Here is a 72,089-nt window from a genome sequence, read left to right as displayed (position 1 = left end):
AGTAACCTGGATGATCGGCTATTGGATTATTCATATCACCACACTCAAATGTATTATTGTAATTCTTTATTAGGTATATCGTTTGTTGTATTCAAACAATGATCCTTGGAAACACTTTTGTCTCCTCGGATCTTCGTTCATTTATTCATCAGGGATAACCTTCTTTTTTGCCTCCTTTCCTCGAGAACAAATGGTCACCACTTTAGCAGGTATATGATAGGCTGGTTGAGTTACTTCTTCAGTCGTTTGGATTCTAGACAGTATGTTCGGCTTGCCATGTCTTCTACTGAGCAGATAATTGTTAAAAAATTGAACGTGGAGAAGAAAAACATCCACTTAGCACAGCGATGATTCTCACAGCGCATTGATTGTATGAACCCCAGGATCCTGTGATCGGTCTAGACAACAACTTTGAGATTTGATCCCTCTAGGTAATGTCTCAAATCTTAAAAGGTTTCTTTAATTACTGGTAGCCCCTTGTCATAAATAGTATTGTGTTACATTGCCAAAGAAAACCCTCTGTAATGGCATGCAACAGGATGGATGGCCCTGGCATTAGGGTCGTCCTGCCATGGTGTAGCGTCAGTGGCAACAGTCGACTATTACATCTCAACAACAAATGCTCGGGTGCTGGCCGGGTAATGAAATATAAGGCTGTAGGTAATACTAACATTAATATTTGAAAGGCATCTTATTTCTTTTGCCAATGGAAATTGACCATGTTTTCTAGTTAATTTAGTGATGGGAGCATACGTAGTAGTAAAAGAAGGAATACGTTGTCTATAGGAATTTGCAAATCCAAGAAATCGTTGCACATCTTCAATAGATTTGAGTATATTCCACTGGAACACAGCCAGAACCTTGTATGGATGATCGATACTGTTCCAAATGAGACTTGAGAACCAAGAAAAGAACCTGAATTTTCCTTGAAGGCACATTTTTTAAGTTTGCCATACAAGGGGTTCTTCCTGAGGCGTTGAAACATTATCCTGACCTGTTCTCAATGCCCGGACAATGTGGTGGAAAAAATCAAAACACAACCTACAGAAAATGATCTGCGATGTTGATAAAGATATCATTAATAAAGTGCAGTAATACAACCAGATTGTTATGGAGACCAAAGGGAATGAGAGTGTGTTGGTAATTTCATATTAAAATCAGTTTTCCATTCATCAGGAGAATGAGTCTGAATCAAATTGCATGTTCCACAAAGATCTAATTTGGTGAACCAACAGGTAGAGCACATTTGATCTAATAAAAGGATAAGTGGTAACAATTCCTCACTTTAGTCGCATATAGTTCTCAATAGTCAATGCAGGGACGCCATTCCCCATTGGCTTTGGGACAACAAAATTGGAGCCCTTAAGTGTGGCTCTAGATCAGGGGTACTCACAAACTTTCTCTCGGGGGCCAAATTTACAGTGTGGTTTCTGGCTGAGGGCCGCACCGGTGGGGGCGGGGCCAGTGGGGGAGGGGGCGGGGCTAGACAAAAAAAACTGTGACCATGAGGTTGAGCACAGGCCCCTGCAGCGGACGCCTTCGTCCACTGAGCCACCAGACCAGGCATTCACACATTATCTATCTATCTATCTATCTATCTATCTATCTATCTATCTATCTATCTATCTATCTATCTATCTATCTATCTATCTATCTATCTATCTATCTATCTATCTATCTATCTATCGCTCTGTGTCCCTCACTCTCTCTGTCTCCCTCCCTCCCTCTGTCTCCCTCCCTCTCTCTCTCTCTCTCTCCTTCTCTCTATCACTCTCCCTCTCACTCTCCGTCTCCCTCCCTCTCTCTATCTCTCTCTCTCCCTCTGTCTCCATCACTCTGTTTGTCTCCCTTTCTCTCTGTCTCCCTCCCACTCTGTCTCACTCACTCTGTCTCACTCACTCTGTCTCACTCACTCTGTCTCACTCACTCTGTGTCTCCCTCTCTCTCTGTCTCCCTACCTCCCTCTCCCTCCCTCTCCCTCTCTGTCTCCCTCTCACTCCGTCTCCCTCCCTCTGTTTATGTAACGTGCATATCAAGTGGAAACAGGAATGCGTTCTCCTGCATTTGATTAGTCTTTCCAAGTTGGCAAAGTAAAAAATTATAACATTCCATCAAGAAAGATGAGACCTGCCTCTGTTGTGAACACGTTACGAAATATTCCTGGGTTACCTAACTGCAGTCACTGAGCAATCTCTCCTGCTCTCTGATTTTCTATCAGAAACAAAACGTCTGCAGTGTTTTCACAGATGTAGGGTCCACAGTACGGCTTCTTCAGCCCCGCCCTTCTGGTGTGTTTTGACCCACCCCCTCCCGCTCTCCATTGTGTTTTCAACCCCCACAGGCCCCTCCGCACTCCGTTGCCTTTTCAAACCACCCTTCCATTTCAACGTCAGAATCCCAGCGTGACGCAGTGCTTAGAAGCCTCTGACGGATGTTGCATAAAGCACTCAAAGTCACTCATTCACCCGGCTTCACCCGTTGTTGGCTGAGTGCGTCCCTGCCCTTTTTGTAGCACTATTAGTGGACCTCACACAGTCTTGTGTCGTAGGCAGAGGCTGCAGACTCTTCTGTCAGCAGGCACCTACGCAGCCGGTGCACGAACCTCTCTAAACAAGAGACGCGAGGCTTTAGACCAGGGGTACTCACAAACTTTCTCGCACACAGCCGCCGCACCCAAGTACTTCACGGGTCTTTTAAAGACAATTCACTTGTTAATGAGGCTTTGTTGTATTTGACCTCTTCTTAGTGCCCTGCATCTCCACTCAATCAGAGTGGAGATGCAGGGGCGCTAAGAAGAGGTGAAGTACAACAACGCCTCATTAACAAGTGAATGTTATTTAAAAGAACCGCCCGGCCCCCAAAGGCATATGATGTCGGCAAGGTCCGCGGGCCACCAAGGAAGGCTTGCCGGGCCGCTGGCGGTCCACGGGCCGTACTATGAGTACCCCTGCTCTAGATGAAGAAAGAAACCCTTTGGCCATTTTCAGTTCAAGGTACTTTTTTTAACTTTGCTTCTTCACATTGAGTTGAAGCAAATGTTCTGCCACGAGAAACAATTGATCCAGGAAGCAAGCCCATGAAGCAATTGCAAGGTCTATGTTGTGGTGATGTGGAATCTCCTTTTGCCTCAATATTCACAAACCTTTGAAAGATACCTTTATTTTCCCACTCCAATCTCTTGTGTGCAGCCTGACACTTCTGCTGTAATTCCCTTCTGAAAACTGCCCTCTTTACAATATTATAAAGTAAAAGAAACCTTTCATGTAATCCAACACACTTTAGGGTTATGTTGTCGAAACCACGTGGCACCCTAAATGATTGAGAAGGTTGGATCATATATTATATCAAAGCTCAATACCTCTAAGTGACCATTCTCCACATCCATGGGACTTTTTTGGACGGTTTCATGAGTTCTGCTCTGGAAGAAAGAAGCTGGCGCCGGAAGAAGGAAGCTGGCACCGGAAGAAAGAAGCTGGCGCAGGAAGAAAGAAGATGGCGCTGGAAGAAAGAAGCTGGCGCTGGAAGAAAGAAGCTGGCGCTGGAAGAAAGAAGCTGACACCGGAAGAAGGAAGCTGGCGCTGGAAGAAGGAAGCTGGCGCCGGAAGAAAGAAACTGGCGCTGGAAGAAAGAAACTGGCACCGGAAGAAAGAAGCTGGCGCCGGAAGAAGGAAGCTGGCGCCGGAAGAAAGAAGCTGGCGCCGGAAGAAAGAAGCTGGCGCCGGAAGAAGGAAGCTGGCGCCGGAAGAAAGAAGCTGGCGCCGGAAGAAGGAAGCTGGCACCGGAAGAAAGAAGCTGGCGCCGGAAGAAGGAAGTTGGCGCCGGAAGAAAGAAGCTGGCGCCGGAAGAAGGAAGCTGGCACCGGAAGAAAGAAGCTGGTGCCGGAAGAAGGAAGCTGGCGCCGGAAAAAAAGAAGCTGGCGCTGGAAGAAAGAAGCTGGCGCCGGAAGAAAGAAGCTGGCGCTGGAAGAAAGAAGATGGCGCTGGAAGAAAGAAGCTGGCGCTGGAAGAAAGAAGCTGGCGCTGGAAGAAAGAAGCTGACGCCGGAAGAAGGAAGCTGGCGCTGGAAGAAGGAAGCTGGCGCCGGAAGAAAGAAACTGGCGCTGGAAGAAAGAAACTGGCACCGGAAGAAGGAAGCTGGCGCCGGAAGAAAGAAGCTGGCGCCGGAAGAAAGAAGCTGGCGCCGGAAGAAGGAAGCTGGCGCCGGAAGAAAGAAGCTGGCGCTGGAAGAAAGAAGCTGGCCATCTACTGCCTCAGTGGAGCTCCTTGTAACTGATGGTATTTGACGCTTCTGAGCGAATCCAGTATCCATAAAGATTCCTGCAGTGCTAGAGTATAGTAATACTGCACCCATAATCAACCCTTGCAGAATTTCTAGATACTTATCAATAAAGAAATGGACATTCTTATTAGGAGGTCTAACGTGAAAAGAACTTAGAACTGCCTGTTGTTCAAGGCTGAGGGCAAACGTTTCCCACTAATTGGGAACAATTCTGAAGGAGATCCCTTGGTTGCCTGTAATGTGTGCACACAGTCTCCCTTGGGCTCATCTCTCTTTCACCGGGGGTTCATTTATGGAGGACACTTCCACTATACACAGGCTCTTCACCAACACTAGTGTGGGGGCTTGGTTACACATTTCCAGGAGGTGTATGTTCTCATCTCCGCACACTAATCTCTCTTTTGCCATCTTGTAGTTAATTGCTGTTCAATTTGTAGTGCTAAATCAATCAGGGATGTGGTAGTTGTGGGTCTCCTATCTACTCTGGAATCAGCAACATCCCTCAATCCCTTATAAAGCGGACCCTTTAAAGACTCACACATCCAGCAGCTTTCAGGTGGAGATGCTTAAATTGGCTAATAGAAGTGACCGGCTCCTGGTTGTCTGGACGGTGTGTTAACAGCCACGAATGGGCTCCCGAGGTCCTCTGATTTATCTAAAAAATGGCCAAGAAACAGGAAATAAAAGCATTAAATCAATTTAACAGAAGATTCACCTTTGAGTACGTTTACAAATTTGAATATGTTTACTACTTGTCAGTATTCACAGGATGCACTTTCGTAGTAAGTCCAGCACCACACACGGCCAACCACTGGTACGGCAACACCTTCCCTTAGAACATAATGGAGGTAGGGACTTAAAATAAAAACTCGTAGGAAGTCATGTTAAATGAAATTAACTTGTTTGAAACAGTTAAAAATATGAATACATTTAAAGTAATGTTAGAAATATATTTTTCTGACTAGTTCACTTTTCAGGAGTTTCCTGAAAGGGATGCGGGAGGCTCGGATCTCAGGGACAGGTGGAGGCATTCCATAGTTGTGGGACTTTAACAGCCGCTGTCAGGGCTCTGGTTTAGAGAAAGAGTAGTGTGGTGCTGAGTAGGGGAAATGAAAGGTTGGCCCCTTCCTCCTCTTCCTTGACTTGCTGAACTTTGCTGTTGTAGTGGTAACAAGTAACGCATTCATACATTACAAAGTAGTTGAATGAAGGATTCGCCTGTTGTCTTCACGTCATCTTATCTTTTAAGGAATTACTGAATGTTCGGCTGGTTTGGAGGATGTAGGGAGGCCTTGATTGTGCTCTGAGGTCCTAGGTAGGCCCAGGAAATGTTTAATTATACTAGAGTGATCTACAAGATGTTGTGTGTGGCAGTTGCGTTGTCATGCTATTCCTTATCAGGAAAAACTCAAAAATGGACATAATGATGCATTTCATGCTAAACTATAGAGTTAAGCATGGCTAATTTCGCATATTTCCTTGTACTTTGTCCAAATGTTCACAAATTAATGCAAACGCATATGACGCAAGTCGTGCACATCCGTAGTTCGGGTGGGGGGTGAAGAAGGGGCGGATCTGTGCATGTGGTGGTAGGTGACAAGGATGCGACAAGGCTGGGGCGGGGCCTCTCTGTATTCTCTGCAGATGTTGGGACCGTGGCTTTAAGTGGGCCGGGTCTCTCCGGGTCTCACGGCAGGTTTTTTAAGGGGGCCTCAAAACGGGTCTCTATCGGGCTCTGTTTTGTGCCTGGCACAGGCAGACTGCAGTGACGCAGGCACATACATGTGCGCTGCTCACACTGCTCACTTCTCACTAGTTTAGAAGTTACGGCATGACGTCATGCCAGGGAGCGTTGTAGGGCGAAGGGGAATCCTTTAAAGAGTCATTTCCTCTCTGGCTTTCCTTCTCTTTGAAACTCAGGGGCGGCAGCATTGTCTGGTGTCACCAGGGCTTTCAGTGGAAGCTTTTCCAATATTATATACAAGCCGTAGTTGCTGCTTATTTATCTTATGCAACTACCTACCACTGACAAAGCCAATAGTCCGGGCGTGTCGTAGGTGTGATGTTACGTGTTGCTTCATATATCTGGGTGCAATGACAGAGACCGCAAAATACAAGTCGGGCCGCAAACTAGGATAAGCACAGATTTTTAGGCTGTGCTTAAGCCGCGCCCTGTGGCACCACGGACCCTCTGGGCCCCAAATAGAGCTACATTTCGCTACTAAACTGTGGCTAGGGGCCCCATCTCCCTTGCTTGCCCGTGGCCCCCTCGCTGCGCCACGGCGCGTGCGCGGGCCCTCTCCACTGCGGCACTTACACGCTTTGCTGCTGTTTCTTTCGGGTTTAATGCGGTACATCTTGTGCTCCGCGATCCATTGAGCCCCGTATTACGGCGCCATCACAGGGGAAATAAGCCGCGGCGCTTTCCACGCAGCGCTAAGAAGGGGCTTAGCCCGAGCAAGGATTCCATGTATTCTTAAACTTTTTAACCAACACTATTTCCCTCCGGGTCGATCTTCGTGAAAGGAAATGCTGCGCCTGCGGATGCCGGGTTTTTTCCTTCTTGCTTCATGTAGAATTGAATTTTGCGTGGAGCAAGTTTTGCACGTATTCACAATGGTCTCTGACGTCATCAGTGCGGGCTTCATAATGCATTGGAATTAATAAACGCAGGACTGAACGAGAGCGCAGATGAATGAATGCTTGAATGGATGGATGAATGTTCGAGCTAATCAAGGCATGCAAGCAGGAACCAATGGATGAGCGCCTGAATGAATGCGTTACCGTAGAGCAGGTCTCGGGTGGGAGGAGGGAATGCACAGGCGTTCAAACCCAGATATACTAAGAGGCGCCGGCCCCTTCCTGCACAAAGAGGGGCAGATTTATGAGCCCCTTGCGCCACTTTTGCGTCACTTTTCCCATGTTAAAAGTGACGCAAAAGTGGCGCAAGGGGCTCATCAATCTGCCCCAGAGTGTCCTTCCCCCAACGCAGACACCCAGACGGCATGACGCAAGGGTGACTGAGATGGCGCTAGGCTGCACAAATGCGCAAACGCAAGGAGAGCGGAGACGCGCTCCGTGTCTTCATGAATATGGCGCATGTCTGCTGGAGCGCAGCGCGGCCACCTTCAGAGCTGCGTTGCGCTCCATGGAAGCCCAGTCAATCTCAGCCAATAACTGCAGAGGTCTGACTGCTCCGCGCTCTTCCGAAGCGCCAACGCGCACAGCCCTACGTCACAGGGCAAGGGCTTACTTTCTATGAGGAATTATCTTTGTACTGGACTTGGACCCTTCCAGTACAAACACTATCCTTTAACACGTTTTCTGCTTTGTATGTGCGCTATACAATCCAGGAGAAACGAGACATTTCTCCTCGCTGAGCCTGCATCAAGCAGGTGTATCTGCGATGGTTTGAAGAGGGGGATTTGTATCAACACCCACGGAACGCCCCCTTGATGCAAAGTAACGCAAAGCAACACCCACGGAATGCCCCCTTGATGCAAAGGACACAAAGCAACACCCACGGAACGCCCCCTTGATGCACAAAGTAACACCCACAGAACGCCCGCTGGATGCAAAGTAACGCAAAGCAACACCCACGGAACGCCCCCTTGATGCAAAGTAACGCAAAGCAAACACACGGAACGCCCCCTTGATGCAAAGGACACAAAGCAACACCCACGGAACGCCCCCTTGATGCAAAGTAACGCAAAGCAACACCCACGGAACGCCCCCTTGATGCAAAGGACACAAAGCAACACCCACGGAAACGCCCCCTTGATGCAAAGTAACGCAAAGCAACACCCACGGAACGCCCCCTTGATGCAAAGGACACAAAGCAACACCCACGGAACGCCCCCTTGATGCAAAGGACACAAAGCAACACCCACGGAACGCCCCCTTGATGCAAAGTAACGCAAAGCAACACCCACGGAACGCCCCCTTGATACAAAGGACACAAAGCAACACCCACGGAACGCCCCCTTGATGCAAAGGACACAAAGCAACACCCACGGACCGCCCCCTTGATGCAAAGGACACAAAGCAACACCCACGGAACGCCCCCTTGATACAAAGGACACAAAGCAACAGCCACGGAACGCCCCCTTGATGTAAAGGACACAAAGCAACACCCATGGTACGCCCCCTTGATGCACAAAGTAACACCCACAGAACGCCCGCTGGATGCAAAGTAACGCAAAGCAACACCCACGGAATGCCCGCTTGATGCAACACCCACGGAACGCCCCCTTGATGCAAAGGACACAAAGCAACACCCACGAAATGCCCCCTTGATGCAAAGGACACAAAGCAACACCCACGGAACGCCCCCTTGATGCACAAAGCAACACCCACGGAACGCCCCCTTGATGCAAAGTAACGCAAAGCAAACACACGGAACGCCCCCTTGATGCAAAGGACACAAAGCAACACCCACGGAACGCCCCCTTGATGCAAAGGACACAAAGCAACACCCACGGACCGCCCCCTTGATGCAAAGGACACAAAGCAACACCCACGGAACGCCCCCTTGATACAAAGGACACAAAGCAACAGCCACGGAACGCCCCCTTGATGTAAAGGACACAAATCAACACCCACGGAACGCCCCCTTGATGCACAAAGTAACACCCACAGAACGCCCGCTGGATGCAAAGTAACGCAAAGCAACACCCACGGAACGCCCCCTTGATGCAAAGTAACGCAAAGCAACACCCACGGAACGCCCCCTTGATGTAAAGGACAATAAGCAAAACACACGGAACACCCCCTGGATGCAAAGTAACGCAAAGCAACACCCACAGAACGCCCCCTTGATGTAAAGGACAATAAGCAACACACACGGAACACCCCCTGGATGCAAAGTAACGCAAAGCAACACCCACAGAACGCCCCCTTGATGAAAAGTAACGAAAAGCAACACCCACGGAACGCCCCCTTGATGCAAAAGATACAAAGCAACACCCACGGAACGCCCCCTTGATGCAAAGGACACAAAGCAAGACCCACAGAACGCCCCCTTGATGCAAAGGACACAAAGCAACACCCACAGAACGCCCCCTTGATGCAAAGTAACGCAAAGCAACACCCACGGAACGCCCCCTTGATGCAAAGGACACAAAGCAACACCCACAGAACGCCCCCTTGATGAAAAGTAACGAAAAGCAACACCCACGGAACGCCCCCTTGATGCAAAAGATACAAAGCAACACCCACGGAACGCCCCCTTGATGCAAAGGACACAAAGCAAGACCCACAGAACGCCCCCTTGATGCAAAGGACACAAAGCAACACCCACAGAACGCCCCCTTGATGCAAAGTAACGCAAAGCAACACCTACGGAACGCCCCCTTGATGCAAAGGACACAAAGCAGCAGCCACGGAACGCCCCCTTGATGCAAAGGACACAAAGCAACACCCACGGAACGCCCCCTTGATGCAAAGGACACAAAGCAGCAGCCACGGAATGCCCCCTTGATGCAAAGGACACAAAGCAACACCCACGGAACGCCCCCTTGATGCAAAGTAACGCAAAGCAACACCCACGGAACGCCCCCTTGATGCAAAGGACACAAAGCAGCACATGGCACAACTTTGAGTTACTTTGGGAAATTATCCACCGCAAATCCTGATTTTTTGTCGGGGTGGCATTACAAACGTAACAGAAACCGATGGCAAATTGTTAATACATTTGGGCCACAGTTTGGAGTTCTTTTTCTGCTGGTCAAATTCTTGGCCTTGCTGAAGGTCAATTTCGTATTTGTCGTCAGGAGTAATTCAGTAATGAATAAAGGGTGTGAACATAGAAGAGGCGATCGGTGTGTGAGATGGTGGGGCAGCTTCCACCACGTCAACGGAGGCTACCGGCCTTGGAGGGGGGTTGCTGCATGCTCCCCCCATGTCATTGACTGCATTCACAGCAGTTCACAGGTGGGTATAGAATACCTCTGGGCTCATATATATTAATGAGGCACTAGTTTTAGTGGGATGCTGCTAATTCGATGCCACTGGTGATGATCAGTGATGGTACAGTTCAGTCGTGCGGCAGGAACACCGACTGAACAACAAACTGGGCTACTTACATCAGGACCAAACCTGGCAATGCTGGAGGGCAGAATGGGATACATATACAACGAAGGGGGCTTAGTGGGACTCAGAATAGGCCTCAGTGGGACTCAGAATGGGCCTCAGTGGGACTCAGAATAGGACTCAGTGGGACTCAGAAAGGGCCTCAGTGGGACTCAGAACAGTACTGTAGGAGAGTAGGGTCTGCTATCCTATGGTCACCCCAAATTTTTGCTTTTTGCTTCACTGGTTTTTGACATATTGAGGCTGTAGGCCTGCCAATCAGACCCCCAGCCTGCTGTTCTCTCTACTAAATTTACACTATGCACCCTAGGTGCATAACCAATTGGAAGTGGATCACCCTGTGAGCCCCTGTACCAGTGTACTCTAGGTACCCAGGGCATTGGTGTATCTAAGGCCTACCAGGGGCTGAAGCATGTATTGTGCCACCCCTGGCCTGGCCTAACAAATTTGACACAACTGGCTGATCACTCAGCTGGGGTAAGTTGGTGTAATCACCTCTTACTTAGGTGTAGTATACCTATACCTAACCTTAAATGGGACACATGTTAACCTATAAGTCACTCCTATGGCAGGCCTTGACAATCCTGAAGGCAGAGTGCTTGGTTCCATGTGAGATGGTGCTCTGGCATGAGCTGAGCCTGTCTGCAGTGGTCGGATCAACTTCCTTCTACTATTTCCAGATATCGTAATACCATATACTCTTAAGTGCATTATGAACCTCGCGGTTAAATGCTATCTTTGGTTTGGCTTTATCAAAACATGTCGAGTAAGGTGTCATACGAATTGGAATACTAACCCCTCGCCAATTCTGGCGACGGGGTTAGCATTCCACCCTTCTAGAGGGACACGACATGTACAGTACCTGAAACCCGGGTAAAATCAGACATAGCCTCAGCTCCACAAAATGGATGCTGCCACCACAGACACAAGTCTGCCCTCCTCCTGCTGGGAGTCCTTCCAGCTTGGGAGGTGTGGACAAAGGGTTTCCTGCCAGGGGAGGTGCGTGCACCACCCCAGACAGGATTTTGTGTATTGGTCAGGTAGGGCTTCAAAGAAACCAGACATGCCTGAGGCTCACAAGGAGCCTCGGTGAATATGCCAGTTCAAACCGGTCCTGGGGCACACCAGCCCTGGACCTGGGGCGAGCTGGACAAAGGATTGGGGGTGTAACCACCCCCCTTCCTTGTCCCACCCATAGGGAGGGACCTAGCAGGTAGTCCGGCCCCTAGAATCCGCTTAAAGGTAGGAGCTGTGTCCTAAGACTTTAGACATCCTGGAATCAACTTGAAACTAAGAAGAAGACGGGAACTTCGACGCTCTGCCGCACAGAGGACTGAAGCCAATCTCCCCTGTGGTCAGGGAGTGACCACCTTGCTAACGCAAGCACCATCCAGCGAATCAACGTCTGCTTTGCCGCCGCCTCCCGCCGGAGCCCGAGCCCAGAGACTGACAAGACCTGGACCTCCAGACCTCTCACCGCCCGATCCACAGTCCCTGAAAAAGAGAGACCCGTGGAGGCAACGAGACACGTGGAGCCAGCCATCTTGAAACGACCACGACAAACTGCAAGTGCAACTACCGAGGCTCCCTCCAAGTTGTGCTTTGGGATCTGAGAAGCCCAACCCTCGAGCAGCATCTGCACCAAAGGTGAGCCCTCCAGCATCTCCACGATCTGCGTGGGGCCCTTCTGCATTTTGCCACTCGACGCGCCTAACCGGTTGCTGGCCCGCTGGCTAGTGGCCATCATGGCAACGAACTTCAAGAAATACACCGCTGGTCTGGTTGCTCCAGACTGGCCCTTGCTCCCCTCTAAAGGAGCAGTCCCTCTGACCTTGCTGGTCAGAACCATCAGCTTATTTCGTTTTCCACAACAATTGCTTTTGCCAAGGCTTGTTTGCTTCGATCAAGTCGCCGACACCGCCGACAGGGATAGCCTGCATGGGACAGCTCGTGAACCGACTCCTGGACGTCATCAACCTTCAGGGACCACGTGGCTGCAGAGACAAGTTACACCTTTCTTCCTGTTTGCACCCGACATCGCCTGGTACCCACCTGGTGCCACGCTGGTCACTGGCTAGTGACTGTGAACACTGTCCCCTCTGCTTACAGGTCTTCTACGACTCCGATCCACTCTTGGATCCACCGTATCTCTTCCGGACCGACCGCCTGCAGCATCTTTGTCCACAGGCTCCACTGAACAGATAGAAGAAACCCGACGCAATTCGAGGCCTATGCACCCGCTTCCTGTGGGTGAGGTAAAGCTGGCACTCCGGTGCCCAAGTGTAGAGAATCATCTCTAGTGTCTGTGTTTCCAATCTTGAGTTCATAGTCCATCCGGAAGATCCTTTTTGCAGTAACTTTGTAACTTTTGCGCACCCATTGAAAACCTATGGGAGCACGCGTGTGACTATTTGCTCTGCACACGCAACCCGTGGACCTCCTGGTCACTAACTAAAGTTAGCTCCTTGTAGGCCCAGCGATTCTAGAGGCCCCAGGCCTTTTCCCTTTTCTGTTCGTGGTACTTATACCACTATTTTAGTATATGGTTCGAGCGGCCACCAGGGCCTATCCATATAAAGTGCAACTTCTGTGTATTCTAACGTATTCTTGTTTAACGATTTGTGCTCCTGTGCTCATAAAGAGTCTAGGGGATACTTTGAGAAATAAATACATATATATTTTCAATATATATCTGTGTGGTGTCCTTTCATTGGTATAAAGGGGGGTTACATTTGGTAAAACAGCCTGCTTAACACGCTTCACGAGTTTAGCCTCAAAGACTGCTTAGCCTACGCTACCACTAGGGCAGCTGGTCCAAAAAGGTTGACTTACAACCACACCATAAGGGTTGCTTGGCATGGTACAAGGTGGTCACTTTAACTAGTGAACATCATATACCAGGCCAACTTCTCACAAGTACTCAGTGGGACTCAGAATGGGCCTCAGTGCGACTCAGAATGGGCCTCAGTGGGACTCAGAATGGGCCTCAGTGGGACTCAGAATAGTCCTCAGTGGGACTCAGAATGGGCCTCAGTGCGACTCAGAATGGGCCTCAGTGGGACACAGAATAGGCCTCAGTGGAACTCAGAATGGGCCTCAGTGGGACTCAGAATGGGGCCTCACTGGGACTCAGAATGGGCCTCAGTGGGACTCAGAATGGGCCTCAGTGGAACTCAGAATAGTCCTCAGTGGGACTCAGAATGGGCCTCAGTGAGACTCAGAATGGGCCTCAGTGGGACGCAGAATAGGCCTCAGTGGAAATCAGAATGGGCCTCAGTGGGACTCAGAATGGGGCCTCACTGGGACTCAGAATGGGCCTCAGTGGGACTCTGTGGGAAGTTGGCCTGGTATATGATGTTCACTAGTTAAAGTGACCACCTTGTACCATGCCAAGCAACCCTTATGGTGTGGTTGTAAGTCAACCTTTTCGGACCAGCTGCCCTAGTGGTAGCGTAGGCTAAGCAGTCTTTGAGGCTAAACTCGTGAAACGTGTTAAGCAGGCTGTTTTACCAAATGTAACCCCCTTTTATACCAATGAAAGGACACCACACAGATATATATTGAAAATATATATGTATTTATTTCTCAAAGTAACCCCTAGACTCTTTATGAGCACAGGAGCACAAATCGTTAAACAAGAATACAGTAGAATACACAGAAGTTGCACTTTATATGGATAGGCCCTGGTGGCCGCTCAAACCATATACTAAAATAGTGGTATAAGTACCACGAACAGAAAAGGGAAAAGGCCTAGGGCCTCTAGAATCGCTGGGCCTACAAGGAGCTAACTTTAGTTAGTGACCAGGAGGTCCACGGGTTGCGTGTGCAGAGCAAATAGTCACACGCGAGCTCCCATAGGTTTCAATGGGTGCGTAAAAAGTACAAAGTTACTGCAAAGAGGATCTTCCGGATGGACTAGGAACTCAAGATTTGGAACACAGGCACTAGAGATGTAATACTACACTTGGGCACAGGAGTGCCAGCTTTACCTCACCCAGAGGAAGCGGGTGCATAGGCCTCGAAGTGCGTCGGGTTTCTTCTATCTGTTCCGTGGAGCCTGTGGACAAAGATGCTGCAGGCGGTCGGTCCGGGAGAGATGCGGTGGATCCAAGAGTGGATCGGAGATGTTGAAGACCTGTAAGCAGAGGGGACAGTGTTCACAGTCACTAGCCAGTGACCAGCGTGGTACCAGGTGGGTACCAGGCAATGTCGGGTGCAAACAGGAAGAAAGGTGTAGCTTGTCTCTGCAGCCACGTGGTCCCTGAAGGTTGACGACGTCCAGGAGTCGGTTCACGAGCTGTCCCACGCAGGTTCTCGCTGTCGGCGGTGTCGGCGACTTGATCGAAGCAAACAAGCCTTGGCAAAAGCAATTGTTGTGGAAAACAAAATAAGCTGATGGCTCTGACCAGCAAGGTCAGAGGGACTGCTCCTCTGGAGGGGAGCAAGGGCCAGTCTGGAGCAACCAGACCAGCGGGGTATTTCTTGAAGTTCGTCGCCAAGATGGCCACTAGCCAGCGGGCCAGCAACCGGTTAGGCGCGTCGAGTGGCAAAATGCAGAAGGGCCCCACGCAGATCGTGGAGATGCTGGAGGGCTCACCTTTGGTGCAGATGCTGCTCGAGGGTTGGGCTTCTCAGATCCCAAAGCACAACTTGGAGGGAGCCTCGGTTGTTGCACTTGCAGCTTGTCGTGGTCGTTTCAAGATGGCTGGCTCCACGTGTCTCGTTGCCTCCACGGGTCTCTTCTTTTCAGGGACTGTGGATCGGGCGGTGAGAGGTCTGGAGGTCCAGGTCTTGTCAGTCTCTGGGCTCGGGCTCCGGCGGGAGGCGGCGGCAAAGCAGATGTTGATTCGCTGGATGGTGCTTGCGTTAGCAAGGTGGGAAACTCTGTCCATCATCACCCCCTTTTTCCCAAATCGATTTTATCCACACTCAGTGTGGGAGGGTATGCTCAGACGTGAGTCCCTTGCTCATTGCACCATCAGGATTCAGGCAAGCCGGGCCGACGAAGGCTGTGATGCCAGAAACCGGTCCCCGGAAGCTTGTTTCCTTCCCAGTATAAGAATTGGCTTGGTAGTTTGGTTTGCCCTGTTCCCATCATGCACTGGGACAGGTACAGACTAATTTGCATGTAGCCAGGTTCTGAGCTGGGATGGTGCAGTGAGCTAAAAAACGGTGATGGATTAAAACCATGATCTCTTGACTTGGTAAGAGTATTCTGCATCATTCAGAAACTCTGTCCATCATCACCCCCTTTTTCCCAAATCGATTTTATCCACACTCAGTGTGGGAGGGTATGCTCAGACGTGAGTCCCTTGCTCATTGCACCATCAGGATTCAGGCAAGCCGGGCCGACGAAGGCTGTGATGCCAGAAACCGGTCCCCGGAAGCTTGTTTCCTTCCCAGTATAAGAATTGGCTTGGTAGTTTGGTTTGCCCTGTTCCCATCATGCACTGGGACAGGTACAGACTAATTTGCATGTAGCCAGGTTCTGAGCTGGGATGGTGCAGTGAGCTAAAAAACGGTGATGGATTAAAACCATGATCTCTTGACTTGGTAAGAGTATTCTGCATCATTCAGAAACTCTGTCCATCATCACCCCCTTTTTCCCAAATCGATTTTATCCACACTCAGTGTGGGAGGGTATGCTCAGACGTGAGTCCCTTGCTCATTGCACCATCAGGATTCAGGCAAGCCGGGCCGACGAAGGCTGTGATGCCAGAAACCGGTCCCCGGAAGCTTGTTTCCTTCCCAGTATAAGAATTGGCTTGGTAGTTTGGTTTGCCCTGTTCCCATCATGCACTGGGACAGGTACAGACTAATTTGCATGTAGCCAGGTTCTGAGCTGGGATGGTGCAGTGAGCTAAAAAACGGTGATGGATTAAAACCATGATCTCTTGACTTGGTAAGAGTATTCTGCATCATTCAGAAACTCTGTCCATCATCACCCCCTTTTTCCCAATGCGTTAGCAAGGTGGTCACTCCCTGACCACAGGGGAGATTGGCTTCAGTCCTCTGTGCGGCAGAGCATCGAAGTTCCCGTCTTCTTCTTAGTTTCAAGTTGATTCCAGGATGTCTGAAGTCTTAGGACACAGCTCCTACCTTTATTCGGATTCTAGGGGCCGGACTACCTGCTAGGTCCCTCCCTATGGGTGGGACCAGGAAGGGGGGTGGTTACACCCCCAATCCTTTGTCCAGCTCGCCCCAGGTCCAGGGCTGGTGTGCCCCAGGACCGGTTTGAACTGGCATATGCACCGAGGCTCCTTGTGAGCCTCAGGCATGTCTCATTCTATTCAAGCCCTACCTGACCAATACACAAAATCCTGTCTGGGGTGGTGCATGCACCTCCCCTGGCAGGAAACCCTTTGTCCACACCTCCCAAGCTGGAAGGACTCCCAGCAGCAGGAGGGCAGACTTGTGTCTGTGGTGGCAGCATCCATTTTGTGGAGCTGAGGCTATGTCTGATTTTACCCGGGTCTCAGGTACTGTACATGTTGTGTCCCTCTAGAAGGGTGGAATGCTAACCCCGTCGCCAGAATTGGCGAGGGGTTAGTATTCCAATTCGTATGACACCTTACTCGACATGTTTTGATAAAGCCAAACCAAAGTTAGCATTTAACCGCGAGGTTCATAATGCACTTAAGAGTATATGGTATGACGATATCTGGAAACAGTAGAAGGAAGTTGTTCCGACCACTGCAGACAGGCTCAGCTCATGCCAGAGCACCATCTCACATGGAACCAAGCACTCTGCCTTCAGGATTGTTAAGGCCTGCCATAGGAGTGACTTATAGGTTAACATGTGTCCCATTTAAGGTTAGGTATAGGTATACTACACCTAAGTAAGAGGTGATTACACCAACTTACCCCAGCTGAGTGATCAGCCAGTTGTGTCAAATTTGTTAGGCTAAGCCTGGGGTGGCATAATACATGCTTCAGCCCCTGGCAGGCCTTAGATACACCAATGCCCTGGGTACCTAGTGTACAGTGGTACAGGGGCTCACAGGGTGATCTAACCAATTGGGTATGTACCTAGGGTACATGGAGTCCATTTTAAAGAGAGAACAGCCAGGCTGAGATCCTGAATGGCAGGATCTCAGGCCAACTAAGTTGAAAAACCAGCTAGACACTAGGCAACAATTTGGGGGTAACCATAGTCAGATATCCACCTTCCTACAGACTCAGAATGGGCCTCAGTGGAACTCAGATTGTGCAGCACAGCGACTCTGCTGTCAGTGTGTCTCAGAAAATGCCCCAAGCAGAGTCAGAATGGGCCTCAATGGGACGCGGAGTGCCTCTGGGTGGATCTCAGAGTTGGCGTCAGGGGGCTCAGAAGCAGTGGGGTCGCTAGATGGCATATTATCAAGGGCAGGCGAAAACATTATTGCCGCTTTAGCGTCCGTTTTCGGGCGAAAAGCGGTGATAATGTTATCGCTTTATTAACAAGGACATGCTAGCTCGTGTTTCCTTGCCATGGCGCCCGGTTTCCTATCGCCTCACCTTGCATCGCTAATGAGATGCAAGGTAGGCGTGCCCCTTACAACTACATAATAAAATATCGCTAACGGTGCTTCGCTGTGTTTACAATGAAGCCCCGTCCGGTTTAGCGTTGATTTTTTTTCGCGCTAACTGGGCCTTAACGCTGGAATTTAACGTCTGTTAAATTCCTAAGGCATACCTAACAAGGGAGGTGGATTGTGTGGCTAAGACCACAGGCCCTATCATCAACGATATCGCCGTTTACCTTGGAACATCGCTGGAAAACCAGCGTTGTTCCATGGAAAACGGTGATATCCCCGCTATCGCTGGAATATTTATCGCTATGGCGCTGAGCGTTGTTGGAAAATGCGCGCTAAGTGCGGTCAGCGATAATTATCGCTGCCGCTTGATAATATGCCCCTTGATGATCATGAAGATTGTGCTCATGTGTGCATCACCGTGGTGCAAGTTATATTTATATCAGTCAAGTATAACTGACGAATTTCAAGGCCTTCCTCATTTATAACTCCACTTTAATCTTGTTTATTTCAGTGAGTATCTATTTTAGTTTTATGTAAAGTAATATCTTATTACAATATGTTTGCACCCAACCCCTTTCCGCCCATGGCCTTGGTCCCTATGCAGTGGCATGCTGGCCGCAGGACCTGGCTAGGCAGTTAAGTCCCCTTTAACGAGCGGCCACCCATGGACCCTGTGCCCTCCTTTTGATTCTTTTAAAATAAATATTTTTCCTGATCCTACGGAAATCCCACATGAGCCAGGGGTCATGGTAGGTCCTATAGGTCTCCCGCGGGAGCAGATGGTGCCGTGCTTGCTCCTGTGGCTCAGTGCCCTCCAAAACAATTATTTTTATGTTTGATCCCAGGAGGGGCTTTTCTGGGATCCCCAATCCCACAAAGTCCATGGATCAAGGTATCCCTAAAGCACCCCATTATACCTTTTCTTTTTTTTTCTGGACATGGTGACCGAGTCCCTGAGTTCTGTATTGGTGGCCACACATTTTTTTTGTTCTTTTGTTTAGATAGCGGGCACCCAATCACAGAGCTAGCATCACAACCATTTTGCTCCAGTTGGAGCAAGACATCCGATTTCAAAACAAGCCCTCTGGGCCAATCAGAACGACCTATTCTCAAATTATTGGTCCTAGGATTTCAAAAACTACTGAACAGATTTACACCAATTCACAAAAAGTACACTTTCCGGATAAAGATCTGGCCTTCTGGCAGATTCAGTGCAATCCTTTTCAGCCATTTGCTCTGTATTATGGTTTAATTTTTCCTATGGAAATCGCATAGAGAAAATTGATTTGGAACCCCCTATTTTTCATTCCCCTCTTGTAGGAGAGTAGGGTCTGCTATCCTATGGTCACCCCAAATTTTTGCTTTTTGCTTCACTGGTTTTTGACATATTGAGGCTGTGGGCCTGCCAATCAGACCCCCAGCCTGCTGTTCACTCTACTAAATTAAAACTATGCACCCTAGGTGCATAACCAATTGGAAGTGGATCACCCTGTGAGCCCCTGTACCAGTGTACACTAGGTACCCAGGGCATTGGTGTATCTAAGGCCTGCCAGGGGCTGAAGCATGTATTATGCCACCCCAGGCTTGGCCTAACAATTTGACACAACTGGCTGATCACTCAGCTGGGGTAAGTTGGTGTAATCACCTCTTACTTAGGTGTAGTATACCTATACCTAACCTTAAATGGGACACATGTTAACCTATAAGTCACTCCTATGGCAGGCCTTGACAATCCTGAAGGCAGAGTGCTTGGTTCCATGTGAGATGGTGCTCTGGCATGAGCTGAGCCTGTCTGCAGTGGTCGGAACAACTTCCTTCTACTGTTTCCAGATATCGTCATACCATATACTCTTAAGTGCATTATGAACCTCGCGGTTAAATGCTATCTTTGGTTTGGCTTTATCAAAACATGTCGAGTAAGGTGTCATACGAATTGGAATACTAACCCCTCGCCAATTCTGGCGACGGGATTAGCATTCCACCCTTCTAGAGGGACACGACATGTACAGTACCTGAAACCCGGGTAAATCAGACATAGCCTCAGCTCCACAAAATGGATGCTGCCACCACAGACACAAGTCTGCCCTCCTGCTGCTGGGAGTCCTTCCAGCTTGGGAGGTGTGGACAAAGGGTTTCCTGCCAGGGGAGGTGCGTGCACCACCCCAGACAGGATTTTGTATATTGGTCAGGTAGGGCTGAATAGAACCAGACATGCCTGAGGCTCACAAGGAGCCTCGGTGCATATGCCAGTTCAAACCGGTCCTGGGGCACACCAGCCCTGGACCTGGGGCGAGCTGGACAAAGGATTGGGGGTGTAACCACCCCCCTTCCTGGTCCCACCCATAGGGAGGGACCTAGCAGGTAGTCCGGCCCCTAGAATCCGAATAAAGGTAGGAGCTGTGTCCTAAGACTTTAGACATCCTGGAATCAACTTGAAACCAAGAAGAAGACGGGAACTTCGACGCTCTGCCGCACAGAGGACTGAAGCCAATCTCCCCTGTGGTCAGGGAGTGACCACCTTGCTAACGCAAGCACCATCCAGCGAATCAACGTCTGCTTTGCCGCCGCCTCCCGCCGGAGCCCGAGCCCAGAGACTGACAAGACCTGGACCTCCAGACCTCTCACCGCCCGATCCACAGTCCCTGAAAAGAGGAGACCCGTGGAGGCAACGAGACACGTGGAGCCAGCCATCTTGAAATGACCATGACAAGCTGCAAGTGCAACAACCGAGGCTCCCTCCAAGTTGTGCTTTGGGATCTGAGAAGCCCAACCCTCGAGCAGCATCTGCACCAAAGGTGAGCCCTCCAGCATCTCCACGATCTGCGTGGGGCCCTTCTGCATTTTGCCACTCGACGAGCCTAACCGGTTGCTGGCCCGCTGGTAGTGGCCATCTTGGCGACGAACCTCAAGAAATACACCGCTGGTCTGGTTGCTCCAGACTGGCCCTTGCTCCCCTCCAAAGGAGCAGTCCCTCTGACCTTGCTGGTCAGAGCCATCAGCTTATTTTGTTTTCCACAACAATTGCTTTTGCCAAGGCTTGTTTGCTTCGATCAAGTCGCCGACACCGCCGACAGCGAGAGCTTGCGTGGGCAGCTCGTGAACCGACTCCTGGACATCGTCGACCTTCAGGGACCACGTGGCTGCAGAGACAAGTTACACCTTTCTTCCTGTTTGCACCCGACATCGCCTGGTACCCACCTGGTGCCACGCTGGTCACTGGCTAGTGACTGTGAACACTGTCCCCTCTGCTTACAGGTCTTCAACAACTCCGATCCACCCTTGGATCCACCGCATCTCTCCCGGACCGACCGCCAGCAGCATCTTTGTCTTCAGGCTCCACGGAACAGATAGAAGAAACCCGACGCACTTCGAGGCCTATGCACCCGCTTCCTGTGGGTGAGGTAAAGCTGGCACTCCTGTGCCCAAGTGTAGTATTACATCTCTGGTGCCTGTGTTCCAAATCTTGAGTTCCTAGTCCATCCGGAAGATCCTCTTTGCAGTAACTTTGTACTTTTTACGCACCCATTGAAACCTATGGGAGCTCGTGTGTGACTATTTGCTCTGCACCCGCAACCCGTGGACCTCCTGGTCACTAACTAAAGTTAGCTCCTTGTAGGCCCAGCGATTCTAGAGGCCCTAGGCCTTTTCCCTTTTCTGTTCGTGGTACTTATACCACTATTTTAGTATATGGTTTGAGCGGCCACCAGGGCCTATCCATATAAAGTGCAACTTCTGTGTATTCTACTGTATTCTTGTTTGACGATTTGTGCTCCTGTGCTCATAAAGAGTCATGGGGTTACTTTGAGAAATAAATACATATATATTTTCAATATATATCTGTGTGGTGTCCTTTCATTGGTATAAAAGGGGGTTACATTTGGTAAAACAGCCTGCTTAACACGTTTCACGAGTTTAGCCTCAAAGACTGCTTAGCCTACGCTACCACTAGGGCAGCTGGTCCGAAAAGGTTGACTTACAACCACACCATAAGGGTTGCTTGGCATGGTACAAGGTGGTCACTTTAACTAGTAAACATCATATACCAGGCCAACTTCTCACATTGGTGAGCAGCGGTTGGATTTGAGCTTGCTGTGTTTTACCTCTGTAATCTCTTTGTTACCAATTGAAAGATCACATAGGTACCTTTAGGTACATATAAAACAAGATTAGATATACTTAAGTTCTACTGAACTTAGTTGTTGTAGAGCAAAGGGAGTAGCACACCCTGACTACAACTACTAGATAGGTTTAGTAGGTAAACCCAAGTGTAGGTAGATTGCAACACATCCACCCCACACTTAAGAGCAATGGCTGGGGCAGAGGGGTCCAATGTACCTATCTCTGTTGAGAGTGACCCCCAGAGGGCACCATCCATCTTTGCTACCCTTAACCAGAATGAGCTCAGGCATTTGGCAACTCTTAGAGGCCTTAAACAGCCCAAGAACCCTACCTCTGCTGAGCTCAGAGAACTCTTGCAAAATGATGAAAATCAGAGAGAGCTCAAGAAAGCTTCCCAGTTAGGCCCCTCAGGGACTGGAACAGGAGGCCCCCCTTCTGAAGATGCTACTGAAGTACCCCTTTCCAATAGCCATCCCTTAGATGAGAATCATACTACAGAGGAGGAAAGTGGGGAGGATACAGAAAGTAGTGAGGATGAAGGGAGAACTAGCCCAGTGCCAAGTGTTATACTTGGCCCAGCTAAACTAAGGCTATTGGGGACTGACAGTGGGATCATCCCATTGGATCTCCCCAGTGGACTTAACCAGGGGCTTGGGAGGCAAAGGAATCGCTCAGGTGACTCTAATGCTTCTCATACCTCTAGAGGCTCTCAAGGTCACTCCAGGAGAAGGATGACCACCCCTCAGAGGAGGGAACATGAGGCCAGAATGCAGGAAGCTCAGCTGAGAATCAGGAAGCAGGAGCTAGAAGTAGCTCTGATGGAAGAGAAACTGAACAAGGCTAGGCAACCTAGAGAGAGTGGGTCTATACCCACTGGTGGCAGCATTGTCCCTAAGGACAAAGATAGGGTCTTTGATAATAGGAACCTGTCTAAGGTTGTGCCCCCCTACAAAAGTGGGGATGACATCCACAAATGGATAACTGCTCTTGAGAGAGCCTGCAAAGTACAGCAGGTTCCTGAAGACCAGTGGGCAGCAATCCTCTGGCTCTCCTTTGAGGGAAGAGGCAGAGATAGACTCCTCACTGTTAGAGAAGAGGATGTCAGAAATTACAGAGTCCTGAAGAGTGTCCTAGTTGATGGGTTAGGCTTAACCACTGAACAGTACAGGTTAATGTTCAGAGACACCCAGAAGACACAGACTCAGGACTGGTCTGAATACATTGAATGTGCCACTAAGGCTTGGGAGGGTTGGTTGCTGGGAAGTAAGGTATCTGATCATACAGGATTGTACAATTTGATGATGAGAGAACAGATTTTAAATAACTGTCAAAACCAGCAACTGCATCAACACTTGGTTGACTCTGATCTGACCTCTCCCCAAGAATTGGGAAAGAAGGCAGACAAATGGGTCAGAACCAGGGTTAAGCAAAAGAACCAGAACCAGGGCCAAGGGGGTGATCAGAAGAAAACAGACCAAAAGGGTGGAGATCAGAAACCTAAAGACCAGAAGTCTTTAACAGGGCCCCAAACTACTGCTAAGGAGGGTGGGCCCCAACAGTCCAAAAAGAAGAAAGAAGGTCAGAAGAAACCCTGGTGCAATCATTGCAAAAATACAACTCACTGGACTAGTGATTGCAAAAAGGGTGGAGCCCCCAACACTGTTGCCCCTAAGGCACCTGCTCCCAGTACTACTGTTAGCAGTGTTGGTCCCCAGACAAAGGGTGTAGTGGGAATCACTATGGGAACTGAAGGAGATTCTGACTTAGACAGAACCCTTACACAGGCAGTCTTGATCTGTGATGGGGACATTGATTTGTCCCTGACTGTGAGCCCCAGTAACCTGGGCAAGTACAGACAGACTCCTTTAATTAATGAAAAAGTGGCTCAAGCCTACAGGGACACATGTGCCAGTGTCACTATGGTGACACCAGGCTTTGTGGATCCTGGACAGTACATACCAGGTGAGAATTACCTGGTGACCAATGCCAGCAATGCCACTACTTCACATAGTGTGGCAGTTGTTAACTTCTCATGGGGAGGGGTAACTGGCCTCAAAAGGGTTATGGTTAGTGCAGACCTCCCAGTAGAATGTTTGTTGGGCAATGACCTAGAGAGTTCTCTATGGTCTGAAGTGGAGTACAGGACACATGCAGAGATGTTAGGTATATCACCACATGTCCTTGCTGTGACCAGGTCACAGGCCAAAAAGTGCCTTACTGAACCTCAGGTCTTGGATCCTGGAACAATGGACCAAGCACCTACCAAGAAGAAGAACAGGAGGGTCAAGGCTGTGCCTTCCCCCTGCCTCAGAGTGATGATCAACCTTCCCGGGAAGCTGATCTAGAGAACCCTGAAGGAACTGTCCCTGAAGAGCTTGAACCTGATCAGGTTGAGTTTCTGGGGACAGGGGGACCTTCAAGGGCTGACTTGAGGCAGGCTCAGTTATCCTGTCCCTCTCTTGAACCCCTCAGACAGCTGGCTGCTGCTGAGGCTGCTGGGAATGCTCAAGGTACCCATAAAGTGTATTGGGATGAAGGGCTCCTTTATTCAGAGGCTAGAGACCCCAAGCCTGGTGCCACCAGGAGGTTGGTTATACCTCTGCAATTTAGGGGCTTCCTTCTTACCTTGGCCCATGATATTCCTTTAGCAGGACACTTAGGCCAGAACAAGACTTGGGACAGGCTTGTCCCTCACTTTCACTGGCCTCATATGAATGAAGATACAAAGGAGTTTTGTCGCTCCTGTGTGACCTGCCAAGCCAGTGGCAAATCAGGTGGCACAACAAAGGCCCCCCTAATACCACTACCGGTGGTGGGGGTCCCCTTTGAAAGAGTGGGAATAGACATAGTGGGTCCCATGGATCCTCCCACTGCATCTGGGCACAGATTTATACTGGTAGTAGTGGATCATGCCACCAGGAATCCAGAGGCAATTCCCCTTAGGACCACTACAGCACCTGTTGTGGCCAGGGCCCTGCTGGGAGTATTCTCCAGAGTGGGGTTTCCTAAGGAGGTAGTATCTGACAGGGGTACCAACTTCATGTCGGGATACTTGACAGCTATGTGGAAGGAATGTGGTGTCAACTACAAGTTCACCACTCCTTATCACCCACAATGCAATGGGCTTGTTGAGAGATTCAACAAGACCCTAAAGGATATGATCAAAGGATTACCTGAAAAGCTCAGGCGAAGATGGGACATCCTTCTACCCTGCCTTCTGTTTGCTTACAGAGAGGTCCCACAAAAAGGAGTTGGCTACAGCCCCTTTGAATTGTGTTTGGTGAAGGAAGGATGGGAGTTACCTCTCAAAAAGCCTAAACAAGACATAGTGGACTATGTACTTGGTCTCCGCTCCAGGATGGCTGAGTATATGGAGAAGGCATCCAAAAACCTTGAGGCAAGCCAGGCCTTACAGAAAGCTTGGCATGACCAAAAGGCTGTCTTGGTTGAGTTTCAGCCAGGACAGAAGGTATGGGTGTTGGAGCCAGTGGCCCCAGCAGCACTCCAAGACAAATGGTCTGGACCCCATACAATCCTGGAAAAGAAGGGAGAGGTCACCTACTTGGTGGACCTAGGAACTCCCAGGAGTCCCCACAGGGTACTCCATGTTAACAGGCTTAAAGCATATGTTGACAGGGCAGACATGGGCTTGCTCATGGCTACAGATGAGGGACAGGAGGAGGAGAGTGACCCTCTCCCAGACCTGTTGTCTCAAAACCCTGAAGATGGATCAGTTAAAGGAGTGACCCTGGGTGGCAACCTCACTGAACATCAGCAGACTGAATGTAGACAGGTTCTACAATCATTTTCACATATGTTTTCATTGATACCTAGTCAAACTGACTGGTGTACCCATGTGGTGGACACTGGTGACAGTCTGCCTGTAAAGAACAAACTTTACAGACAACCTGACCACGTCAGGGACTGTATAAAGGCTGAGGTACATAAAATGCTGGAATTAGGTGTCATTGAACCCTCAGAGAGCCCCTGGGCTAGCCCAGTGGTTCTGGTCCCCAAACCTCACACCAAAGATGGCAAGAGAGAGATGAGGTTCTGTGTGGACTACAGGGGTCTCAATGCTGTCACCAGGACAGATGCACACCCTATTCCAAGGGCAGATGAGCTCATAGACAAACTAGCTTCTGCTAAGTTTTTGAGCACATTTGACTTGACAGCTGGCTATTGGCAAATCAGATTAGCTGAGGAGTCTAAGGCCAAAACAGCATTCTCAACCCCAGGTGGGCACTACCAATTTGTGGTGATGCCCTTTGGTCTGAAGAATGCACCTGCCACCTTCCAAAGGTGGGTGAATCAAGTCCTTACTGGGTTGGATGACTTTTGTGCAGCATATCTTGATGACATTGCTGTCTTTAGCTCCACCTGGGAGGATCACCTGATCCACCTGAAGAAGGCTCTTGAGGCTCTGCAAAGGGCAGGCCTCACTATCAAGGCTACTAAGTGCCAGATAGGGCAGAGTAAGGTTGTGTATTTGGGCCACCTTGTAGGTGGAGGCCAAGTTCAACCACTGGAGAGTAAGATACAATCCATCAAGGACTGGTCTCCTCCAACCACCCAGACTCAAGTTCGAGCTTTCTTGGGCTTGACTGGGTACTACAGGAAGTTTGTTAAGAACTATGGGTCCATTGTGACTCCTCTTAATGATCTGACATCCAAGAAGATGCCCAAAAAGGTTCAGTGGACAGTAAGCTGTCAAAAGGCATTTGATGACCTGAAGGAGGCCATGTGCTCTGCACCTATCCTGAAAAGTCCTGACTACTCCAAAGAGTTTATTGTCCAAACAGATGCTTCTGAGTTGGGTGTGGGAGCTGTGCTGTCACAACTTAATGTAGATGGTCAAGACCAACCCATTGCTTTTATTAGCAGAAGGTTGACCCCCAGAGAGAAGAATTGGTCAGCTATTGAGAGGGAGGCCTTTGCTGTGGTGTGGGCCCTGAAGAAGCTGAGGCCATACTTGTTTGGCACTCACTTCAAGATTCAGACCGACCATAAGCCCCTCTTGTGGCTAAATCAGATGAAGGGTGAAAACCCCAAACTGCTTAGGTGGTCCATTTCCCTACAGGGGATGGACTTTACAGCGGAGCACCGGCCAGGTACTGACCATGGGAATGCAGATGGTCTCTCCAGGTACTTCCACTTAGGACATGAAGACGAGACTGGTCAAGGCTAGTTTAATGTCCCTGCGTTTGGGGGGGGGGGGTTGTGTAGGAGAGTAGGGTCTGCTATCCTATGGTCACCCCAAATTTTTGCTTTTTGCTTCACTGGTTTTTGACATATTGAGGCTGTGGGCCTGCCAATCAGACCCCCAGCCTGCTGTTCTCTCTACTAAATTAAAACTATGCACCCTAGGTGCATAACCAATTGGAAGTGGATCACCCTGTGAGCCCCTGTACCAGTGTACACTAGGTACCCAGGGCATTGGTGTATCTAAGGCCTGCCAGGGGCTGAAGCATGTATTATGCCACCCCAGGCTTGGCCTAACAATTTGACACAACTGGCTGATCACTCAGCTGGGGTAAGTTGGTGTAATCACCTCTTACTTAGGTGTAGTATACCTATACCTAACCTTAAATGGGACACATGTTAACCTATAAGTCACTCCTATGGCAGGCCTTGACAATCCTGAAGGCAGAGTGCTTGGTTCCATGTGAGATGGTGCTCTGGCATGAGCTGAGCCTGTCTGCAGTGGTCGGAACAACTTCCTTCTACTGTTTCCAGATATCGTCATACCATATACTCTTAAGTGCATTATGAACCTCGCGGTTAAATGCTATCTTTGGTTTGGCTTTATCAAAACATGTCGAGTAAGGTGTCATACGAATTGGAATACTAACCCCTCGCCAATTCTGGCGACGGGGTTAGCATTCCACCCTTCTAGAGGGACACGACATGTACAGTACCTGAAACCCGGGTAAAATCAGACATAGCCTCAGCTCCACAAAATGGATGCTGCCACCACAGACACAAGTCTGCTCTCCTGCTGCTGGGAGTCCTTCCAGCTTGGGAGGTGTGGACAAAGGGTTTCCTGCCAGGGGAGGTGCGTGCACCACCCCAGACAGGATTTTGTGTATTGGTCAGGTAGGGCTGAATAGAACCAGACATGCCTGAGGCTCACAAGGAGCCTCGGTGCATATGCCAGTTCAAACCGGTCCTGGGGCACACCAGCACTGGACCTGGGGCGAGCTGGACAAAGGATTGGGGGTGTAACCACCCCCCTTCCTGGTCCCACCAATAGGGAGGGACCTAGCAGGTAGTCCGGCCCCTAGAATCCGAATAAAGGTAGGAGCTGTGTCCTAAGACTTTAGACATCCTGGAATCAACTTGAAACCAAGAAGAAGACGGGAACTTCGACGCTCTGCCGCACAGAGGACTGAAGCCAATCTCCCCTGTGGTCAGGGAGTGACCACCTTGCTAACGCAAGCACCATCCAGCGAATCAACGTCTGCTTTGCCGCCGCCTCCCGCCGGAGCCCGAGCCCAGAGACTGACAAGACCTGGACCTCCAGACCTCTCACCGCCCGATCCACAGTCCCTGAAAAGATGAGACCCGTGGAGGCAACGAGACACGTGGAGCCAGCCATCTTGAAACGACCACGACAAGCTGCAAGTGCAACAACCGAGGCTCCCTCCAAGTTGTGCTTTGGGATCCGAGAAGCCCAACCCTCGAGCAGCATCTGCACCAAAGGTGAGCCCTCCAGCATCTCCACGATCTGCGTGGGGCCCTTCTGCATTTTGCCACTCGACGCGCCTAACCGGTTGCTGGCCCGCTGGCTAGTGGCCATCTTGGCGACGAACCTCAAGAAATACACCACTGGTCTGGTTGCTCCAGACTGGCCCTTGCTCCCCTCCAAAGGAGCAGTCCCTCTGACCTTGCTGGTCAGAGCCATCAGCTTGGCTTGTTTGCTTCGATCAAGTCGCCGACAGCGAGAGCCTGCGTGGGACAGCTCGTGAACCGACTCCTGGACGTCGTCGACCTTCAGGGACCACGTGGCTGCAGAGACAAGCTACACCTTTCTTCCTGTTTGCACCCGACATCGCCTGGTACCCACCTGGTGCCATGCTGGTCACTGGCTAGTGACTGTGAACACTGTCCCCTCTGCTTACAGGTCTTCAACAACTCAGATCCACCCTTGGATCCACCGCATCTCTCCCGGACCGACCGCCTGCAGCATCTTTGTCTTCAGGCTCCACGGAACAGATAGAAGAAACCCGACGCACTTCGAGGCCTATGCACCCGCTTCCTGTGGGTGAGGTAAAGCTGGCACTCCTGTGCCCAAGTGTAGTATTACATCTCTGGTGCCTGTGTTCCAAATCTTGAGTTCCTAGTCCATCCGGAAGATCCTCTTTGCAGTAACTTTGTACTTTTTACGCACCTATTGAAACCTATGGGAGCTCGCGTGTGACTATTTGCTCTGCACACGCAACCCGTGGACCTCCTGGTCACTAACTAAAGTTAGCTCCTTGTAGGCACAGCGATTCTAGAGGCCCTAGGCCTTTTCCCTTTTCTGTTCGTGGTACTTATACCACTATTTTAGTATATGGTTTGAGCGGCCACCAGGGCCTATCCATATAAAGTGCAACTTCTGTGTATTCTACTGTATTCTTGTTTGACGATTTGTGCTCCTGTGCTCATAAAGAGTCTAGTGGTTACTTTGAGAAATAAATACATATATATTTTCAATATATATCTGTGTGGTGTCCTTTCATTGGTATAAAAGGGGGTTACATTTGGTAAAACAGCCTGCTTAACACGTTTCACGAGTTTAGCCTCAAAGACTGCTTAGCCTACGCTACCACTAGGGCAGCTGGTCCGAAAAGGTTGACTTACAACCACACCATAAGGGTTGCTTGGCATGGTACAAGGTGGTCACTTTAACTAGTGAACATCATATACTAGGCCAACTTCTCACACCTCTTAACCCCAACATTTTCCAGGAAGGAGCTGAGGTGGTTGACCTTATTTTGGAAAGTTTGGTGAAGATTTGTCACTGAAAGCATTAGCAAAGCCATTTCCTCTGGAAAGTCTGACTCATGCGTAATTATTTAAATCAAGATAGTCACTGACAAACACAAAGGTTCAAGTGATGTCTTACTAGGTCTGGTAATTCATTCATATTAGTCATCTCAGACGTCATCAGTAAAGTGATCAATGATGTCTTTTAACTTGTTACGATGAGTGACGTAATATGTGACCTCATAAGCAGGGAATGGGGTGGGTGAAGGCTAGAGTTAGCTCAGTCAAATATAAATAGTGAATTTCAGTCTTCTTTTAGTTTTTAAACATTTGTTTTTTCCATTTTTAGCTTTCCTAACTATAACTTCACCTTAACGTTTGTTTTTTTCAGTGAATTTCTGAGGTTTTTCATCACTTTGCCCCAACTCTCCTACTGAGCACAGCTTTTGGCTGTGCGCGGCAGGAGGTTGGCCACAGCGAGGCCCTGAGCCAAGCTCGCAAGGGCTGAAAATCCACCCCCACGCACAGCCTTGGCCGTGTGAAGGCGGCGGTTGGCACCAGGGCCTGGCCAGGCCTCGTGCCCCACCTCTCACTGGCACCTAACCCTAAATGTAGAATAGAGTGGATACTGGGCTTTTTTACGTGCTTTTTTAGTTGTTTTTCAAATTCTTTATGTTTTTCACTTTTTTTGCTGGTATCAACTACTGCTTTTGTGAAAAAAATACATTGTTGTAATATTTTTTGTTTTTCACATTTTGTTTTCGTTCTTACCTTCTGTTTTTGTACATTTTTAAAATTTAATTTAACACTTTTTAAAAACATTGTATTACTTCTTTAATCTTTTAAACAAGTCTTTGTGTTCTGTTTGCTGATGATGTTCCATGGCTCTTCACTATATTCTTTTATTCACTTCACCACATGCCACAAATTTAGGATGGAGTCTGCAGTACATCTAGAAATGCAGCATGTTGCCATCATTTTCTTCCTCTTCTCGTTCCAGAACTTTCTCGAAAGCAGTTTCTACCGCTTGCGTCTTCTGCATCTCCACACACTATGCTGTTTGGGTCTTCAGCCCTCAGGTGCTCCCACATTCAAATGGTTCCCATTGAATACCGCCCACTAGTCCCTCTATGCAGCACCTTCTGGCACAACGTTTCCGTGACCTTCTGTAAACTTATTTTATTTCCAGTAGCTGGAAGTTTGAAAAAATCAGTTGGGGTTGTTTCTACAGGGCGTGGGCTTTTCCAGTAGTGTTTCCTAAATAACTGCTTTCAATTTTGTACTTTTAAGTCTTCCCATTAGGTACTGCTGTACTCGTGAGGGATTCTTAGAACCAATTAGAGGGTCCTGTGTGGGATTACTTCCAGTTCTGGGTCCCGCAGGAGTACCACAGAACCCGAAACTTCTTTAAAAAACCCAGATGTGTTCACTCAGAAGGGTAGGTTCAATTAAAGTTTGAACCTAGAGGGTTCCTCATTGGCCCAAATAAGAAAGGTGTCTTTTAGATTTTATTGGGTTTGAGGTACCAGGGAATGGGGGCCAAGCGTCCCTCCTTCCTTTGTTAAAAAATAATATTTAAAAAGAAAAAGCCGGGCCCTGGGAGATGCGGTCCCCGGGAGCCGTAATCGACCTGGGGAGGGGGGCCATGGAGCCCCCCATTCTAAAAATACCTGGCTCTGGGGTATGGAGTCCCTGGGGCCCAAATTGGCCCCCTCCCTTAATATTTTTTTAAGTTGCCGGACTGGCAAGTTGACAGAGGTCTACCCCTTTCTCCACCTCTCTGCAAATGCCCCTTCTGATGCACGGCTGGTTGGGGGATGAAGCCCCCTGGGCTGCAGATGATCCTTGGGGTTCAACAAGCCCTCCTATTACCTCCAGTAAGTCCCACAAAGTGGGATTGCTGAGAGGTCATGGGAGTCCGTGTCCCCTTTCTTCATCACTCTGCAAACATGCCTCCTGGCGTGTTGCTGGTTGGGGGATGAAGTCCCCTTGGATGCTGAGGGCCCTGTCACCTCCAGTAAGTCCCACAGAGCGTGATTGCTGTGAGCTGGTCTGATGCCCCACCCCATTTTTCCATCACTCTGCCAATATGCCTCCTGGCACACTACTGGTTGAGGGATGAAGTCCCGTTGGTTGATGAGGGTCTTCTGGGGCCAGGAGCCGCTCATGTTACCTCAGTAAGTGCCACACAGCACGAATGCTAAAATCGGGTCGGAGACCATACCCCTTTTCTTCACCACTTTGCAAATGCACCTCCTGGCGCACTACTGGTTGTGGGATGGAGTCCTATTGGATGCTGAGGGTCTTTGGGGGCCAAGAAGCCCTCCTGGTACCTCCTGTAAGTCCGAAACATCGAGATTCCTAGGAGCTGGTCAGAGGCCCGCCCCCTTTCTCCTCTACTCTACAAACGTGACTACAAACGTGACTACTAGTTAAACAAACCATAGAAATTCACTTAAAAGCAAACCATTGCAGGGACGTTATAGTTAGGAAATTGAATTTTAAAAACCTTAGAAAGTCACTGAAAAAACAAAGGTTACAGGGGCATTATAGGTAGCAAATAGAAAAAAACAAAGGTTACATGGATGTTATAGTTAGGCAGACATTTCACTCACACTAAGGGCCTCATGTAGGTAGCCCAATACCGGTCGGTAACGGCCGATTTTCGGTAAATATACCGTTACCGACCGGTATTTAGGCTTTTGATATGTAGGGGGACCATTTCTGTATTCGGTAATTTACCGAATCGGTAAAATTACCGAATCGGTAATTTTACCGATTCGGTAAATACCGAATACAGAAATGAGATGTAGGGGGAGTGTGTGGTGGGTGTGGGGATTCGTTATTTACCACCAACTGACAGTTGGTGGTAAATGACGAATGTCTCAGTTAAGGCATTATTTGGCCCTTAGATGTGTGCAATGTGGCAGACACACATGCCCTCAGGGCATGTATGTGTGCCACATGTGCACACATGCAGGAATCAGGGGTGCAACAGGGTGTCAATGTGACACCCTGCCACCCTTGATTGAGCTCCCCCCATTACCGATTCGGTATTTACCGATTCGGTAATGGTAACTAGCTTCCCATTGATTCCTATGGGCCTCCTGGCCCATAGGAATCAATGAGATACAGGTTACCATTACCGAATCGGTAAATACCGATTCTAAAATACCGACACTTACCGATTCGGTATTTTTTTACCTACATTACATTTACCGATTCATAAATACCGAATCGGTAAAATTCGGTATTTAAGAATCGGTAAATGTAATTTACCTACATAAGGCCCTAAATGAGATAGATTCAGCAGTTAAACCTACTCCCCTGCAATGCACTGCTTATGACCTCACATATTACATCTCTCATATATACAGCCACTAATGCACCTACACATTGACCAATACAGCCACTCACATATCCAGTCAAACAGACATGCAAACACTTACACTCCCACTCATACACCCATACTGCCACTCACACACTAAATCACTCACCCACCCATATAGCTACTCATACACCTGATCACTCACCTATACAGTTACTTACATACCACTCTCTCACCAATACAGTTAGTCACCCACCTGTTCACTTACTCATACATATACTTACACTTGTACCTACCCACTATACAGTGACTGACACAAGCACATACTTTCCCATACAGCCTCTCATACTCACTTACGCTTCCATATAGTCACTCAGACACCCACTTACTTACCCATACACATCACTTGCACACCTATTCATGCACCCATATACACACTCATTTACCCTCTCAGTCACTCATACAAATACTTACATACCTGTTCAGTCATCCATACAGCCAATCATGCACCATTTCATTCACCATTTGTAGCTACTAACACACTCGCACACTCACCCATACAACCATTCATTCACCCTCTCATTCATGCTTAAAGCCACTAACAAACCTACTCACTCACTCATAAAGATAGTCACATAGCCACTCAGTACTAATACACCCAAAGACTCACTGCTCACTCACCCATACAAAGACTTACACACCCACTCACTCATGTATATAGTCTGTCCCATACCCACTCATTTTTCAATACACCACTTATACACCCACTAAGTCATCCATACAGACACTCCCACAGCCTCTTACCTTAGCACATATGTTAGATACCCAGGGGCATATTCACAAGAATGTGTGATAACTACCGCAAGAGTAGCTTAACGCAACTCTTAACATCGCAGCCCATCGTGGGAAAATAACCCTGTGTCAACGTAGAATTCACAACAAGGTGGTACCATGCGATAGTCCTCAGAAACCGCGGACAATGTCTGCGATACAACAACCCTGACTGAGATAAAAACACAAACCACAACACCAGAAAAAAATGCGATGAGCACATCCACGATGAGGAAAGCAGGGATAAGCACCACCAGGACTGGGAAACACATGGCAGGCTGGAATAAGCACTACAAAAGCCTGAAAAAGTAAGACAGACCAAACAGAAAACAACAGCCAACCACAATGGAGGCAACCCGAGCCAGCAGACAACCCTACCAAACCCATTGGCAACAAAACATTGTACATGGCAGGTCAACTTGGACAAGATGAATGCAGCCTGAGAGCGGAGGACAATGGCACAAAACCAGAACTCCAGCAATGATGCGAAAGGCACAAACAAGCAGAAACACGCCAACAACAAGAAGGCAGCAATGCACACCGGGGGTGGGAGTCCAGCGCCACACCAGGAGCTGGATGACATGGAGGAAATGGGGTCCACCACATTAGTCTGGAGATGGTGGCAGGACTAGGGAACCGCAAACTGCACCAAACAACAGACACAACAGCAACAGGGAGAGGAACCAACAGGGACTAGGGGATGGGGGAGATGGGCACAATGGCACACATGCACAACTAAGCAGAGCACAACAGCAGACAAACCATAACCACGAGCAACAACACCAACCAGGTGCACAAGTCACAACCCGGCAATATCACACCACTGAACAGGCACAGAAGTGAACACAATACCGCCTGAAAGGGAGAAGGGTGAGCCAAATCAGAGCTGAAGGGACATCTCACACACAATGCAGCACACACACATAGGAAGCAGAGCCCCCCAACATCCAACACAATGTGGTACAAACACCAACTTGTGCACAACCAAACACAGAACACCAGTGCATCCACCTGTGGCCGGTAAACGGCCATACGCATCTGGCAAAGCACGAAACAGGGACATGATAATGCACATGTACAAACACACCATCCTGATGGGGCAGCAATGCACGGATGGCGGGGAGCCAGAGAGTCCGTGACACACATTGGCATACAAATCTAGAAACAACACAGTTGGAGACATGTTAAAGTGCGGAAACTTTATCAACAAGTACGAGTCAGTACAGCCAAGATAAGTGCCACGATATGCAGACCAATGCAGCAGCATGTCTGAATGAGGAAAGTAGGAAAGCGCCCATGTCCATCTCGGGGAGTCCCTCACCAACACAAGTCAGTGCCAATCCGCGTTGGTTGTCCACACCTGTAACATGAGTCCTGGCCAATGTAGCCATGTCCACTGTCGTCTCTGGACTTGTGACCATATCCACAACATGCAACCATGTGTCGTGACAAATGCAATGGCTCACATCCAGTTGTGGCTGCAGGTACCTTGTCACTCGTCCATGAACGCGAGTGCAGCTGCGTAGGCCAACATCTCCAATGAGCGATCGTCGGCCACCACATCTGACATGTCGTCGACGTAATCCATCAGCTCACCAGGACAGATGTGCTGACTCCAACCAGTGGGCCCAATGTGCACCAAAGCCCAATCAGGTAGTGGCTCAATGTGCTTACTGCACACGATGATTTGTGCAATCTCCCAGGTCCAGTTTCCAGCCTGCATGCCGAACATCCATGCATGCCATAAGCGGCCATCCTGGTGACACACCTGGTCGTGGTCCAACAGGGGGGAACACACACACACGTCGAAATCCAGGTCAGCTACCGTTACGTCGGAGAGGCAGACATCCATGTACCACTCGAATATGCACGAGCGACAATGCAACACAGGCTGCACGCAGGTGCCATGCGCAAGGCAGAAGCCCACCCGGTAACTGATTCGTAGCACTGCCAACGGCAGTGCTCCCAGTACATGCAGCAGACGTGCATGGTACAGCTCCACGTGACTGGAGTAGACCATGTGTCCGGGATGGTCTGCCATTGCGTCAGTGGCTCTGCTTGAAGCGGCACTGGCTTGCCCTGAGACAGTCCGGAGGATGAAATGGCACAGCTCGGTCCAATGAGCAGTGTCAGTGTGCAACGGGTGCAGGCCTTGGGTGGGGTGAAAGAACGGGTGAAGGCCATATCACGCACGCCAACTATGACCAAGGACCACTGCGAGTGGGATGTGTACACGTTGGTCTCACGCCGGACAGTGCGTATTGTGGGATTCGTAAGCAAATGCCATCGTACCTGTCAGGGGGTGCTGGGCACATGGAAGTTCCTGCTTGGAGATGCAGATGTGCTACCGCCTGATAGTACAGACAAAGGACTTTTCACCCCACGTTAACTTAGCCAGCTGCATGCATACAGGAGACGTACAGAGGCCGGTCGTGGGTGTGGTGGGACGTCTGCGACCATGGGAATCATGGATGATATGCCCAGCACGATGCACATGAGCGGACTCACTGTGTGTCACGTTGCCACACAGCTGCTCCGCCCTGCCACGGGCACCCACACTTGTGTGCGCTGCACGGTTGCATCACGTGCACTCCTACGGGACACCATTCTAATGCCTGTCTGCGCATGTCCAGCGCCATGCCAACTACACTGCGAAGCTGGCCTTCAAAGGTGTGCGCCCACTTGGGTATAGGCCAATGGTCTGGACAGGGCGTACACAGGTGTCCAGCCCATGGCTGGCTGGGATCGCGCAGCGAATGAGGACAGGCAACAGACTCATGCATCCACAAGACTGATACACATCACACCTGGCATGCATGCGCCAAGACCCGAGTGCCCTAGCGCTCCTACATGTCCCCGTACCTGCGGGCCCGCCCTCCTGGTACATGCCACATTGCAACATCGTGTACTGTGGCCCTGGTGGCGACAACACCCCAAAACAGAGACACGCTTACCGCACTTCCTGCACCGGGCCACATCCGGAACACGCCCTGTCCCCCCTGCTGAACCAGCACACGCAGCCTCTGCATACCGCGGGGCAGGTGCAGGGCTACATGTCCAGGGTCACTACCAATGCTGCGGTGACATGGCAACGTCCACAGAAGACAGCACACTGTGATGTTGTAGGGCTCGTGCACATCAAGCTGACACAATAAACACACGGACACACTTGCTCAGATGGTGTGAATGGCTACAGGCACATGCGCATGGCCACATTTATTAGCAGGCACACTTACCGAGTGACACCTGTGTTGGATGTGTGTGGGGTGTGTGCACACCAGCCGGCAAGGGCTGCCTGGTGTAGTCAGAAATCAACAACAGTGTACATCGTAAAGGACACAACCATTCAAACATAAAGGCCCCATGATTTGTGCTGCACAGAGTTAGGAGCCCCGGATGCATTGCGTCCTGCACGGGCCTGCCGCCATGGGCCGCTGACTTGCAGTGCACTGGGGCAGGGGCACGGGTGCAGAGCAGGTCCACAGGATGACAAGGGGCCTTGTCGTGGAGTGTCTCTAGGGACAGTGGAAGTTGTAACCCCAGGGCAGGATGCAGAGGGCAGGCCCACACTGATACAGTCACTATGGTGGAGATGAATGGAACAGACACATGTCGGACACCAAGTCCGGTCCAGCCAGAAGAAGATGCAGAAAACCACCAGGCCATGGGATCTGATGCCACCAGGGTCCAAACAGATGGTGCCCATGACTCATTGCGCACAGAGTTAGTGGCACCAGTGCAGTTAGCGGATGCTGCCTGCGATGAGGCGTGTCCACTGGTGTGGATTCCTCCACCTCTTACCCAAAACACAGTTCCACATGTGTGACCTAATGGACCGCAGTGTAGGCCTGAGGTAGCGCTCGGCACGGGCCATTCACCGAGTGTCGCCGGCATAGGTTGGATGGCCCCACCAGCCTGCGTAGTTCAGGTTCAGTGGCACCACGTGGCACCACGTGACGAGGACTTGTGATGAACAGGGTTGATGGCACCAGGTCAGTTGTTGATAGTGTTCGGTCACATGACTGTGACCCGGGTTTCGTCCAGACTGAGCCGCATCTTCCTCTTACTCCTCTCCGTGCGACCATTGGTGTAGACTCTGCCATTCGTTATTCGCGACTAGGTGCTAGATGTGGGACCTACTGGTCCACAGGGTAGTCCTGGTCCCTCATCCACGTGTGGCCGGCTGGCATTGAACAGGGTTAGTGGCACCACAGGTGGCTGGCTGGCATTGAACAGGGTTAGTGGCACCATGTGTCGCAAGAGGCCCATATGGAATTATGCCTCACTGATCGGGGGGGGGGGGGTCTGGTGCTGTGGCCGCTGCCCAGGCTTTGGGGTCACTGCCATTCAGGACTCAGGACACAGGTTCACATATGGGACCAACTGGGCCGAAGAGGACGCCGGTGTAGTAGGTGATTGTGGAAGGAATAATGTGGGCTGGCGTCGGGGGGCCAGCGATGGTCTGAGGAGGCTGCAGAAGTCACAGAACTGGTGCTTGGAGCTTGCACCGGCATGTGGTGGACCCTGCTTGACACACGCCGGTGTCGGCAGGTGATCAGTGTGGCCTGGCTGTCCAGGGGTGGGCCTGGCGGTTTTGGGGTCCAGCGGGCCGGGGTACGCTCACGAGGACGGCATCGGCCTCGTGCTTTGGTGAGAGGCGCCGCCCTGGTAAAGTCGTTAGGCTTTTCGAAAGTGGACCAGACCCAGGGCTACGTGCTTTTTATTCACACCCCTATGCTGGCCTTGCGTACGCCGGTCAATCCCACTCTGCTCACTCTTACGGGGGGACGTAACAGGCAACATTTGCGCGAACTCCCCCACTGGCCGGGGGACATGGTTGCGTCCACTGTCCACCACACTCCATACACCAGTGGAGTGTGTCGCCATGGATATGGGTGTGTTCTGCATACTGCGGTCTTTCCAGCACATCTCCGCCACTCTTGGCATTGTGTGCTTTCCCAGTCATGGTTCTCCTGCCTCCTTCACACATGCCTGGTTGCAACCTCTCCCCACATTTGGCTAGTGTGTGGCTGAGGGACCATGCCGTTGATGGCTCATGTGCATGGCTTGCCCAGGTTACCATTGTGAGTTGTTCTGTCGTGTCTGGTGGGTGAGCATGTTGTTTTGCATGTTGGTTTAGATTTTGGGACGTGTGCATTGCCAGAGTTGTGAGTTGCATGGTTGTGGAGTTGAGGTAAGTGGGGTGTTCATTTTGAACTTGCCAGGGGGCTGTGCATTTCCCTTGGTGCCATCCTGGGGATGCTGGTTGCTGATGGACTGTCGGAGGTTGGAGGAATCGTGCACAGTGGCTGGGTATTTGGAGGCGAGATTGGTGGAGGTTCCACGGTGTTCGGTTGTTGTCTGCACATTGTTGTGAGATGTGTGCTTTCTGTTCCTGTGATTGTGTGCTGTGTTGGCAGGGGCACAGGTATGACATGTGTGCTGTGGAATTCCCCCCGACACGTGTGTGCATCCAGCTATGGTGTATTGTCCTTCCTTGGTGTCCAGCGGATCATGCGCATTGTGTTGGACGTTTAGGGATTGGGGTGACAGGCTGATGGTGTTGTCCAGGTCAGGTGTGAGGGACTTAGATGTGGCTAGCTGTGTGACTCCTCCGTCTGTGGCGAGTGTTGGTTGGGGGTACCAGGGGCCAACAGGGGCAGCACAGCCAGCAGCTTTGTGTGGAGTGAGATGTTGGTTGTACGCTGTGTTTGTGCCGTCGGCCTGTTGGACGTTGTTGGTCAGGATGCGTAGGATGGTTGTCCTTTTGGGCCTGTAGTGGGCAATGACATTGTCAGATGTTGGGTCTGTGAGGCTGGTGAATTTCCTGGCGGTCCACTGTCTTTGTCTGCGCTGCCTCTGTGGTGGTCTGGGGGGGGGGGGGTTCACGTGGGGTTTGGGGTGGTGGTGGTGGGTGTTGTGGCCCTCTTGGGTGCCTGGGCCACATGACCAGTGGCTCCATGGCATCTGTTGACCTTCCGATGTGGCTGTGGGCTGTGCTCCCTTTTGTGGTGCAGGCTGTGGTCCGACTTAGCACCAGGTCAGAGCAGGTGTTATTTTCCTTCTGCTAACGCGCCTTATGGCCATTTTTGTGTTCTTATCGTAGTTCTGTCTGGTCGTTGTGAATGTTGTGGAGTTGTGTTGTCGCAGCTTTTGGCATGGGAACGCCTACTCTGCATCTCATTAGCCATAGTTACGGGGGTCATCCGTGGTGATGTTTTTTGCGGCTGCTATCGCGGGTAAACTGGTGCTGTGGGCTGTTAACACCAGCTTGTAAATGGGACGATAAATTTATTGCAACTTTGGCTGCGATAAAGTGACGTTAACTCGGCGTTAGTTCTTTGTGAATATGCCCCCCAGTTTCTTAAAAAAAATAGTTACTATCACTGGATAAAGTCATCAGTGATGTCATTTCAGATGTCATCAGTGATGCCATTTGAGATGTCATTAGTGATGTAATGAGTGATGTAATATGTGAGGTCATAAGCAGTGCATTGTGGGGTTGTAAGTTATAGTTAGGTCAGGTAACTATAACTGCTGAATTTCACTGGTTTTGTATGAGTAAAATCTGAGCCTAACTATAATGTCCAAGTAACCTTTGTTTTTTTCAGTGAATTTTTATGGTGTTTCTAATTCTATTTCCTGACTATAACGTCCTTGTAACCTTTGTTTTTTTCAGTGAATTTCTATGATTTTTTACATTTTATTTCCTAACTAAAACGTCCATGTAACCTTTGATTTTTTGGGTGAATTTCAAAGGTTTTTAAAAATATTTTTCCTAACTGCAATTTGTAACCTTTGAGAGTGGGTTTGTGAGTGGCTGTATAGGTCACTGAGTGGGTGTGTGAGTGGCTGTATGGGTTTGTGAGTGGGTATGTGGGTGGGTGTGTGAGCAGCTGTATGGGTCTGTGAGTGGACGTGTGCCTGGCTGTATGGGTCTGTGAGTGGGTATGAGAGCAACTGTATGGGTGGGATACTGGGTGTGTGGGTGGCTGTATGGGTCTGGGAGTGGGTGTGTGAGTGTCTGGATAGGTTTATGAGAGGGTGTGTGAGTGGCTGTATGGGTCTGTGAGTGTCTCTATGGGAGTATGAATGGATGTAAGTAGTTTTGAGGGTGTGTGGGTGGATCTGTGAGTAGGTGTGTGATTAGCTATGTGGGTGTGTGAGTGGGTGAGTGAGTGTCTATGTGGGTGTTTCAATAGCTAAGTGAGTTACTGGGCCAGAGCGGAACCTCACCTACCCCGTTATCCAACAAGAGTCCACTGTTTTATGCAAAATATCTACCCAACTGTAGTACTTTCTATTGGTTAATTAGTAAGTGCTAACTTGTTGTGTAACTGCAGAGAGCATATTCTAAACTACACCTGCGTTGTGGACCACAAGGAACTGTCTTCAGTGACCTTGTATGTGTTTTGGCAATGGGATTGCTCCTCGTGTGTCTTTATCCTGAAATTTGTGATAACATGAATCTTCCTATAGAGAAGACAACAAGACTACAAAGAGGTAAATCTCCAAAAACAAGGGTACTTCCTCTTAACTATATGAAGTAATGCTTCTTTGTATGCTTTTTTGTATGGTGGAGATGTCCTCATATTCTTCAGCATCACAAAAATCAGTGGGAAACAGGCTGGGGGGTCTTTTGGTAAGCTGTCCATCATCCTGGCAAAACACAGGCAAACCTTTGCATACTACTAAGTTGGACAGGACGGGGCCAAACTGGCATGGCTTCCAGGTGATTTTCACATTTTCAAACTCATATCAATTTAAAGGGAGAACCATGAACTCTGCTCTTACCAGAAGAGGCCAAGAAAGAACCCACTGCACAGTCACTACAGATTGCGCTCCAATAGATCAACAATACATTCACTGCCACAAAGGATTTCAGATCATCGAAAACACACTAGCTTTGTGTTCACCAAGCCCAGGAAGTTAGGATCATTTGTCTTTTACAGAAGTGAAGCTTGAACTTGGGCATCTGCCATCACCGGGATGATTTTGACCCCGGGGACCCCATCCCTGAGGGCCCAGCAAAAAATTCAACAGAGAAGCTGGGCCATGCATCCCCCCTCCCTGGACATAAAATTTGGGCCTGGGTCCTCATTCCCTGGGGCCTGCCTCTTGCTCCTTGGCATCCTGGAGTCCACCAAGGGCACCCAGTTGCCACTGTTGGGGCCCACGGGTAGAGGCTCAACGATGCCCCCGTGGTCCCTGCTGGCTCCCTGCCTCCAGCAGAAGCTGGCATTACTGCTCCCTGTGTGTGGGAGCTGTCATCTGTTTTCCTGAAACAGATGAACACTTCTCTCCCAGCAGGTGGGAGCAGCAAAACTGCTTTGGTGTTTTCTCTTGCTTGGAGGGAGCTGTCACAGCTCCTGCCAAGCAAAAGCAAACTGCTATCTCCCGAGGGTGGGCACTCTGGAAGATAGCAGAAGCCGGCCCTGTGGGATGGTGGTCCCCACTGCCATTAATGAGCCCCCCTCCTTTTATTTGCATGGGCTGGCTACAGGGAGGGGGTAGTCCCCAGAACCATATATAGCCTGGGAGGGGAGCCGTATGGACCTCTCCCACTTTTATATCTTTCATAGACCCCGGGAATGTGCCCCACTCTTTTTCTTTCCTATGTCCACATGCCCCCGGGACCTGGGCTACCCGGGGACTATACTGGAAACAATCACTGGAGACTGCGCTTGTTTTTTATATATATTTTCTGCCAATTTGCGAATCTCTTGGGCTTTTCGCTGCAAAAACATATGTTTTTTAACCCTGACAGTGTCCCTGAGGGATCCCAGCACCAGGCCTAGTGGGTCAGGGTATTCCTACCTTGCTTCCTTCTCTTTTCTTAAAACTTTTGTTTGGGATTCGGCTGAGTCCGAGTCCCAACATGGCTGCCAACACTTCCTGGTTGAAGTGTTGCTAGCCAATCAGATCTCTGCACAAGATCGGGAGGATTCAGGGAGGGTTCGCGTGCATAGATATACACATTTGTTTTTCTTTTAATAACTCTAAACCTACTGAACTGATTTACACCAAATAACCAAAAGGTCAATTTATGAACCAAGACCTACCTTTCTGCCAAATTTGGTGTAATTCCATTCAGCAGTTCGGGCTGTAGTTGTGTCTAAAATCTCTATGGGAATTAACATGGTAAATGCACTTTTTTTACCTTCCCCCTTTTCGTGGCCCCCACTTGACAGATCATCCCAAAACTTTCCAAACAAAACTAGAATAAGCGACACACTTTCTTTGGAAAGTCAGTGGCTGTATTAGTGAGTGAGTGGCTGTATGGATGAGTGAGTGGATGTGTGTGTTGATCTATGAATCAGTGAGTGGCTGTATAACTACTGGTATGTGTGTGTGAATGGGTTTGAGAATGGTAGTGTGGTAGTTGGAGTGGGTGTATGAATGATTATATGGGGGTGTGAGTGTGTGCATCAGAAATTCTGTGGGTGATGTCATCAGTGATGTCATTTGAGATGTCGTCAACGATGTCATCAGTGATGTCACTGACCCAGTCATGAGTGATGTAACATGACCTCATAAGCAGTGCATTGCGGGGGCACGAGTTAAAGTAAGCTCACTAACTATAATGGCTGAATTTCTCTGGTTTTGTACGAGTGACACCTGAGCCTAACTATAACGTCCCTGCAACCTTTGTTTTTTTCAGTAAATTTCTAAGGTTTTTTTAAAATTCCATTTCATAACTATAACGTCCCTAGAACCTTTGGTTTTTTTCAGTGAATTTCTAAGGTTTTCTAAATGCTAATTCTTAACTACAATGTCCCTGTAACCTTTGTTTTTTTTTCAGTGAATTTCGAGTTTTTTTAACAAGTAGCCGCATTTGCAGAGTGGTGGAGAAAATGGGCTGGGCTTCCGACCAGCTCTCAGGAATCCCGCGGTATAAGACTTACAGGAGGTACCAAGAGGGCTTGTTGGCCCCCAAGGCCCCTCAGGAGTAAAGTGGACTTCATCTCCCAACCAGTAGTACACCTTGAGCTGCATTTGCATAGTGGTGGAGAAAGGGGGCATGGCCTCTGACGACCTCTTAGCAATCCCACTGTGTTGGACTTATTCGAGATAACAGGATGGGTAGTTCAGCCCCAAGGTTGTCTTTTGGGACCAACTACCCCTGCTGTTACCTCCAGTAAGCCCCAAACAGCAGGATAGCTGAGAGGCTATCGGAGGCCAAGCCCCCTTTCTTCACCACTCAGCAAGCACGCCTAGTGGAGCACTACTAGTAGGGGGATGAAGTCCCCTTGGCTCTTGAGGGTCCTTGGGGGCCAACTAGCCCTCCTGTTAACTCGAATAAGATCCATACAGCTGGATTGCTGAGAGGTCGTCCGAGGCCATGCCCCCTTTCTCCACCACTCTGCAAATGTGCCTCCTGGCACACTGCTGCTTGGGGGATGAAGTCCACTTTAGTCCTGAGACCCTCAGGAGGCAAGGGGACCTCATACCCCCCAGCAGTGCGCAGAGAGGCGTGTTTGCAGAGTGGTGAATAAAGGGGGCATGGCCTCTGATGACCTCTCAGCAATCCCACTGTGTGGGGTGTACTGGAGGTAACAGGAGGTCTTGTTTGCCCCTTAGGTCCCCGGCAGTGCACCTAAATAGGTTGACATGCAGAGGTAGAACTTTGGAGTGAGTGTGACTGCAAGTTTCCCTCTCCCCTGGAGGAACCACGAGGCATTATCCCGGTGTCTTATATATTTACTGACTAATTGCTGATCAGGTGAATCAGCAATTAGGTAGTTATTGTATATTTTTCATTAAGCATGCAAGTTGTGTGCATATCGTAAAAACAGTAAGAGTGGGCCCAGGAAGATAGTTTCCCTCAGTCCTGATGAAAAGCGGAAAGGGGCATGGCTTGAATCATGTTGACCTTGTGGGAAAGCAGACTCAGCATTTCTCCTCTCCTATCTTCCCCTCTTTAAACATACTGACTAGGGGTCAGATTAAATTGGTCATACCCACTAGCCAGGCATTTTTAGACTTCACTCAACCCCCACTCCTATTTTAGAACATCTTCTTCATCATTAGAGAATCAATGAAAGTGCTCCCACGTAGTTCGTAGGTCGCAGCATGTCTCATTCTGCAGCGGAACGTGATGGGCCAGATGATGAAACATGCCACCCAGGGGTCACCCTGGTGGGTGAGGGTTTCACAAGAAAACTTTCATTTTCTCCAGTGGAGGGTCGACCTTCTAGAACATAGCTGGGTTCCATTTTTGTGAAGTAAGACCCTTAAGGACCCACAGTAGCCAACAGGACTTCATCCCCCAACCAGCCTAGCACCAGGAGGCGCGTTTGCAGAGTGGTGGAGAAAGTGGGCAGGGCCTCCGGGAAGTGGCAAGCATTTAATTTTATTTTTTCTATTTTTTAGGAAGGGGGCTGCGTGGCTCCCTTTCCCTGGACTGTTTTGGACTCCAAGGACCCCTTCCCCCAGGACCTGCCACTTTTTAAAATTTCAGTTGTATATTAAAAAAATCTTTACAATTCTCAGCAATTCTATATTGAACAGATTTACACCATTTGACAAAAAGGGAGCTTTCTAGACCAAGAGTTACCTTTCTGCCGAATTTGGTGTAATTCCGTTCAGTAGTTTGGAATGTAGCCATGTCTAAACTTTACTTTGGAAATTAACATGTTAAAAAAAGCATTCTGGGACCCCCCTGTCTTCTCTGCCCCTGCTTGACGTACCATCACGAAATTGTCAAGACAGCAGCTGATGTGACCACACCATTAGTTCTGAAAATGTCTCGGAGATTCATCAAACAACGCCAAAGCTTTGGCAAATGAAAAAGGATTTTCCTGTGGAAACTACATCCTAGCTATAACTACCAACTGGCGACTGCCAGTATTTCATTTATTTCATTTGCATACTTACTAAAAAGCATCGCAATACAGAAACTTCAATTAAAACTGTAAGAACATAATAAAATGTAAGGTGCACATTTTTAATATCCATCAGCATTAAAAACTTTAAATAAGTTGGATTCACTAACAGTTAAAAAGCACCTGGGTGCTGGTGCAGATTGTTACTAGTGTAAGGAATGCCGTCAATGCAGTGTTTGCTGCCAAATCCACCGCTGCAGTCAGTGCAAAGAGGTACCTCACCGTGTTTCTAAGCTGCTCACCACAATAGGGACATCCCAGCTCTCCCTTAGTTAGAGGTTTTATATACATTTTGCTTCCCAAGTCCCAATGCTGAAGACATTGATCTTTAATTGGTGAAATGCATTCTTCTGCTACAAGCAACACAGAACAAGGAATTACAGATTTTTAAAGAACTTGTTCTTAGGGTTGGTAAAGAGACTCAACGTCGATTTTACAGAGGTTCATTTTTTCGGCAATCAGTTCAGTGAAATTGAAGGGTAAAGGGTCAAGGCTGTTCAAGCAAAGAACAGGCCCTATTTGTTATAAATACATTGTTAATATTCGTGACACTTGAAGAGCCACTGTGCCCACCTAATTGGTGGACTTACCATGCACATGAATTTCTTAACCTGAATAGGGTGATTCTGGCATATCTTGAACGTACTCTTATTAGTGAGGTAAAATCGTCATGTATTATACTAAATTAATTCTTGTACAATTTGAATCTCAAACCAATAGGATTGTTAAAAGAAATGTATTTTTTATGAGAACATCTTAGTACCACCCCTCGTGGGTCAATAGCGTATTACGACAATGCACTGTGTTGAGACATTTATGAGAGTATTTTGTTTATGTTTACACACCTATCAAGTATATATACCTGTTCCAAGACGGCGCCTCTTCAGGTGATCAAGCCGAAACGCGTCCTGTTTGTCTGGAGTGACTGATAAACATATCTGATGTACTTCTGCCCTGGAGTGCGCCTCTTTCACAGAAGTGAGAAGATATTTTCTGTGTGTGTATGTATATATATATATATATATATATATGAATCTCCAAGGTGCCACGAAAGCATTAGGAGGGCACTCAGTAAACAGCCGACCATCCGGTCTTCTCTCCGTGACTCTCCTCGTAGTCCCGAGTAAATTATACTGCCTGACGCGTTTCGATGTAGCAGGACATCTTATTCATAGGCTTGCAAGGTAGGTGCCAGAGACGCTCCTCTTTTAAAACTGCCTTTGTTTAATTGATTAATTACCATCAGTTGGTTTCTGCTTAGTGCATCAGTATTGTCAGTGGCATCATGGGACTGGTAGTCCGAATTTGCATGGGACTGGTAGTCCGAAATTACGAGCAGTCTTTATCCCTAAGTGGGTTTCTGTACACTTTCCATTATAAACATATATTTCTTTCCTTGGTAGGAATTCAGGGTTTTCCAGGAGAGTCTTTATTTTCATTAAGGCTGCTTACGCCATGCGGTTGGAAAGGTTTGCAACCACGGCCTCTCTGCTGCATTCCAAGAAGAGATGGTGCTGCCTCCCCACGCCTCGTAAAAAACCAAAGAAATTCCCCCGTTATAGTTACTTCAGATAACTATAACTCACGCGCCCGCAATCTTCTGCTCATGACGTCACATATTACATCACTCATGACATGGTCAGTGGCATCACTCTTGACATCACTGATGACATCATCCTTGTGATAGAGTGGCGGTCGCGTGAGTTATAGTTATCTGAAGTAACTATAACGGGGGAATTTCTTTGGTTTTTTACGAGTGAAATATCCACCTAACTATAACGTGTGTGAAACCTATGGTTTTTTAAGTGAATTTGCAAGGTTTTTTAAATGCTAATTCCTAACTATAACGTGTGTGAAACCTATGGTTTTTTTAGTGAATTTGTATGTTTTTTTAAATGCTAAGTTATGTATGTATTATTATTGTTGGAAGGCGTTCTCCGGGGGGGGGGGGCTTTGGAATACGTTCCTGACCACCCGTTGACCCACCTCTCCCAGAGTTAGGCCAAGCAAGGGCGGGGAGGCCCTTCCTGGAAGGGTCTCGTACCTAGGATCGCACACACTGCGCTTGCACTCTCTGACAGAGGGACACCACACAGTAGTTCTTCGTAAGACAGTATACTTTATAGTAGACGTAAGGGACCTTTATGATCCGACATGCAGGTACAGCGCCACAATCAGCGGTGATCTCGTGATGGGGGTATGGGGGTAGCGGGACAGTCTTTTAGTCAGTGTCTCTGCAGAGTATCCTGCGCACAGCTCTCAATCCTCGAGCTGGGGGGATGTTGCTTCTCTCGGCAATCTCTGCCGACTCCCTTGGAGGAGAGTGCCGCGAGTCACTCAGCAGGCACAGGTGGTTCAGAGTTCGGGGAGCCGCGACAGCGTCAGCAGGGCTCAGATGGTTCAGAGTTCGGGCAGCCGCGACAGCGTCAGCAGGGCTAAGGTGGTTCAGAGTTCGGGGAGCCACGACAGCGTTAGTAGGGCTCAGATGGTTCAGAGTTCGGGGAGCCGCGACAGCGTCAGCAGGGCTCAGGTGGTTCCGAGTTCGGGGAGCGTTCTTCGGTTCGGGGAGCGATCGAGCCGCGACCAGGTCAGCAGGCTCTCGTCAGTCCAGGTCTTCTCTGCCTCCCGTCCCTTCAGCACCCCTTGTTATACTCCCCCTCCTCCTTGAAGTCCAGAGTCCTCACCGAGAGGGGTCTTGGTGCCTGGGGGCGGTGTGTCGGGACTTCCTGTCGCTCGGCCCTTTGATCTGTTCAGGTGGGTCCGGGAGGGACTCCAGACACCCAGCAGGCGAGGCGCCCGCTCACCGGGGGCCTGGTGGCCGATCGAAACCTTCCTTGGGGAAGAGACCAGAGGTGTGACAGGGACGGCGCCTCCCGGTCTGGCTTGGGGTGTTTCTCTCTCCCTCGGCCGGGCATGCGTGTTGGGGTCTGGCCGGCCATCGGGATGTTGGGCCATGGTGGCCGGAAGTCTGTGACATCGGGGATCGGTGCGGTTGCAGGGTGGCTTGCTGGTCGGGAGGGCCCACGCCACGAGGCCGGTCTCACAATTATTTTTTTTATATATTTATTCTTCAATAAACTACGTATAAAAAAAATTTAAAATTTTTTATGGGTTTTCACCCATAAAAACCCCCGCGATTTAAAAAAAAAAAGAATTTAATGTTTTTTTCTGTCCTTCAGGGACACCCTGACCACGGCTAGGGGGTCAGGAGCCCTCTACCCTGCCCCCTTTTCACGTTCGCCACCTTCCTTTTCCACTCTCGCACTGAAAACAAACAAAATGGCGGCCGACACTTCCTGATTTCGACCGATTCGAACGTTGACTGACATGTAACAACCAATCAGAATTACGCTCGCGCACGTTAGGGTGCGCGCACCATGCGCGCACCGTGCGCGCACGGTGCGCAGCTATAGATATGTATGTGCTTTTTACTGCAATTTTCTCTGGAACTATTGAACAGATTGACTCCATATATGCAAAAGGCACTTCCCTGACCTGAGGACTACCTCTCTGCCAAATTTCAAGTAATTCTGTTCAGCCGTTCGGGCTGTACCTTCGACTAAAGGTCCTATGGGAAAATGCATGGGGAAAACGCGTTTTGGGACCCCCCTTTTTTCTCGGCCCCCGCTTGACGAATCCCCCCGAGACTTTCAGGGTAGGAGCTGAGCGGAGCGCCCCATTAGTTTTGAAAATTTTGCGAAGATTCGTCAACCGCCGCCAAAGTTATTCAAAATAGAATTTTGAGATTTCCTATGGAAACACGGTCCTAACTATAACTATCTACCGGCGACCGCCAGTAGATAATATATGTATATATACATAATTATATATATATATATATATATATATATATATATATAGAGAGAGAGAGAGAGATTGTTCTCTGAAAAAAACAACAGGTTAAAGTTGTGTTATACTTGGGTGAATATGGCAGTGACATTAGTGGTTTGAACTAAAAAAAAAAAAAAAAGAAATTCTACAATTAGCGGAGCTAGCTATAACTTTCATTCCTGCCATTCACTGCTTATGTCCTCACATGTTACATCACTCAAGACATTTTCTGCGATATCATTTATGACATCACTGATGACACCGGAAATGACATCATTGATGACATCACCGATGGCATCAGCCAATGAGCGTGCTAGCTTCTTTTGTAGTTTACATAGTGGTGGGTAGCTACCGTATTACTTTTCTGCATAATGTTGTACAGCCTGTGCGCAGGTACTAGGGGGCAGATTTATGAGCCCCTTGCGCCACTTTTGCGTCACTTTTCCCATGTTAAAAGTGACGCAAAAGTGGCGCAAGGGGCTCATAAATCTGTCCCAAGGTGTGTTACAAAAGGGATGTGCTCCAATGTACTATAGATATGTAGCGGCCACAGAACAGCTGGCGGTCGCCATTGGGTAGCTATAGTTAGGTCAGCTGTTCCATAGTAAAAGCATTAGTTGTGTTGCTAATAACTTTAGCCCCGTTTGACGAACCTCCACAAAACTTCCCAAAAGGGTGCTACTTTTGACTAGTTGGTATATGAAAAGTTTCTGAGAGATCTGGTAAGTAGGGCTGAAAAGAAAGGGGGGGGCCCAAAACACACAATCCCCAAGCATTTTCCATAGACATTTTTAAGACGGGCTACAGCAAAAACGGTTGAACAGAATTACACCAGCTTTGGCAGGAAGCTGGACCTTGGTCCGCAGATTGTGCTTTCTGTGATTTGGTGTAAATCCGTTGAGTAGTTTTTGACAAACAAATCGCAAAATAGGGTTTTGTACATTCAAAAAGGCTCTTTTGCGGTAGCAAACAGCGTTGGCGACCTAAAAACACCTACGTACATCTGGCCCTAAATTCATAAGTGCCCAGGGAAAACTACCAGGCCCAGGTGGCACAGGTGGGGGCATCGCTTCAGCCCCTCAAATGCATTCTTGGTTCGGTAATTGGGACTAGGGCTCCTGAGTCGAGTCTGCTATGTGGGTGTCAGTTTTTCTCTGTTTTTAGCCTGTTCCTTTTTTTATCAGGATCTTAAGTATATATAATGACCTGTTTACCAAAAATTTGTAGATCTGCACCCATTCAAGTATTCCTCGAATGAGTGCAAATGTAGAGCTTTGTGGAATTCACACTCATTGTCAGTAGTAGGCTTGGAAAGCTGCGGCACTCTGAAGCCTCTAGGCACTCTACTGTGAATCAAACACTCAAAGGCCTAACAGTCTTACCAGTGGCCATGGCTCGGAGAAGCATTCCAAGCCATCGTTTTTTTGCCCACTGTGCCACTCTAGGCAGGGGGCCGCCTCCTGCACATCTCTATGACCCCATCCCTCATGGAAAGAGTCCATCTGAACCCTGGTCACCCCACTCTCCCACCTGCACCCCAATGCTGCTTAGTAGGAAAACTTGAGATTCACATCCCTGGATGTTCTAAGCCACGCCCCTGACTGAGGGGGGCGGGGGGACGCAGTGCTGTGAAGGACGGGGGCTGTGAGAGAGGGAGGGTGTGACATGTATGGGGCAGTGTGGAGGGGACAGAGTGCTGCGCAGGGCAGAGGGGTGTTGTTTATAATAGAGGGGTGCTGTGAAGGGCAGGGGCAGATCTGTGAAGAATAGAGGGGTGCTGTGGAGGGGTACAGTGCTGTGAAGAACTGGGGTCGGTAGTAGACGGGGGGGCTGTGAAGAATAGAGGGGTGTTTATAATAGAGGGGTGCTGTGAAGCACGGGGGCGGTAGTAGACGGGGGGGCTGTGAAGAATAGAGAGGTGTTGTGGGGGGTACAGGGCTGTGAAGTACGCGGACGGTAGTAGACGGGGGCTGTGAAGACTAGAAGGGTGTTCTTTTTAATAAAGGGGTGCTGTGAAGGACGGGGGGTAGTAGACGGGGGGCTGTGAACAATAGAGGGGGTGTTTATAATATAGGGGTGCTATGTAGTACTGGGGGCGGCAGTAGATGGAGGGGGCTGTAAAGAATAGAGGGGTGTTGTTTATCCTAGAGGGGTACTGTGAAGTTCTGGGGGCGGTAGTAGACGGAGGGGGCTGTGAAGAATAGAGGGGTGTCGTGGGGGGCGCGGTCTGCCGCTCATCACTTGCATGCACTATATTAAGATGGAGAGACACGAAAGAGTCTGCGTTGCCATGACGACGGGACGAGCCGCCCTCCCCCAGAGCCCCATGCAGCCAGGGCGACGAGGACACGGGTTTAATTAAAGCGTATAAAAAGGGGTTTTGTGCACTTCTCCTCACCCGAGCAATTTTAAAATACTTAATCTCTACTCCTGCTGCCTTGACGCCGCGCGCTGCGCGGGCAGCTGTGGGTGCACCCGCCTCCATCGAGGGGAGGACGTGAGGGAGTGTGCGTGCAGGGAGCGTGCATGTAGTGTGCGTGAGGTGGGCATGGTGTGTGCCGGCAGTGTGCAAGGGGTATGCAGGGTGTATGCATGCATTGTGCGTGGGGTGTGAAGGGTGCGTGCATGCATTGTGCGTGAGATGGGCATTGTGCGTGCAGGAAGTGTGCGTGAGGTGGGCATACTGCGAGCAGGAAGTGTGCAAGGGGTATGCAGTGTGCGTGGAGTGTGAAGGGTGCATGGTGTGTGAATGAAGTGTGTGTGGGGTGTGTAGGGTGCGTGCAGGCAGTGTGCAAGGGGTATGCAGTGTGTGCATGCAGTGTGCATGGGGTGTGAAGGGTACGTGCATGCCGTGTGCATGGTGCGTACAAACGGTGTACGTTAGGTGGGCATGGTGTGTGAAGGAAGTGTACTAGGGGTATGCAGGGTGAGTGCATGAAGTGTGCGTGGGGTGTGCAGGGTGCGTGCATGCAGTGTGCGTGGGGTGTGCAGGGTGCGTGCATGCAGTGTGCAGGGTGTGTGCATACAGTGTGGGCAAGGTGGATATGGTGTGTGCAGACAGTGTGCAAGGGGTATACAAGGTGTGTGCAGGCAGTGTGCAAGGGGTATGCAGGGTGTGTGCATGCAGTATGCGTGACGTGTGCAGGGTGCAGGGTGCGTGTAGGCAGTCTGCAAGGGGGATGCAGTGTATGAATGCTGTGTGTGTGGAGTGTGCAGGGTGCATGCAGGCAGTGTGCATGGGGTGTGCAGGGTGCATGCAGGCAGTATGCAAGGGGTATGCAAGGTGTGTGCAGGCAGTCTTCAAGGGGCATGCAGGGTGTGTGCATGAAGTGTGCAAGAGGTGTGCAGGGTGTGTGCATGTGGTGTGCAGAGTGCGTGCAGGCAGTGTTCAAGGGGTATGCAATCTGTGCATGCAGTGTGCATGGGGTGTGCAGGGTGCTTGCATACAGTGCATGTGGGGCATGCAGGATGTGTGCATGCAATGTGCGTGGGGTGTGCAGGCAGCATGCAAGGGGTATGTAGGGTGTGTTCTTGCAGTGTGCGTGTGGTGTACAGTGTGTGCAAATGCAGTGTGCATAGGGTGTGCAGAGTGCATGCAGACAGTGTGCAAGGAGTATACAGGGTGCGTGCAGGAAGTGTGTGAGAGAAGTTGGCCTGGCATATGCTGTCCACTAGTTATAGTGGGCACCCTGCACCAGTCCAAACAACCCTTATTGGTTATAGGTTAAAGACCACCTTTATTGAAAGCTATCCTAGTGGTAGCCATGGAGAGCAGCCTTCAGGCTAAGTCTTGAAGGAATGTAAAGTAGCTTGGTTTACCAGATTATAACCTCTTGAATCACTAAATGAAAGGAGATCCACACAAGGTATGTATATAAAATATATGTATTTATTTCTAAACACTCACTACTTATCTCTTTATGAGATTTGAGTCCAAGATACACAATAATACAGTTCTAAAACGACAGTAATTAGCACAATATACAATCGGCCCTAGGGGCGGACCAAACCATATATTAAGAAAGTGGTATAACAACCACGACTTGACTAGACACAGTTCCTAGGGCACGTAGAATCGCTGGGACCCCAAAGAACCACCCAAGGTAGTGACACAGGAGACCCACGGGGGACATGTGCAGTGTGAGAACACAGCCGCGAGCCCCGTACTATTCTATGGGAAAGTCGCTGTTGGAATTTTAGAAGTTAAGGACACTTAGGAGAGGACTTTGAGCAAACCCCTTTAGACTTAGGGGTTTTTAGGGCCAGCACCCACCGGAGCACCGGAGTACTCGAGTTACCTCACCCAGGGAAGCCGGTTGCATAGGTGTCAAATGGTGTCGGGAATCGTCGTTGATTTCAATGGCGATCTGCTGCAAAGTGGTGCTGTCGGGATAAAGAAAAGAGTCCAGTGTGATCCAAGCCTGGATCGAAGATCAGAAGAACCTGAAAGCAGAGGGGACAGAGTCTGGGTCACTTGCCAGTGACCAGGGGCACGATAGACGAATGCCCACCGATGTCGGGTGCTTCAGATGCAAAGAGGTGAAGCTTGAGACTGCAGCCACGAGGACCAAGAGGCGTTGAGGATGACCAGGAGCTGGATTCGAGCTGTCCCATAAAGGATGTCGAGTGCTGCGGTGTCAGTGCCCGGATTGGACCCAACAAGCCTTGGCAACAGCAACCCATGCAGGAAGAGAAAAGATGCTTTGGTGTGGACCAGCAAGGTCCTGGGGACTCCCCAAGCAGTGGAGAGTCAGGGCACTTCTGAGGCAATCAAGGAAGCTCAATTAGAAGTAAAGTTGCCTTCGCAGGGACCCACCAGTCGATGGACTAGGGATCGCGAAGGGACCTCGAGAGAAAACACAAAGGGCCAGCTCACAGAACACTTGTGGAGTGTAAGCAGGCAATCTTCGGTGCAAATACTGTACGGGGTCAGGGCTACATGTAACCCAAAGCTCAGCTGCAGGAGTCGCTGGAAAGCTGATGCTTCTGCAAACGGTCGCGGTGTCCAGGGGTTCAGGCTGCATGGTCTCCCACGAGGGATACAGGCCTCAGAATTGCTGAGTGCACAGATCACCCTCAGAGACCACAGAAACTCACCTCCTGCGTTGCAAAATTCTCCGGAGTCTGGCGGGAGCTTCAGAGATGCAAACTGGACAGATGCGTCTTTGGTGCCTGCCTTGCAGGGGAGTAACTCCTTTACTCCAAGGGAGATTCTTCAGTCATCTAGTTCAATGTAGATCGTCGAAGTTCCAGGATTCAGTATCAGAGTTTCATCCAGGTGTAATCTAAAGTCCTGTTGCCAGGGGTTCCTTCTTTATACCCAAGGAACTGGTTGGACATACTCTGAGGACCCACTTATGGAAGGGTCAGGAAAGAGGGGTGTCTAGATCCATTTCCTTTGTCCAGTTTCGCACCAGAGCAGGGGCTGGTAGCTCCTGCAACCAGTTTAAGCTGGACTATGCACAGGGACACCAAATGTGCCCCCAGTGCTGAACTTCAAAGCACTTTTGGAGTGCACCCACCAAGCCCCAATACAGTAAAGCCTGTCTGGGAGGTGGTGACACCTCCCTGTGACAGGAAACCTATTGTCCAGGGCTCCCCTGCTGGAGTTTCGTCCAGCTGCAGGAGGGCAAACTCGTGTCTGTGGCTGGTAGTATCCATTTTGTGATGCCAGGACTCTGTTGGCTGGTACCGGGTGTACCGGTGGTGCCATGTTTCTCTAGTAGGGTGGAATCATACCTCCCACACCAATTACTGGTGTGGAGGTAGGATTCCAAGGTGTTTGACACCAAACACAACATGTTTCCGTGCAGCCATCCCAAAGATAGCATTTACCGCGAGGTTATAATGCACTTAAGAGTATATGGTTTGGCTGCATCACAAACAAACCCGGAATAAAGGTTCCGAAGGCTGCAGAGGGGCCCTGCTCATGCATGGGCACCCTCTCACATAAAACCAAGCACCCTGCCTTCAGGATTAGTAAGGCCTGCCAGAGGGGTGACTGATAGGTTTATATGTGCAGTGATAGGTGAGGTATAGTGAACCTATATCTCAGTAAGGGGTGCATGCACCACCTTACACAGGCTGCAGTAGCAGTCCTATGGTGTCATTTTGGAAGGCTTCCCAGGGGTGGCATAATACATGCTGCAGCCCCTGGTAGGCCTGTGGGGTACCTATGCCCTGGGTACACAGTATACCATATACTAGAAACTTATAAGGGTACCCCAGAATCCAATCTGGAGTGTACCTAAAGTACTGGTAATCAATTTAGAGAGGAAGCAGCTAGGCTGGGGTCCTGGTTAGCAGGGCCCCAGCCAGACTACAGTCGAAAGACAGTGAAACATCAGCAACAAGCATTGAAAATGCAATAGGTCTCGCCTTTGATTAAGTTAAAGCCATTTGCTTTGCTAATGGTATTGTATAGCAAAGCAAATGGCTTTAACTTAATAAAAGGCGAGACCTATTGCATTTTTAATGCTTGTTACTCTTTGTTACTTTTTTGTCTTCCAACTTTGCCAGTACCACTGGTGCCCCACCCCCTGTCTTAATGCTTTTGATACCCCACCAACTGCCTGAGTGCTGTTGGTGCCCTGCACCCGCCTGAGTATTGTTGGTGCCCCGCCCCCTGCCTGAGTGTTGTTGGTGCCCCCCTCTCAGTGTTGTTTGTGCCCTACCCCCTGCCTGAGTGCTATTGATATCCCACCCCCTGCCTGGGTGCTGCCGGTGCCCCGTCCACCCTGCCTGCTCTACTGGTGACCCCAGCCCTGTGTCTGCCCCGCCCTCTCTGTGTCCCCTTGGCCGCAGTGTCCCAGCACACTGAGTTGCCTCCCAGTGATGTAATGACTCGCATAGCTGCGGGATGACAGCTGAGCCCCCGGACCCAGCTGGCTTTGATCACAGACACATTCTGCCCTTCACTTCCTGCAGGTCGGAGAGACGGCTCCCTGCCCGAGAGAGCCAGCATGGGAGGGCGGACAGTGTCCGCGAGCATTCAGGGACCGAGGGCAGAGAGAGACACGGGAGATCAGAGCAGAGAGCTTTGTGGCGCTCGAACTCAGAGCAGCGAGAGCCCGTGGAGAGAGAGAGTATTGGGCAGAGAGCACTACCTGGGACAGAGCCTGCGGAGGAGTAGAAAGGGCAGAGACCTGACCAGAGCAGCACGCAGCACCAAGGATGCACGGAGTCTCCAAAGTGCTTCCTCGTTGAACCCCTGACATCAGTGGCCCGCCGCGCTGGGATTAGACCCAACCGCAGGCGTTACCCGGTAGGGGCTCGTCTGGCCGAAGCAACGCTGGGAGTGGAGGAGGTGCAGGGCGTCTCTTGGCAACCAGGCCTCCGCGCTTCCCCCCTGTCGCCGCCGAACACCGTATCTGGAGCTGGGAGCAGCGAAGGAAGAAAGCTGCTTAGCCCGGGGCCGGCACCGACAACGGAGACTCCCTTTCAAAGGTAATCGGAGCCGAGTGGCATTTCAGGGGCTGACAGTAAAGAAGTAACAGTCACGACGCGCACTTGCGCATGGGGGCAAAGAGTGTTTTTGGTCAGCGCAGTGGGGAGGGCCCACTTGCAGTCGAGCGCCATTATTATTCCTCCACGTTGGGGCAGTGATTTGCGATCTGTTAAGTTGGCCAGTTTACTCGGTCCCCATGCGCTGGTTGCCATGACAATGGCACAAGCAAAACAAGATGGCGTCAGACTGTCCACTGTCCGTACGTACGCGTGCACGTACGAGTGCATGTTTACCTTTGGCTGAATGGCGAGAGCAGCCATCTTTGTCCATCCGTACGAGCTTTGGCTGAATCGATTGGAAAAGGCACTCGCAATGGGGAGACGCAATGGCGAATGCAGCGCATGCGCGCTTCTAACGCCAGGCGAGACCTAAAAAGTGGGGGTAACTATAAGAAGCAAATCCTACTCTCCTACACAGTGCAAGGGGCATTCAGGATGTAGTGTGCATGTTATGTTATGTTAGATTAATTTCTATTGCGCTCGACTCACCCTAGGGCATCTCGGCGCTGCCTAGAAATAGTAACCTGAGGATTGGAATGACCAGAGCAAAACAAAGGAAAACAATTAGAACAGGAAGGCTTTCAACTGTTTCCTAAAGATGAAATAGCTATAAATTTTGCGCAGGTCTATGGGGAGCTTATTCCAGTATCTTCGAGCAAGATATGAGAATGCTCTGCCCCCTGTGCAAATCAGGTGAATTCGGGGAACCTGAAGTAGGCCTAGTATGCTGGATCTGAGGTTTCTGCAGGGTGATGTTGGACAGGCCACATGAAGGGCTTGCTCCCTCCCCGCATGACAGGGCCCGAGCCCCGGCCCTCCAGGTGTTACCCACAGAAACACCCCACACCCCGTCTCCAGCCGGGACTCCTGCCCCCGGACATCTCTGTATCATGGGGCCGAACCACTACCGGCTCCCTCGCCCGGCCCGGCCGCCATCTTGGACACTGCACCACGAGGCCGCGTGGCCTCAGCTCGACCCTAACCCTGGGCCTGGCCAGGCCCCGACATCCCGGCACCACCATCCACCCAGGAGGTGAACGGACTACTTGGCAGGTCGATGGGAGAAAGAAGTGTCGATGGCTCTCCCCCGCCAGGTGCCGATCGCCCCCCAGCTCCCCCAGGCGCTGGCTCCACCCCCCTGCTGGGTGTCTGGACTCCCTCATCCCGGACCTCCCGACCTCCAAGTGCGAGGGTCCGGACATCAAAGGGCGCCAGACCTATAACTGGGGCAGCTCCCGAGCAGGAAGGCAGTTGTATCCTGGAGTCGAGAGACACCGAGAAGAACTCATCCTGGACGGACTACCGGCGCTGCCGTAGCCCTGCCTTGTGAACTATCATCCTGCCTGCTGGCGCTGCCCCGGCCTTCTGCATCCTCCATCCTCGTCGGGACCTGCTGGCGCTGCCGCGGACCGTTGTACCTACCACCTTCATTGGGACCCGCTGGCGCTGCCGCGGACCGTTGTAACCACCACCTTCATCGGGACCTGCTGGCGCTGCCGCGGACCGTGTAACCACCACCTTCACCGGGACCTGCTGGCGCTGCCGCGGCCCGTCCAGCTAGAACACCGAGCACGAGGATTGTGAGCTATCCATCATATCATCGCATCTACCAGATTGGTAACAAGACTGTCCCGCTACCCCCTTTCCCAACCAAGAGACTAGAATCGAGGGGACCCCTGAGTCCTGACCTCCTTGTACCATTCTATCGTACCTAAAGATTGCTTATAAAGAACGTTAAACCTTATCTTGGTGTGGTGTACATCTGTGGGGGGGAAGTTACTCGTCTGTACGATCGCTGGAGACGGCTCTCCCCGGAGACCTCTCCCCTTGTCCTCGGCCGACCCTCCCGGTCCGTCTAACATTGGTGGCAGCGGTGGGATCCGAATCAACGCGTAATCGTACAGAGAGTAGCTCACCCCACGACGAAACCACAATGTCAACCAAAGAGAGCGGATCCACCGAGAAATTCCAGATGGAGAAATTGGAAGAGTACAGCCATCGTGAATTGAAACAATTCTGCATTGAACTAGGCATTGCTACCACCGGCCTGAGTACCAAAGACGATTTCAAGCACGCCATTGAGTCGTGGGCAGAAACCGGGGCCGCGAGATCCCCGGACCAAAACATTGCAGCATCAGAGAGGAACACCACGGCTCCCGAGGAGCGAAGAACGGGTCTCTCGCAGGAAGAGATCCAAGAGAGAGAAAAAAGCAGACTACATGAGCTAGAAATGGCACGGCTCAAAATGGACGGTGAACTAAAATTAGCCGAACAAAAACTGAACCTAGAACATCTGCGGCTCCGAGAAGAACGGGAAGAAAAACAGAGGCAGAGAGAACTCGAAGAAAAGAGATTAGCGTACGAACACGAGCGCAAACTGGCAGAAATAGACCTACGGAAGCAGAACAAAGAACTGGAGGTGCCCGAGCGACCGCGCACCCCGGGAGCGACAGAAAAGAAAGTCCACATCCCCAAGGATGTCGTTCGAGAGTATGTCCGAGAGGACGACATACAACAGTGGTTCAAGGCCTACGAAATCGCCATGACCTCCCACCGGATCGATCGAAGTGACTGGGGAGCCGGTCTATGGGGGAGGTTCGTCAATGAAGGCCGCGATGCCCTGTTACAGCTCCCAGACCATCTGATGTCATCCTATGACCACATGAAGGCTGCCCTCCTCACCCGATATGGGCTCACACCCGAAATGTACCGCCAGAGGTTCCGAGACTGCACCCGAATCCCGGGTACAACTTGGGTGGAATATGTCAACTATTTCAGCCGAGCCTTCGAGGGTTGGATCAAGGGAAGCCACGTAACGACCTACGAGCAACTTTTTAATCTCATGGTGTGGGAGCACCTCTCTAACAACTGCTTCGTCGAGCTCAGGCAGCACCTCCTCGACAGTAAATTGACTGACCCACGGCAACTCGCCGCCGAAGCTGACCGGTGGGAAAGCACCCGAGTGGGCCGGAGAGGGCCGCACGAACAGAACCGGAACAACCAAGGTCAGCACCGTCCCCGAGGAGGAGGAGGAGGCCAGGGACGAGGAAGAGACACCGTCCCGGCCGCTCCCGCTGCCAGCACCCCGCCCCCGGCCAGCCGGGGCAACCCCCGATGCGGCCGGGGTTCCGAGCCAATGTCACGTGTCACCGATGCCAGCGAGTCGGCCACTACGCCAATGACCCGAACTGTCCACAGAACCAAACTCCGAGACCCCGCCAGGTAGCTGCCGCCGCCCTGGGGGGAGAACAAATCTCCGAAGAACAGGAAGAATACGAGCAGGGACAACAAGAGTGGGAACCGGCCGCCATGGTTCTAGCGTGCCTAGGGGGAAGAGACATGGTCCCGCGGGCTCCCCTACCCGCCAACACCAGAAAATATAGTCAGTGGGTGAACATTAATGGACGCCGGGCCGAAGCCCTACGTGACACGGGGGCCAGTGTGACGGCCGTCCGCTGTCACCTGGTAAAACCAGAGCAGATCCTGCCGAACATTCTCTGCCCCGTCCGTTCAGCCGACAATTCAGAGAGTCTATGTCGGATGGCCTGCGTCCCCTTCGAATGGGGAGGAGTCTCCGGCATGTTGAAGGTGACGGTCCGAGATGATGCCCCCGTGGACTGTCTCCTGGGGAATGATCTTGAGAGTTCCCCGTGGGCCGCCGTAGAAAGAAAAGAGCACCTGGGGATGTTGGGCCTCCCGGACTGGGCGTGCGTAACCACCCGGTCCATGGCCGCCCGTGCCATCCCCCGACCAGAAGAACCAGAATGGCCAGCACCTCCTCCCCCGATCGCTCCAGTAGAGGACACCGACCATACCGACCCCCCAGAGCAAACCCCCGAAGGGCTCGCTCAGCCCCAGGACCTTCCCAACCTGGCTCAGTGGCCTCAAGAAGGGGGGCCCACCCAGGAACAGTTCCGTCAAGAACAGAAGACCTGTCCCTCCCTCGAGGGACTCCGCCAGCAAGCCCTCGCCCAGAGCGCAGGGGACACCACCGGAGCCCATTGGATCTATTGGGACAACGACCTATTGTACAGTGAGCAGAGAATCGCGGAGTTAGGGGCCAGTCGAGTGCTGGTGGTGCCCCTCCGTTTTAGAGACTTCCTGTTAAATTTGGCCCACGATGTCCCTCTGGCTGGACACCTGGGCCAGGACAAAACCTACAGTCGCCTGGTGACCCACTTTTTCTGGCCGAAGATGAGAAACGACGTCCTCAACCACTGCCGGTCCTGCCCCACGTGCCAGGCCAGCGGGAAGAGCGGCCGCAAACTCAAAGCACCTCTGCAACCCTTCCCAGTTGTCACCACCCCGTTCGAGAGGGTGGGAATAGACATTGTGGGGCCCCTGGACCCCCGTACAGCACAAGGACATCAGTTCATCCTGGTACTGGTGGACCACGCCACCCGCTACCCCGAGGTTGTGCCCCTGCGAACTGTAACAGCCCCGGTGGTCGGCCGGGCCTTAAAGGGGGATCTTCTCCCGGGTGGGCTTCCCCCGAGAAGTCGTCAGCGACAGAGGCACAAACTTTATTTCGAAGTATATGAAGTCCCTCTGGCAACAGTGCGGGGTCACCTACCGGTTCACGACCCCCTATCACCCTCAAGGAAACGGACTAGTCGAGCGGTTCAACCGCACGCTCAAGGGAATGATTGGGGGATTGGAAGAGCCCCTCCGTCGCCAGTGGGATGTACTACTTCCGTGCCTCCTCTTCGCCTATCGAGAAGTTCCCCAGAAGTCCCTCGGCTTTAGCCCCTTCGAACTCTTGTACGGGCACCCTGTGCGAGGGCCCCTCAGCCTAGTCAAAGAAGGTTGGGAGATGGCCCCCCTAAAGACCCCTCCAGACGTCTTCAAGTACCTCCTGACCCTACGCAATCAGACCAGGCGATTCAGAGAAATGGCGAAAGCGAACCTTGAGGCCAGTCAGGAGGACATGAAAAAATGGTACGATAAAAATGCCTCCTCCATCGAATTCGAACCTGGCCAACAAGTGTGGGTGATGTCCCCCACCGAACCATGTGCCTTGCAGGACAAGTGGACGGGGCCCTTCAAAGTGGTCGAACGCAAGAGCCCCGTCACCTATCTCATCGATATGGAATCTCCCCGGAACCCCCTCCGGGTCCTCCACACCAACAGACTCAAACCCCACTTTGTGCGCTCGGAGCTCAGCCTCCTGATGGCTACAGACAGTGGAGCGGAAGAAGACTTCGAGCCTCTCCCTGATCTCCTGAAGACTCGTGAGAAAGTTGGTTCCGTGGACGGGGTCCGGCTCTCCGATGCCCTCACCCCGGAACAGCGCCAAGGCTGCCGGGACCTCCTGCTGCAGTTTGCTACCTTGTTTTCCCTCACCCCAGGGGTCACCCCCTGGTGCTTGCACGACGTGGACACTGGGGTTGCGCCATCCCTGCGCCTGAGTCGTGCCAGAGTCCTGCCCGTCTGCGCTCGTCAGCGTCTCGGAGGCGGCCGAGGCGGGACTCTGGCATCTTGGGTAGGTGTGTAGGATGATTAGGTATAGTGCGGCCGCTTTATGTGCGCTCCGTCCCCCCAAGAGCGGTTGTATTTGTCTTTCCCTGGTGGTCGACACCTGGCTAAAGGGTGCCCTGGATGTTCTTGGCGTCCCATATCATCTCCATCTCGCGCTCCCCTCTCCCTCCCCTTGGAATGTCAGTGTGCCTTGTTAAATACCAGATCCTTGGCGCGTCATTCCATGGAAATTTGGGACCTCCTTACGCTCTCGAAAATCTCCTGTCTTTTTTTGACAGAGACTTGGTTGGGGGCTGGCTCGGAACCTGACATCGCTAGTGCCCTTCCCCCCAACTTCACCATCTTAAGGAGGGATAGAACTGGAGGCAGAGGTGGTGGGGTGGCCTTAGTTGTTGACAGGTCCCTTGTCTGCACCTCTTATCCTGTAGATAATATCGCTGGTTGTGAAGCTCTGGGCTTTATTCTCCAGCTGTCGGCTTCACATACCTGCACAGGAATTTTGATCTATAGACCTCCAGGGCCTCTAGGCTCGTTTTTCGAGGATTTACAGGTGGCACTGTCAGTACCCTGTGTGCGCTCGGCACACTGTGTACTGCTGGGCGACTTAAATCTGCACATGGACTCGACAACTGACGCCGATGCATCTAAATTACGGGACATTACCGAGATGCTCGGACTGACCTCTTTCATCGATAGTCCAACGCACGTGAAAGGACATACGTTGGATTTAATCTTTTCCACTGTGCCAATTAAGGTGTCCTCCCCTTTGCCGGTTCTATGGTCCGACCATTATTTAATTAATTTCGTGTTGTTAGCTGAGCACCAGACGAGTCAAAGAGCTCATAAGGACGGGTCTCGTCAAGCTAGAGCCTTTCACCTGGTGTCAGCTGATATGCTCGCTGACGCACTCCATGCACATCCTTGCATTACGACTGGGAACTTAGAAGTCGACCTGCCGCTAGTCCAGGACTGGCTTCGGACAAGATTCGAGGAGCTTGCCCCTCGGAAACCGGTCAGGACAGCCCCCTGCCAGGATTCCGCTCCTTGGTTCACCGCTACTCTGCGAAAAGCGCGCCAGGACTGCAAAAGATCTGAAAGGCTCTGGCGGCGCAGATATGCGCCTGAGGAGAAACTGAAGTACAGGGGTGCGATAAAATCCTATCACAGACAGATTGCCAAAGCTAAAAAGATCTACTTCGAGCATAGAATAGACCAGGCTGATAACACGAGCCGGGAACTATTCCGAATTGTGAAGGAATTCGTAGAGCCGGTGGCGGCCGCTAGGGTTCACTCCCATACTGAGGAGTGGATCAAGCAGCTTGCTGACTTCTTTGTGGACAAGATCCGTAGGATTCAGGACTCTTTCGATCGGGTGGGGTCCCTGAAAGTGGCTGCAGCTGTGGAAAGTGATCTGAAGGTCCTTCCATCCGCTGCAGCCGAGCTGGCGCCCACTCTTTCGACGTTCCCCCCGCTATCCTGCGAGTCCTCTCTGGAGCTGCTTTCCCGGTTGAAATCTGGATCCCCCTTGGATGCGTGTCCGGCTAAATGCCTGAGCTCGGTGGCACCAGCTATTAACAACTTGCTGAACCCCTTGCTCAACATGTCTCTGAGTTCTGGAGTGGTCCCTAAAGAATGGAAGCATGCTCTTATTCTCCCGCTCATTAAGAAACCTCTGCTCGACCCTTTACAGTGGGCCAACTATAGACCAATCTCCCTCCTCCCTGCTCTGGCGAAGGTGGCGGAGAAACATGTTCAGCATACTCTTACCACCTTCATAGAGAATAACAAACTGCTGCATGACTCCCAATCTGGTTTCCGTGCCAATTACAGTACGGAGACAGCTCTTGTGGAGGTGACCGACGCCATCAGGGAAACGCTTGATCTTGGGGGAAAGGCTATGTTGGTCTTGCTGGACCTGTCGGCGGCATTCGACACCGTCCCACACGCCGGCCTCCTCCTAAGACTCAGGGAGGTAGGTCTGCGGGGGACGGTGTTGGACTGGTTTCAATCCTTCTTAACCGACCGTCGGCAGGTGATCTGGGCTCCTCCGTTCTCCGCGGAAATGCCTTCGCTAGAGGTGGGGGTGCCTCAAGGATCCATCCTGAGCCCCACCATATTTAACATTTATGTGGCCCCTTTGGCGAAGGTCGCTGAGGCATTTGGAGCCCGGGTCATCTCATACGCTGATGACACCCAGCTCCTGTTTACCTGCAGGAAGGGAGAGGTTTTTAATGGCGACAGAATCAGAGACTGCCTGAGTGCTGTTTTTGCATGGTTTCAGCACCAGAACCTGAAATGTAACTCGGATAAGTCCGAGTTGCTCTTTTTTGGCTGCGCTGAGGACCCTGGCTGGAAATCGTGGTGGCCTTCCGACATGTTCCCCCCTGAGAAACCATCTGCTCAAGTAAAAAATCTGGGTGTGGTATTTGACGACAGTCTTTCTTTTCGTCCCCACATCACGGGCCTGGCGGGGAAATGTTTCGGTATCTTGAAGATGGTGAGGAAATTTCTCCCACTGCTTTCCCTTCAATATCGCAAGAACATCGTGCAAGCACTTGTGGGCTCGCGTTTAGACTACGCTAACGCACTTTTCTCTGGTCTGCCTAAATATCTGGTATCCAGATTGCAAGTTGTCCAAAACTCGGCGGCCAGAGCCATCTTTGGCCTTCCACGGAGAGCCAGTGCCTCTCTACTGCGCGGTAGGCTGCATTGGCTGTCTTTCCCTAGCAGAATTAGTTTCAAGGTCCTCACGTTGGCGTTTAAAGCCCTCCACTGCATTGGCCCAGCTTACCTCAGGAAGCGGATTGCTCTCTACGTTCCCCGGAGGAGTTTGAGATCTGCTGACCTGGCTAAAGTGGAGGTACCAGTGATCAAACGCGTGCGGATGGGAGGCCGGTCTTTCCAGTTTATGGCGGCCAGTTTGTGGAATGAGCTCCCTCTGTCACTCCGCAAGGCTAACAATCTTCTGGCCTTTAGAAAGGAGCTCAAGACGCTCCTCTTCTCCGCCTAACCAGTGGGCCTACAGTGTTTCTGCCGCTGGGTTTTTCTTGGTTGTGTTCAGGACTCTCTGCCAAAGCGCCGGGACACCCGTTCTGGGTAGCCGTGCGCTCAAGAAATATAGTTCTAACATAACACTGGGGACAGTCCCCCTATCAGAGACCGGGCGTACCGCGTACCAGATCGGGTACGGGCCTGCATCCAAGAGGAGGTATCAAAGATGCTCACGCTCGGGGTCATCGAGCCCTCGGACAGCCCCTGGGCCAGCCCGGTCGTGCTGGTCCCCAAAGCTGCTGCCCCCGGCACCACTCCTGAGCTCCGATTCTGCGTCGACTATCGGGGCTTGAATGCTGTCACCAGAACCGACGCTCATCCCATCCCCCGAGCGGATGAACTGATCGACCGCATGGGGGCTGCCCGCTACCTCAGCATCTTCGACCTGACAGCGGGCTACTGGCAGATCGGTCTCACACCCCGGGCCCAAGAACGATCCGCCTTTTCTACCCCCGATGGCCACTACCACTTCAAAGTCATGCCCTTCGGCATGAAGAATGCCCCAGCTACCTTTCAGCGACTGGTGAACCAGGTCTTGGCGGGGCTCGAGGAGTTCAGCGCCGCCTACCTGGACGATATCGCTGTGTACAGCCGCCACTGGTCCGACCACCTCCGAGAGGTCCTGCAGGCCCTCCAACGGGCCGGCCTCACAATCAAGGCCAGCAAGTGCCAAATTGGTCAGGGGTCCGTGACCTATCTCGGACACCAGGTGGGAAGCGGTCTGGTGGCCCCTCTGCAACTCAAAATCGCTGCCATCCAGTCCTGGCAGCCTCCAGTCACGCAGACCGAGGTCCGAGCCTTCTTGGGGCTCACCGGCTACTACCGGCGGTTCGTGAGGGACTATGGCAGCATTGTGGGGCCCCTCACGGGACTCACATCCAAAAACCACCCGAAGAAGGTCAACTGGACCCCAGACTGTCAAGCGGCCTTCGAGAAGCTGAAAGCCGCCATGTGCACGGCCCCTGTGCTCCAGGCCCCCAACTACAGTCGGGAGTTCATCGTACAAACAGATGCCTCCGACCACGGCATCGGGGCGGTCCTCTCCCAGTTGAACTCCGAGGGACTTGACCAACCGGTGGCCTTCATCAGCAGACGCCTCCTGGCCCGAGAACAGCGCTAGAGCACCATCGAGAGGGAGGCCTTCGCAGTGGTGTGGGCCCTCAAAAAGCTCCGGCCCTATCTCTTCGGTACCCACTTCCGGGTGCAAACAGATCATCGACCCCTGCAGTGGCTAATGCAGATGCGGGGGGAAAACCCCAAACTATTGCGTTGGTCCATCTCCCTGCAGGGGATGGACTTCACTGTGGAACATCGACCGGGCCAAGACCACGCCAACGCAGATGGCCTGTCACGCTTTTTCCGCCTCGACGAGGAGAGTCCCCAAGAGGATGGGTGACTCTCCCCGCCTTCAGCTGGGGGGGACGCATGTTGGACAGGCCACATGAAGGGCTTGCTCCCTCCCCGCATGACAGGGCCCGAGCCCCGGCCCTCCAGGTGTTACCCACAGAAACAACCCACACCCCGTCTCCAGGCGGGACTCCTGCCCCCGGACATCTCTGTATCATGGGGCCAAACCACTACCGGCTCCCTCGCCCGGCCCGGCTGCCATCTTGGACACTGCACCACGAGGCCGCGTGGCCTCAGCTCGACCCTAACCCTGGGCCTGGCCAGGCCCCGACATCCCGGCACCACCATCCACCCAGGAGGTGAACGGACTACTTGGCAGGTCGATGGGAGAAAGAAGTGTCGATGGCTCTCCCCCGCCAGGTGCCGATCGCCCCCCAGCTCCCCCGGGCGCTGGCTCCACCCCCCCTGCTGGGTGTCTGGACTCCCTCATCCCGGACCTCCCGACCTCCAAGTGCGAGGGTCCGGACATCAAAGGGCGCCAGACCTATAACTGGGGCAGCTCCCGAGCAGGAAGGCAGTTGTATCCTGGAGTCGAGAGACACCGAGAAGAACTCATCCTGGACGGACTACCGGCGCTGCCGTAGCCCTGCCTTGTGAACTATCATCCTGCCTGCTGGCGCTGCCGCGGCCTTCTGCATCCTCCATCCTCGTCGGGACCTGCTGGCGCTGCCGCGGACCGTTGTACCTACCACCTTCATTGGGACCCGCTGGCGCTGCCGCGGACCGTTGTACCCACCACCTTCATCGGGACCTGCTGGCGCTGCCGCGGACCGTGTAATGACCACCTTCACCGGGACCTGCTGGCGCTGCCGCGGTCCGTCCAGCTAGAACACCGAGCTCGAGGATTGTGAGCTATCCATCATATCATCGCATCTACCAGATTGGTAACAAGACTGTCCCGCTACCCCCTTTCCCAACCAAGAGACTAGAATCGAGGGGACCCCTGAGTCCTGACCTCCTTGTACCATTCTATCGTACCTAAAGATTGCTTATAAAGAACGTTAAACCTTATCTTGGTGTGGTGTACATCTGTGGGGGGGAAGTTACTCGTCTGTACGATCGCTGGAGACGGCTCTCCCCGGAGACCTCTCCCCTTGTCCTCGGCCGACCCTCCCGGTCCGTCTAACAGGTGAGTATTCTATACGTTTTTTTTGCAAGTAGAGAGTCCCTCTGTCTTTCAGAGCATTGTAGGTTTAACAGCAGATTTAAAAAAAGATCTCTTTTTTACTGGTAACCAGTGCAGTTCCCTGAGCAATGGAATCGAGGGGGAGCCTGCAGGACGATTCAGAATCATTCTAGCTGCAGTGTTCTGTATTACTTGTAATTTAGCAAGCAAGGTCTCTCCCACTTGGGCAAGCAGAGCATTTCCATAGTCCAAACGACTTATTACCATTGCCTGAACTAAAGTTCTACGATGGAAGGTAGACATATAGGGAAGAATTCTTCGAAGCAAACGTAGACTGTAGTAACAGGAACTGGTAGTGGTTGCAATGTGATCTTTCATGGTCATCGCCTGGTCCAACTTTAGACCTAGATTTTTTACAGATTGTTTGGGAACAGGAGCTGTACCCAATTGAGAGGGCCACCAGTCGTTGTTGGAAGGCGTTCCCCGGGGAGGCTGCGGAATGTGTTCCTGACCACCCTGAGGCCCACCTTTCCCAGAGTTAGGCCGAGCAAGAGCAGGGAGGCCCTTCCTGGAAGGGTCTCGCACCTAGGATCGCACACGCTACGCTTCTCTCTTCTGCGGATAGAGGGACACCACACAGTAAATCGTTGCAAGATAATAAGCTTTTATCGGTGGTTATCAGGGATCTTTATGATCCGGCAGGCAGGTGCAGGATTAATGCCACAAGCGGCAGCGATCTTATGATGGAGGGAAAAGGGGTAGCGGGACAGTCTTTCAATCAGTGTCTCTGCGAGGTATCCGGCGCCCAGCTCTCAATCCTCGAGCTGAGGGGATGTTGCTTCTCTCGGCGATCTCTGCCGATTCTCTTGGAGGAGCGGGCCGCGAGTCACTCAGCAGGCACCGGAGGTTCGTAGTTCGGGGAGCCGCGACGGCGTCAGCAGGGCTCAGGTGGTTCAGAGTTCGGGGAGCCGCGACGGCGTCAGCAGGGCTTAGATGGTTCAGAGTTCGGGGAGCCGCGACGGCGTCAGCAGGGCTCAGATGGTTCAGAGTTCGGGGAGCCGCGACAGCGTCAGCAGGGCTCAGATGGTTCAGAGTTCGGGGAGCCGCGACAGCGTCAGCAGGGCTCAGATGGTTCAGAGTTCGGAGAGCCGCGACAGCGTCAGCAGGGCTCAGATGGTTCAGAGTTCGGGTAGCGTTCTTCTGTTCGGGGAGCGATCGAGCCGCGACCAAGTCCGCAGGCTCTCGTCAGTCCAGGTCTTCTCTGCCTCTCGTCCCTTCAGCACCCCTTGTTATACTCCCCCTCCTCTTTGAAGTCCGGAGTCCTCGCGGAGAGGGGTCTGGTGCCTGGGGGGCGGTGTGTCGGGGTTTCCTGTCGCTCGGCCCCTTGATCTGTTCAGGTGTGTCCGGGAGGGACTCCAGACGCCCAGCAGGAGAGGCGCCCGCTCACCGGGGGCCTGGTGGTCGATCGAAACCTCCCTCGGGGAAGAGACCAGAGGTGTGACAGGGTCGGCGCCTCTCGGTCTGGTTTGGGGGGGGGGGTTTCGTTCTCCCTCGGCCGGGCATGCGTGTTGGGGATCTGGTCGGCCCTCGGGATGTTGGTCCACGGAAGCCGGGAGGCCGTGCCCACGAGGTTCGGCGTGGTTGTAGTGTAACTTGCTGGTCGGGAGGGCCCACGCCACGAGGCCGGTCTCACACGTGCCCCCCCCCAGCTGAAAGGCGGGGAGAACTACCCATCCACTTGGGAGTTCTCCTCGCTGAAGCGGAAGAATCGGGACAGGCCGTCCGCGTTGGCGTGGTCAGTCCCGGGGCGATGTTCCACAGTGAAATCCATCCCCTGGAGAGAGATGGACCAGCGTAGCAGCTTGGGGTTTTCCCCTCGCATCTGCATCAACCACCGCAGGGGTCGATGATCTGTTTGCACTCAGAAGTGTGTTCCGAACAGGTAGGGCCGTAGCTTTTTGAGGGCCCAGACTACTGCGAACGTCTCTCGTTCAATTGTGCTCCACCGCTGTTCCCGGGGCAGTAACCTTCGGCTGATGAAGGCTATGGGCTGATCTATGCCTTTGTCGTCGTACTGTGAGAGGACTGCCCCGATGCCGTGTTCCGAGGCGTCCGTCTGGACCATAAACTCCTGGGCGTAGTCGGGTGCTTTGAGCACTCGAGCCGCGCACATTGCGGCCTTTAGGGTGTCGAACGCCTTCTGGCAGGAGGGAGTCCAGTGTATTTTCTTGGGGTGTTTTTTGGAGGTTAGTTCTGTGAGAGGGCCTGCGATGCTGCCATAGTTTTTAATAAACCTTCACTAGTAGCCGGTGAAGCCCAGGAAGGCCCGGACTTCCATTTGGGTTTCAGGGGGTTCCCAGGACAAGATGGCGTCGATCTTCGGCTGGAGGGGGGCGACCTGCCCACTCCCCACCTGGTGCCCCAGATAGGTTACGGAGCCGTGCCCAATTTGACATTTGCTAGCTTTGACGGTGAGGCCGGCTCGGCGCAGAGCCAGCAGGACTTGACGGAGGTGCTGGAGGTGCTCGGTCCATTGGGAGCTGAAGACCGCTATGTCGTCGAGGTATGCTGCGCTGAACCCCTCTAGTCCGGACAGGACCCTGTTCACCAGCCGCTGGAAGGTGGACGGGGCATTTTTCATTCCGAACGGCATCACCCTAAAGCGGTAGTGCCCATCCGGGGTGGAGAAGGCGGAGCGCTCCTTGGCTCCCTCGGTGAGGGCAATCTGCCAGTACCCACTGGTCAGGTCGAAGGTGCTGAGGTAGCGGGCGGCCCCAAGGCGGTCAATGAGTTCGTCGGCACGGGGGATAGGGTGAGCGTCTGCTCGGGTGACCGCATTGAGGCCTCGGTAGTCCACACAAAACCTCAGCTCGGGGGCAACACCCGGGGTAGTCGCTTTCGGAACCAGGACTACCGGGCTGGCCCAGGGGCTGTCAGAGGGTTCAATCACCCCGAGGTCGAACATCTTTGCCACCTCGGTCTGGATGCAGGTCCGGACCCGATCAGGGACCCGGTAGGCCCGATGTCTCACTGGCGGGCTGTCTCCGGTGTCCACGTAGTGGACACACCAGCTGGTGACCCCGGGGGTCAGGGAGAAGAGGTCCGCGAACTGCCCTAGTAGCTGGCGGCAGTCGTCGGTCTGTTGGGCTGTGAGGGCGGTCGACAGTCTCACTCCCTCCACGGATCCATCGGTTTCCTTCACCCCCAGGGGGTCTGGAAGGGGCTCGGTGTCTTCTTCGGCCCCATCGTCGGTGGCCAGGAGTAGACTTAATTCGGTCCGTACAAAGTGGGGCTTGAGGCGGTTCACGTGGAGAACCCGGAGGGGGTTCCGCGGGGACTGCACATCGATGAGATATTTGACTTGGCTCTTCCGCTCGACCACCTTGAAGGGCCCAGTCCATTTATCTTGGAGAGCACAGGGTCTCACCGGGGCCATGACCCAGACTTGTTGGCCCGGCTGAAACTCGACCAGCGTAGCATTCTGGTCATACCAGCGCTTCATTTCTTCTTGACTGGCCTCGAGGTTTGCTTCTGCGAGTTCCCTGAATTTTCGGGTCTGGTTGCGGAGCGCCAAGATGTATCGGAACACGTCCGGAGGGGTCCCCCGGGGGGTTGTTTCCCACCCCTCCTTGACCAGGCTCAGGGGTCCTCGGACGGGGTGTCCATATAAT

Source organism: Triturus cristatus, chromosome 9 (genome assembly GCF_964204655.1).
Source record: "Triturus cristatus chromosome 9, aTriCri1.1, whole genome shotgun sequence".
NCBI classification, from domain to species: domain Eukaryota; kingdom Metazoa; phylum Chordata; class Amphibia; order Caudata; family Salamandridae; genus Triturus; species Triturus cristatus.
Note: the sequence above shows the minus strand (reverse complement) of the source record.